General features: G+C 37.5%; 1 protein-coding gene and 1 long non-coding RNA gene across 2 annotated transcripts; both read left to right on the forward strand.

The window, feature by feature from the left end:
- Positions 1-20,251: 20,251 nt before the first annotated feature.
- On the forward strand, positions 20,252-33,318 carry LOC131235139 (uncharacterized). Its single transcript, XR_009165959.1, has 3 exons — positions 20,252-20,569; positions 31,320-31,472; positions 33,136-33,318. It is a non-coding gene; the product is annotated as an uncharacterized LOC131235139 (long non-coding RNA).
- Positions 33,319-44,845: 11,527 nt separating this feature from the next.
- On the forward strand, positions 44,846-60,726 carry LOC131235058 (uncharacterized). The gene is made up of 11 exons (XM_058232160.1): positions 44,846-45,011; positions 46,622-46,716; positions 49,609-49,666; positions 51,451-51,642; positions 51,957-52,033; positions 53,134-53,216; positions 54,613-54,664; positions 57,514-57,582; positions 58,300-58,386; positions 59,649-59,713; positions 60,197-60,726. Exons 1-11 carry the CDS (start codon positions 44,903-44,905, stop codon positions 60,306-60,308), a joined length of 999 nt encoding a protein of 332 aa, XP_058088143.1. The 5' UTR covers positions 44,846-44,902; the 3' UTR covers positions 60,309-60,726.
- Positions 60,727-60,948: the final 222 nt, after the last annotated feature.

The following is a 60,948-nucleotide window of genomic DNA, read 5'->3' on the forward strand; positions in this document are numbered from 1 at the left end:
AACTCGCTGGTCAATTCTGGACCTTTTTCGATAATATCGAAAGACCTTCGATACATATCGAAATACCTTCGATATATATCAAAGGACATATTGAAAAATCAAGGGCTACGGTTATGGCTAAATTAGCTTCTCCTACCCTAAAAATGGATTTTCGACCATCGACTCAATTTCATGTTTGCCATGCTGAATTTTTAGTTTGCCCTGCTCAATTTCATGTTTGCCCCGCTCAATTGCAAATCATCGATAATCAGTATGAATCATCAATATTCACTATAAATCATTGATATTTTCCGTGGACCACTAATATTAGAAAATGGACCACTGGTATTCACTATGGACCACTGATATTAACAGTAGACTGTTGATATTCATTGTGGACTATTGATATTATAGTGGACCACCGATATTTACTATAGACCCCTAATATTAATAGTGGACCGTTGAATACTATTGATATTCACTATGGATTGTTGACATTATCTGCAGATTATCAATATTTTCATAGTAGATCACAGACATTCACCATATGTCATTGATCTCATAAAAACGGCCATAACTCCCTTGTTACACATTTAATTTTGGTGATCTTGTATTATTGGAAAGATAATTTGATGAACTTTCAAATGACTTTGAAATCATTTCATTTGAAGACCATTTGATTACCCAAAAATGGGCTCTGAATTTATTAAGAACTATAGACCGCTGATATTCACTATTGGTCACCGATCTCATGAAAATAGCTATAACTCCCTGGTTATATATCTGATTTGGGTGATCATATACTCTTTGGAAACATAATTTGACGAACGTTTAAATGGATTTAGAATCATTTCATTCAGACACCATTTGATTTCTCAAAAGTGAGCCCAAAGTTCATCAATTATTGTAAATTGTAGATATTTACTATAGGTCATCGATCCCACAAAAATGGTCATAACTCCACGTTACATGTTCAATTTGGGTGATCTTGTGCTTGTTCGAAAGCTAATTTGATGAAATTTCAAATGAATTTGAAATAATCTCATTTCAAGACTATTTAATTTCTTAAAAGTGGGCTCAAATTTTACTAAGGACTATAGACCGTATATATTTACTGTGGGTTATTGATCCCCATAAAAATGATCATAACTCCTTCGTTACATGTCCGATTTTAGTGATCATATACTCTTTAGAAACATAATGTGATAAAATTTTAAATGGCTTTAGAATCATCTCATTCAGATACTATTTTATTATCCAAAAGTGGGCCCAATACTCATCATTCACTTAGGATCATAGATATTCACTATGGGTTGTCGATCCCACGAAAATGACCATAACTCCCTCATTACATGTTCAATTTATGTGATCTTATACTTGTTGAAAAGATAATTTAATAAATTTTAAAATAAATTTATAATTATATCATTTAGATAGCATTTGATTATGTAATAGTGGGTCTAAATTTCATTAAGGATTGTAAACTACAGATATTCACTATGGGTCACCTCTCTCCCTTGTTACACGTCTGGTTTTTGTGATCTTGTGCTCGTTGGAAAGATAATTCGATAAAATTTCAAATGGATTTTAAATCATCTCGTTTATAAATAATTTAATTACTTAAAAGTGGGTCCAAATTTCATGTAACATCTCAAAATTTTCACAGTCTGAGTACATACTTGTGCCCGAGAATTCTAAGTGTTAATAATGTGTAAATTGGATGCTTTAAAAACCACACTATTTTTTTCATTTAGATCACATCTGGTTACATTCATAAAGGTAACTATTCACGAGAATAAAATTGGCTGTATTTATTATTTCATTTGAGTAAAAGAATTCAACAAATTATCAAATGCCCTCTTAATGGGAGCTTATTACATTATCGAGTTTGCAGCGAAAATATAAGACTAAATCATAAAACTATCTTCTTATGCATTTTGTATAATCTTTCATAAGGAGATGGTCCTCTAGGTCTTCAATTTGTTCATCACTTGCATCATCTGTACGGTTGGAGAGGGTCAATACCCTACTCATAGTGATGGTTATACTTTAAGATTAATAATAATTCAAGAGATTCATAAAAGTAATGTAAGGGTTCTGATACTCCTCGTACTCCATCACTATGAGGGGTATCAGTATGCGCAATCAATATATATGAATACATGCCTAGAAAAGTGTGTGCGGCTCATCATACATAATGATCATTATCACAATGTGGAAAGTAGTTCAAAATATCCAACTTACCCCGCATTCTTATACTACGGAGATTTGTCGGCGTGTCCAACGTTAACGTAGATTTATGCGAACATCTCAAGACAACACAACAACACGATTAGGAAATTTACGTAACACGATGTGTTCATGGATGGACTATTTATGACATTCAATCCCGAGAAGTGATGCAACACGCATGACGATTTACTTACATTGATTGTGCACCACGCCAACCAACCCACGAAATTACATTCCAACCAAGAGGGTCGTTACCCGTGACGCATTACGTCCATGATAAATATTTGAATCATTGGTTGTAATAACTTTAACACATCACTTTCATTGATAGAGAAATAGATTGAATCATGGGAGTATTCGGAATTCTAAGATACATGCCCAAGCCTTAAAGGGAGGTAGCACAAAGCTAACATAATAAAGGAGAAGAGTAGTAATAAGTTAACTCAACAAAAGAGGAGAGTAGCAATGGCTAACTCAACAAAAGAGAAGCGTAGTAAGGGCTAACTCAGCAAATTTGGTAAAGGCAAGGGCAGGGCTTATATCCATCACCTTATATAAATTAATAAGGATCATACATAATTAAAATCATACATTAACCATAATTCTCAAAGGATAAATAATTGTTGGTGGTAAATTAAACAATTGCAAGGAGAGAATCATAGTAACATGAAAGTAAAGTATGTAAAAGGCAAGATAAATCATATCAACTTAAATTAAAATAAGCTTAAAAGAATCCCTCACCTTACCCTTAGATCTAAATCTTAGGTAGATATCCATGTAGAAAAGCTTCTATATGAAAAGTTTCCACATGAATCACGACATTACTTGAGCAAGAGGGAGACACCATACAATGGAGAATAAAGAGGGCGTCTAGGCTTCTCATTCTATTTCTCTTTCTCTCTCTCTCTCTCTCTCTCTCCTTCTCCTTGAATGTTTAGGAGGTGGGTGTGTGAGTGGAGAGGTGTCACGCCCTAAACTTAGAAATCGGGCTCACGAAATTCCTGATCACCGAATCCGGTGCCGATAACCTATGTAGTACCCCATTCTCGACTCCCAGTGCGCATACACCAGGTTCCGATCCTGAGATCTTACAAGGAGGATTTCAACATCAATTTATCTCATAAAGAGCATAACCACAAGTATACCCAAATCACAAAGGCAACATCATCATCACATATCTATTAATATAAACATTTAAATACAATGCTGAAAGGAAAATACATATATCAAAAATCAAATCTCTAAAAGACCGTTGCGCGCTCCAACCTCCACGCTGCTGAAACATAATGTCATCTGTACGCATCTATCGTGCATAAGCTTATAGAAAGCTCAGAGGGTAGTGAAAGTATGTGCACAAGATAAGTGTCAAGCACACGAATACAACGCCATAATCATACAATGTCGAAAATACTGGTAAGATCATGAATCATACGATAACAGAACAAGTGGAAAGATACTGGTAAGTCCATGAGTCATGTAATATTAGAGTATGCAAAAATACTGACAAGTCCATAAAAATATCATCAACCTTATCCAAGATATGCGATGAAAAGACATAGCAAGCCAATGTCATATACTGAGAAAGTAATGCAATGCGGTGACATAGTAAGCCAAATATCAAATACCGAGTCCAGGAATACCGATAGCCTTATCTAGGCCATGCAATACAGAAGCACAGTAAACTAAAATTTAGATAGTCAGATTTAATGTAGTAAACTCCTAATCTCAGGTTAGTCGCGCACCCCAATCGAAATCTTGGCCATTGTGAAGGTACACGTAGCAAATAGTTGCACACCACTAGCCCGAGTGGATAGTAAATGAATGAATGAATGAGTATACAACTTCTGCTCAATAAGTCCACATATTCGTATTGTACATCTCTGGGATCATCACCAGGGTCTAGTACACTCTACATGCAATCGCCGCCCACTGGACGCACAACCATACAAGTGGAAGAGACCTCACTATCCGCTTGGCTAGTAGTCAGCCAATATCTACCTGGCACGTTTATAGTGGACCCAATCATGAGCTGGTCAAACTCAGCTTAGCTATGCCTACTACCCTCGGGCGGGTAAGGCCACACCCCCTCCCAACCGACCACGACACGGTGGGAGACGCGGCCTACTGGTATACGACCCTCATGCGCTCATATATATCCACTCGGTCTTGACGTTGAGGCGTCTCCTGGCCTAGAAGGTTTAGGAATTTTCACCTAGGGCCATCTATGACAACCCGATGTTAGTAACAGATTTTCAGTGTCCCATCTGGCCATCCACGATATGCCTGTGGAGGCTACGGCCCTGATGTCGCTAGGGCATATAGTAATCACAAGACATAACTCAAGATACATGAATTATACAATCCAGTCATGCATCAATCCTGCGCATATCGTGTGCTCATGTGAGATAACCTCCGCCTATCAGGGAGTCTCATTACAACCTACCCAATAACATATCCAATGGTTAACCACATCTTATAATAAATATGCAGATGATGTGTATGGGCATGTATCATGATGATATGTTGTCACATACTCATAATTGGTATCAACAATCGGCACCGATAATCAATAATCGACCTCGATAATCAGCATCGGCCTCGATTATCGAAATCGACTTTGACAATCAGAATCGACCTCAATAATCAGACTCGGCCTCAACAATCGGAATCGGTATCGACAATCGAAATCAGCCTCGACAATCGAAATCAGCCTCGATAATCGGAATAGGTCTCGACAATTGGAATCGGCCTCGATAATCAGAATTAGTCTCGACAATCGGCCTAACAAAGGGTCTGAGGGAAGGTCACAATGAGGACATTTAACCATCATTGTCCATCAATGTGGACATTTAACCAACATTGCTCCCAAGGAGTAGCCCACACAGGGCTAAACATATAGTGGGCTCATGGCCTCACATAAGGGTCATATACACATCAAGTGGGCCGCATCGCATGCGCCTCTTACACATCACATCGAGCCTCGCCATCTAGGCCTCACATACATCACACTGGGCCTCACTCCTGGGCCACATATACAACTCAATGGGCTAAAAATACATCACAATAGGCCCTACAAAATGGGCCAGAAATACATCGCAATGGGCCTTACCATGGGCCTCTCATACATAACATCGGGCCTTGCCATCTGGGACAGAAATACATCACAATGGGCCACAACCCATGGGCCTTAATACACAATGGGTGGGTCCTACACATGGGCCTAATATATATCACAGGTGGGCCCTGCACATGGGCCTTATACACATAATATGTCGGCCCTACGCATGGGTCTCATATGCATCAAATGGGCCATGCCAACGAGCCTAATACATATCACAATGGGCCTTGCCTATAGGCCATGAATACATCACAATAGGCCTTGCCCATAGGCCTCGAATACATCAAAATGGGCCTCGGATTCAAGCAGGGGGGCCCCATCATATGGGCCTTAAATACAAGGCAGGTGGGCCCTATCACATGGACCTCAAATATACTTCATGATGGGCCTCATGGATGGGCCGCACCAATGAGCCTCAAGTAGACTTGGACCATGCCAAAAAAAAATCATTTCAATGGTTGTAGGTGTAACATGTGTATCACTATACACTATCATTCCATGGGGCACATGGCCCACTAATGATGATCAGCACTGTCCAAAGATTATCCAGGTAAATCAGTACCATCCAAACATTTCCCGTGTAAATCAGCACCATCCAAACGTTGTCCAAGTAAATCAACACCATCCAGCCATTGTCCAGCACCATCTGGACGGTGTGGATAAAATAAATACATCATGGTGTGGCCCCACAGGATTACTGACGTTAATCCAATAGCCATCTGCTGCTTGATGAACAACAGAGATAAACACATATATTAGGGCAGGGCCCCACCAGCAAAATTGATGGACGCTAGTGGATATACAATACATCATGTTGTGGGGTCCACGTACGTGGCCCACAAGCCTAAGACGAGCTTGTCAAATGAATGGACGGTGTGGATACAAATCATACGGCAAGGTGGGTCCCGCCCGTCCAGAACGGACGAACGGTAGGAATACAAAACATATATCAAGGTGGGTCCCATCGCACACGTACAACACATGTGGGGTGGGCCCCACAAGAGCTAGAATAGGATGGATGGTGGGATACAAAACATACATTACAGTGGGGTCCATGAAGCTTGTTGACGTCTTTTACAGCAGCTAAGAAGCTATGCGAGGTACACTAGCCAATCCGTTTTCCAAATCAAGTGGGTCCCACATGGGGCCTACCATAATATATTATTATATTATTATATTATATTATGATATATTACACACACACACACACACACACACATATATAAGCACCAGCGTCCAGGAAGGGATGGACAGCTAGACGTGCATGTTCATTACGGTGGAATCCCACCGTCCCTGATGGATGGTGTGGATAAAACACTGATATCATGGTGGGTCCATTACCTGCACATGTGACACGTGTGCAAGGTGGGCCTCACATATGGATGGTTGGACGGCTAGCTACACACAACATCAAGGTGGGGTCCAATCCATGTCCAAGGACTAGACTGGACGGTGTTGATACAGCACGTACTTCATGTCAGGGCCCACCATCCAGACAGTGAGATTATGAAAGACACACATCAGGGTGGGCCACGTGGTGGCTCACCAGCTGGGATTAAAACTGATATTTGTGTTTTTTGTTCGGCCAGATCTATCGCGCGGTAGACATCAAGGTGGATGGATGGGGCGGATACAACTCATTAGATGGGTCTGCACCTATTAGACAGACGGTCCAGCAGTGCTCCACTGATGGACGATCCAGATATATAGTACATAAATCCAGGTGGGGTCCACATCAGTGTGACCTACCCGGTTGGGATCAAAATGATATTTGTATTTCCCCTTCAGTCCGGGCCAGTCCAAATGGACAACTAGAATGGGCCCCAACCATGGCAACGAGATGGGCCCCTCTTGGGCAGTGGTGTGGCCCACAAAATGGACAGCGTGGATCAAACACCAGGGTGGGCCATCAAACACAAAAGGAGAGAGAAAAATCGTGTGATGGAGGGCTCCGCCACTATGAGCCCTCCTAGGATTACAATACATACATCAAGATGTGTCCCAAATAACATCCATACCATCAATCGGTAGGCCCCACTTGGTCCATCACATAAATTATAATCTAATCTTATGAACACCCACCTTTGATCATGGACTTCTCCTTCCATCAACGTATTTTAGAGGTCCAATGGATGAGATTCAACAGTTGATATTGGTTTTGGAGGGTGGGATTAGGTGGTAGGGAGTGGGCCACACCTAGCTTCCCTCATGAAAGCTTGGACGTTGTGCCCTCATGGGGTTGCTTGGAATGAGAAAAAATGAGAGAGGGAGGAGTAGTGATGAGATGAAAAGGGATGAGTTCTCTTGACTTTTGGTAAGAAAGGAATGGGTTAAGAATGGGTTGGTTTGACTTTGGGTGAGAGAGGGATGGGTGTGATAGGATATGTACTTGACTTGTAAATTGATTGATTGATGTGACTATCGTAGAGATTCTCTCAGAATTCGCAACGCATAACATTTTTTCAGAAAGTACACGGGCCCACAACACCTAGGCAGGATATCGCATCAGCGTGCGAGATGCGGCATTGGAACCGCGACGACGACGCGGTTGCTAGGATAAAAGTCTTGGGTCGAGCCAACTCAGAATTACATGATGTGACTTAAGGTCATGCGCAAATCATTAAAATTTGACCACGAGGACCGCAGAAGCCTACGGAATGGTAGAGGCTAGGATACGGGTCTCACAAGAGGGGACGCACACTCCTTTTATAAAGGAGTGGGCATGTGAGAGGGGTGTGTTTCTCATCCCACTTGGCTTGGGTTTCTCCAATTTGCCATTTTCTGACGATCTTTTTTTAAATCTAGTTCATCAATTGTGTCAGGGTCATCGAATAGAACTAGGGTATAAGATTTTCTTAGTGATTCGAAATTTAGTTTAGCATATCTTGAAAATTCTCCCTACGGGTGCCAAAACGAACTTGATTTCAATTAACGGTCTATACTTGATGATCAAGACCCAATTTTGAAAAAAATATATGGTTATGATAGGCAAACGGTTGGATAAATTTTGGTGATTGATCGATGGTGGAAAAAGTCTAAATCTAAAATTTCACTTTTTGTACCAAAAAGAGGGAACTGGCTTCAACCTTCGACAGTGTAGGATCATAGATCGGGGCCTAAATTTTATATAACCTCGTAGTCATATGAAATCAAAGTATGGTCCAAATTTGATTTACGATGGATGAAAGGAAGTAGTTAAATCGGAAGATCCAGATTTATAAGAAGTTGGTAGTCCTTGACAGGATAACTTTGCATCTAAGGAAAAGCTTACCAAAGTGGGGTCTTCATATTTCACACTTGGTCCATATGATGGAAAATCTAAGTCGTTCATATGAAAGAAAATATCCTACTACGACTAACCATGAGATTTCTTTACTTGATGGATACCAAAATCAACAGTTAAGGGGCTAATTTGTCAATTGAGTCACTTTTACAATGATCTAAGGGCCTAAATTTGACATGTATGGTTAATTTATGATACATAGGCATTATATAAAATTTCACATCAAATGGATTCTGGGAACTATGTGATCTAGAATTCAGGGGTCTAGATTAATAGCATTTTCATAATTATTGTTGATATGAGAGTTTTGAGAAATCTAATGATTCTAAAAGGTAGTAGGCACATTTCTAAGTAATTCTTATAAAAGAACTTATATGTAAATCATTATGAATAAAGAATTACTCACCAAACTAATTAAGGGAATGTACATATATCAACCAACATAATGGATGGTCAGATAACATGTTAAAAATAGAAGACTTGATAGTTGGTACTCTAGTAGTGTATATAAGTATATGTATGATCAGTTTTGTAAACGAAAGAATACAAGGTAGGTTTTTGGAGTGATTAGGGGGTAAAGCATGTGTATTATTAGATTCGAGTGTCTTGTTCACATATGTAAGTTCCTCATATTATAGTTCTGATGGTGAGTTAAATATATTCATAGGTGATGAAGAAGATGAACAGATCAGAATCTCAACCTGATGTGTGTATAAGTGGATTTAAAGATCAAGTAGCTAGTTTACTACGATCTGGTGGTCCAAAATCAAGGTAAACGATTAGATGTCTCTATCTAGTAGTGTGTATTTGACTTCGCGGTTGGTTATGATGGACAAGTGAGATTATTTGGGTATATGATGATCCTATCTTAAAATCAACGGTCAGATTGCTTGTTCTATGGATGAAGATTATTCTCAACGATCATATTTGTGTAGGAGAATAGATGTAAGGTTATGATAGCTAGATTGGTATCATACACATATACATAATAAGTTAAATTTTATAAAAATACTTGAGAACTTTCAATACTCGGGAATTGAAAAGTTTAGGGTGTTACATTTCATCATTCACTGTAGACTGTATATATTCACTATGAGTCGGTGATCCCACGAAAATGGCCATAACAACCTCGTTATATGTCTAATGATCATGTTCTCATTGGAAAGATAATTTGATAAACTTTAAAATAGATATTAAATTCTCTTATTTGGAGTCAATTTGATTGCCTGAAAGTGACCTAAAGTTAATCAAGGACTATGGATCCCAAATATGCACTGTGGTTCATCAATCCCATGAAAATGAGCATAACTCCCTCGTTACATACCTAATTTAGGTGATATTATACTCATTAGAAATATAATTTGATAAAATTTCAAATGAATTTAAAATAATCTCATTTGTATACCATTTGGTTGCCCAAAATTCATCATTCAGTGTAGACTGCAGATATTCACCGTGGACCATTGATATTAACTGTGGATGACTGATATTCACTTTAAATAGTTGATATTCACTATGGACCACAAATAATATCCGTGGTCTATAGTGAATATCAGCTGTCCACTGCTAATATCAGTGGTCTATAGTGAATATCACCAGTCCATTCTTAATAGCAACAGTCCACTCTTAACATCAGTGGTCTGCTGTGAATAGTGAATATCAGTGGTCCACTGTTAATATCAGCAGTCCATAGTGAATATCAATGGTTCATGGTGAATATTTATGGTTCATAGTTAATATCCATGGTTTATAGTGAATATTAGTAGTCTAATGTTAATATCAACAATTCAATATTAATATCACCAATCCGTAGTAAATAATGGTCCATTGTTAATATTAGTGGTCCGTAGTAAATGATGAACTTTGGACTTATTTTTAGGCAATAAAATGATATCCAAATGAAATGATTTCAAATACATTTAAATTTTTATCAAATTATCTTTCCAACGAGTATAAGATCACCTAAATCAAACATGTAATGAGAGTGTTGTGACCATTTTTATGAGATTGATGACTCATAATAAATATCTACAGTCCACAGTAAATGATGAACTTTAGGCCTATCTTTGGGCAATCAAATGGTATCTAAATGAGATAATTTTAAATCCATTTGAAAGTTTATCAAACTATCTTTCCAACGAACATAATATCACTCAATTTGAACATGTAATTGTTGGCAACCCCAAGTGTAGGGTTACGCTGTAGTAATAACTTGGTGAGACCAAGGTCGAATCCATAAGAAATGGAGAACACTGTCTAGTACTAATTTAAGTCTTACTTGGTTGGTTGGATTTTAATCCAGTGATGTGAATGAAAAAATAAATAATAAAGATAAAACACTAAAGATCTAGGAATTCACTTGTAGTAATCTCAATATCAATTTGCTGCTTCAATATAAAATAACATAATCGGAATCGAAATCGTAATATATCCAGTCGGATGATAGAGCGGTTAAACCATTTACAAGTATTAAGATGAATATGATTTCAATAGACTGGTTCTTCCATTAAATACTCGGACATCAACCACAAGGAATCAAAAGTACTCAATGCACCCCTAGACATCATTGGATCAATCAATTATACAGATTCATTCCTTCTTTAGATCATGGCTAAACAATTGCTAAATTTGTGCATTCATTGTACCCAGAGTGCACAATGAATCTAGAAATAAATAACTCAAAAACTTTCAAAGTAAATTTAAACCAAACCAATCTACTATCATTATTCAAAGTAATAGTATTGAATTCAACAAATTAAATATTGAAATTAACTATAAGCTTCATCCCTTATCCTTAGCTAAGAGATTAGCTAATCATAGCTAATTCAAAAATAAAATAAAAACTAAAAGATCTACTAGAACCTAAGAAGAAATTGAAGTAGAAGAACGTTGTCGACACTCCACCTAGGCCTTTTCTCCCTTTCCAAACCTTAGAAGATGATTTATAATAGCCTAGGGACTCATTTAAATAGTTTTGGAACTCAAACTTTCACACCTCCTCGAAAAAGTTCGCAAATCACCTTTGAGTTTACGCAGTTACCGTAGCTTCGATGACACCTTCAATGATGTCATATTCGATGACATCAAAGCTCTTTCGATGCCATCAAAAATTGTCCAAAACTGTCTAGCGAGTTGAGCCTGAAATTTTTGAAATTGTCGATGTCATCGAAGTTTGCTTTTGAAATTATTTCAGGACCTTATTTTTCTAGCTCTTGAATTTCAAAATATGATTTTTCTGGCCAATTTTCAGGATTCCTTTTATTCACTTCAAATATTTGATTCTCTTTATTCCTCACTTGGTTTCCCTCGATCTTTGGTTTGTGAATTTTTCATTAATGACTTCTAAATCCATCTTTTTAATCGCATATTCATCATAAGCTTCTCAATCACCCCGCATGACGAAAATGTATATAATTAAATTAAATTAACACTTAAACACTAGGATAACTAATGTAATTGAAGGATTAAATATGTAATATTTGAGTCTTAACACACTTCCCAACCAACATTTTTCTAGTCTCGAGTAAAACATACGAAAGATATTTCGAAAACAAATGAATAATTTCTATAAGTTCAAGCAGTTCTAAAAACAATCTAAATTATAGAAATCTAAAATACATTAATGTTGAGTACTATCTTGTAAATTATAGAACTTGGTAAATGTCCTATTCAAGTTCAAAGCATTAATCCTATAATTAAAAAAAATTCTAAACAATGAGTTCCTTGGGTGAATAATGAAGTCTACACTTATCACAACTAAAGGTTCAGTTTTCTACTTTCATGATAACATTGATAATTAAAAGAAAATTCATGAATTCTCCACCATATTCTTAAAAAAAAAAAAAAACCATTCAGTATAACCAAAACCTAAACCATAACTTGCCTTTCAGTTCAACCTTTTACTCATCTTGTTTTTGATTTTTCCATTGGTGACTTTCACATTATTTTCACTTTTCTTCTTTTCAACAGTCCTTATTAAACTTTGATAGGCAGCCCTTTTCAATGACAACTATTTTTTTAGCTAGGTACTACTTCTTTCTCTCTCTGTTTTTTTTTTTTTTAACATGATGGGCAAATTCCCCAGGTTTGGTTCTTATTATTCTTAATAATCATCAAGTTAACAATTCAATATCAAACTTAAAGATTAATGTGCAAGCTAGATATGATATGTGAAATCATGACTCTTTTTTTTTTAAAACACATGCACACACCTCCACACACTCACACCTTAGTGGAATTTCACCACCTATGGGTACTCGAACCCTTGACCAAGTGTTTAAACTCCTGAGAGTCTACCACCAGAGCAAGAGTAAGGACCCAATCAATGTTTAAAAACTTTAAATTAAGATTTAATAACTCCAAGTTAACTTTAAAAATCTATCAAGTGATTAAAATTCAGATTTCAACAATCCTCAACTACTAAGTATCTTATCATTCTAATCTATGAATTATCTTTAAAATCACTTAACTTCATAGAAATTTCATAAATTTTGAAAGATTTTATCTTAAAATTTTAACAATTTTGTTCAAATTCAAAGAATTTCTAAAAGGAGACCTACCCGCAACCTAAAATCTACATTATGTGACATGTTGGTTGAATTGTTCTTGTGTATCCATGTATTTTTTAAGTGAATCATCTTGTATTGTTTCTGGTTGGATCTCATAAGTAGGGGATTGTAACGCCTCAAATTTTGGGGGTCGAGTAAATACTCGACTCCCAATATCCCATGTGCCATGTATGCTTTGCGGAAGTGGGATTATATAGTTCGTTTCACCTGGCATTTGAACAGTTCGTAGAGTTAAAATAGACTATTCGATGTACCTTAGAATATATAAATTTTAATGCAAGTAAATCAGTTAACAAGTAAAATATGTCTATCCAAAGTACGAGACTACAACTGAGAAAAATTTACAGCTCCAAAAATATAAAATTTGTCAACTCTAAAATCTCATCGCTGGCCCTATAATGGCCTGCCCAGCAACTGGAAATACAAGAGCTCCTCCTCTGAGTCCACGGATGCCTCCTCCAGTGCATAGAACTCCGTGGTACCTGCATTTGTGATAGTCTGGTTGGTGTTTTAAAGCACCATCCCAAAGTGAAAGTCAGTAATCAACTCAGTGGTTCCATTAACATCAAGTTACACATGTTATCAATTCCACAAACACAATTAATGATAAAACAGCTTAAATATTCAAATCTTAGATACTCTTATTAATGCACGTGATGCATGTCCTCGCAATCCAACACTCCCTCATAGCAACTCCAACGCCTCATTCGTAAATGCCAACACTCCCTCATCATGCGACCACAACTCCCAATTCGCCATAGCCTAAACTAATGCGTTGCAATGCGATGATTATTCGTGTTAGCTGAGTGATAAGTCCATTCATCTAGTAAAATTGGAGAAGCTGGAATACCGCCATTTGGCCATTAGGCTTATCTAGATCACTAGGCATGGGGCGGTTGTAGCGGCTCCATGCCTGTGTCCCTTGATCCATATTCGGGTTTATCACCTAAGCAACAACTCCTCAATTAATGTGAGGCTAATACTAGCCCGATCAACTGACCAGACCGATCATTAAGGACCCAGATGACACAGCCCGGACGCACAAGATTATGTAGTCCATCGATGGGTGAAGGGCGCTATATAGTCGCCACCTAAACACAAATGTGGAGTAGTCGCGACATCATATCAGTTTGATGTACTAGGCTCATAGCCTTCTTGGTTGCTCATTGGTCACTACGGAGAGGCTCATCACCCCAGTGTAGGCCGATGGCACGAACACGATGTCCTATACCACCGTGCTTGGCTCACGAGACATGAGGATCGTATCGTTAATGGTTATTAGTAGACTTTTCAAATGATATGATGTATTCTAGATTCAGGCAGTCGCGATCAGACATGGTGAACATACATGGTTAGTTGGTTGTTAGACGAATTCGGTTGACTCAGGCAAACATAGGCGTAATCGACATTAGGTGCAAGCATCCCATGTAGCCTAACTATTGTCGGTCATCTGTGTTCGGCCTAGATCAATAGAATAAATTTGGGGTGGTCAGCCAAACCCGGACCACCTTCGTATTCTGTGATTTGCCAACTAACCCAACTACTCAAGTAGTCCTAATCATTTGACAGAACTAGTTAACCCACAATAGTAATTTACGAGAATGAAACATGAGTAATAAATCTAGCAATTTACTCATTTGGGCATTTCATTGAACATGCAAGCTTCACTACATCGGTAACAGTAATATACGAAAAGGAAATCAAAATATGCATGTACAAGTTAATATGCATTCACACATTCACAAGCATTAATCATTAACTGAAGCATAAATTTTGATAAATGGCAACTTATGAATAATGGTCCGCACCTCCAAGAAGGAATATCCTATTTTAAGCTCCTGGGATTAGGGATTTAGAAGAAAAAAAATCATCAATTCCTAAATCAAAATCAAGAAAAACACCACTAATGATTGAAAATCTACACTATATTGCTTAATTGAAGGGTTATATATAATTTTACCTTCGATTCTTCGCATGGGTAGATTTGGTAGAGGTTTGGTAGTAGCTAAATGTTTGGTTGAAGAAATACCAACCCTATAAGCATCAAGATTTTCCTTACTCACATACACACTCTCTCCCTTCTCTGTCTCTTACTTTTCTCTCCATCTCTCTTTCTCTTTCTCTTCTCCTTCACCCAAGATAGGGCATGAAATTCGTATGGGAGAAGGGGGTGCCCAAATGAAGGTCTTATATAGTTTCAGAAATTGTGCAAATGACCTTAAGGGTTGGATTTTCATTATAATAGCCTTATGGGAGGGTGTTTTTAACATTTAGGGCCCACTATGGGGTGTAGGAGTTAAAATACACTGTAGGATAACTATCTCTAATGATAATCTACATAGGGATACGATCGGCCTGCCATTTGAATGCACCGATCGATAGGTATGATCAGAAGTATGTTTGACGGTCACCAATGGTCGATAGAGGCCACAACTATATGGATATGTGTGGGGAAGTATCTTTAATCAATACCCTGACTTTGGTTGCGATCTAACGGTCAAAAAGCCATAACTTTACGAAAGAGTGGGAGGTTTATTTCACTTAAGTTTCAGGTTTCAGCCTTGGGTATTTGCACATTTCAATCACCTCGCTTCTAACGCAAGTTACACGGTTCTGGGTACTACCTTGATTTTCCACCTGCGATAAATGTCGAGCCCGCTAAGATGAACGTCTTTCTATAGCATTGAGTTTAATGACCCACTAATGGGCGGTTTAGAGCTTATTCAGATAATTAGAGCATTTCTGGAATGAATTGGGTAGGGAGATTCCTTGTGCGTAATGATTAAGGTCTAAATTAGCTAAGTTCATAGTGTGGCCTATTCGCAATTAGTGAAAATGGCAATTCAGTCATAATCACTCTAAATCGTTAGTTCATAGGCTAAATGGATAATTGGGTCACTTTGATTTGTTAATTACAATCCGACCCCTAGTTGTCTCGGCTTTTGGTATATCTTTAATTTAGTTATGGTCATCTTGATTAGTCAGCTAGATTTAAGCCCTATGTGAACAAATCACGAGACTAAACTCGATGCTTTAAATGATCGAGCAAATTCGTCGGCTTTCTACAGTTGATTAATCGAATTTGTGCGGTTCTTTACCGGTACTGCCTATTTATAGGCTTACTTCGAGCGTCAAGGGTTAGTGAGTGACAATGCAGGCTAGTCATATCAAAAAATTTTAAGAATTTTTGAAAGTTTAAAATAACAAAAATCTCAAATGTTACAAGGATCCAAGAGGATAGTCACTAGAATCCATGATTGGTACACCTCTCCAATTTAAACTTTGATGTTTCCACCAATTGTATAAATATGGATCATATGAGGGGGAGTTTAAAGGTTGTTGATAAGCGTTACCACCTATAATATAATCGCGCATTATTTTCTTCTTGACTAATAAATGATAATTGTTCTCCATCTTATAATCACGTAATGATTTCTTAACCGGTGGAGCATTATGTTCCAGTTAGTTCTTGATCATAGTTTCAGTAAAATTTCAAGAAGAATGTTATTTCTTAGCATACTGATTTGACAACCTTTTAACGTATCTCTTGTCACTTAGAAGTTTATTAGAGTACATTCACGTGTCCACTCTTGCATGAACATGATGAAACGAAACCCTAATAAAAAAATTCTATAGAAAAATTCTACAACAATAAGGAAAGCAAGTAGATAGAGTAAAGGAGGATGTTACTAGAAGAGAGGAACTATAATTGAAGATCGTAAAAATAAAAACAATTAACCGATGTTAGTAATGTTAGAGAAAAATAAGGTAAACCCTAAAAATAAAATTCTGAAAATTGAAAAAATCCTAAAAACCCTAGTTTAGAAAATTTTAGAAAACAAAAAAATCTAACCTAAAACAAAAATCAAACCTAGAAAACCTAAACCTATTTGTGTTCAAAGCCACTTCTCGGCAATGGTGCCAAAAACTTGTTGGCAACCCCAAGTGTAGGGCTGCTCTATAGTAATAACTCAGTGAGACTGAGGTCGAATCCACAAGGAATGGGGAACATGGTCTAATAATAATCTAAGTCTAACTTGGTTAGTTGGATTTTAATCCAGTGATGTAAAAGAAAAAATAAATAATAAAGATAAAGCACTAAGGATCCAAGAATCCAATTATAATAATCTCAACATTAATTTGTTGCTTCAATATAAAATAACACAACTGGAATTGAATTCCTAATCTATCTAGTCGGATGATAGAACAGTTAAACCCTTCACAAGTATTAAGATGAATATGATTTCAATTGACCAATTTTTCCATTAAGCACTCGAACATCAATCATAGGGAATCAAAAACATCCAATGCACCCCTAGACATCATTGGATCAATCAATTATACAGATTAATTCCTTCTCCAGACCAAGGCTAAACAATTACTGAATCGGAGCATTCATTGTACCCAGAGTGCACAATGAATCCAGAAATAAACGACTCAAAGACTTTCAAAGTAAATTCAAACCAAACTAATCTACTAGCATCATTCAAAGTAATAGCATTCAACAAATTAAACACTAAAATTAACTACAAATTTCATCCCTTAACCTTAGCTAAGAGATTAGCTACTGATAGTTAACTCAAAAACAAAAAGAAAAACTAAAAGAACTACTAGAACCCATGAAGATATCAAAGTAGAAGAATGTTGTCAGTGCTCCACCTAGGCCTTCTCTCTCTTTCCAAACCCTAGAAGATGATTTAGAATAGTCTAGGGACTCTTCAAAATAGTTTTGAAACTCAAACTTTCGTCCCGCCTCGAAAAAATTTGTAAACCACCTTTGAATTTATGCGGCTTCGATGGCACCTTCGATGACATCGAAGCTCTTTCGATGTCATCAAAAATCATCTAAAACTATCCAACGAGTTAAGCCCAAAATTTCTAAAATTGTCGATGTCATCAAAGTCTGTTTCTAGAATTATTTCCAGACTTTGTCTTTCTAGCTTCGAAATTTCAGGAGATGATTTTTCTGGCCAATTTTCAGGATTCATTTTCTTTACTTCAAATCTTTAATTCTCTTTAATACCCACTTGGCTTTCTTAGATCTTTGGCGCGTGAATTCTTCATTAATGACTTCCAAATCTTCAATTCTTCATTATCTTCTTATGAGCTCTAAATTTATCCTTTTAAGCGCATATTCATCATAAGCTTCCAAATCACCTCGCATGACGAAAATGTATATAATTAAATCAAATTAACACTTAAATGCTAGGATAACTAATGTAATTGAAGGGTTAAATATGTAGTATTTGATTCTCGACTGTAACGAGGGAGTTATGGTCATTTTCGTAGGATCGACGACCCATAGTAAATATCTGCAGTACACGGTAAATGATGAATTTTGAACATGCTTTTGGAAAATCAGATGATGACCAAATGAGATGATTCTAAATTCATTTGACAATTCATCAAATTATTTTTCCAATGAGCATAAGATTAACCAAATTAAATATATAACGAGGGAATTATGGTCATTTTCATGGGATCAATGAGCCACGGTGAATATTTACGGTCCATAGTGAGTGATGAATTTTGGGTCCACTTTTAAATAATTAAATTATGTCGAAATGATACATTTTAAAGCCATTTGAAAGATCATCAAATTATCTGTTTAACAAGCATAAGATTACCAAAATCGAATATGTAACGAGGGAGTTACGGCCATTTTCGTGGGACCACTAATATTCACTGTGGACCACTAATATTATCTGTGGTCCATAGTGAATATCAACGGTCCATAGTGAATATGAGCAGCCCACTGTTAATATTAGCAGTCCACAGTGAATATCAGTTGTCCACTATTAATATCAACGATTCACGGTGAATATCAGTGGTCCATAGTGAACATCAGTGGTGCACTATTAATATCAACAGTTCACAATGAATATCAACGGTTCATAATGAATATCTGTAATCCACTATTAATATCAGTAATCCGTAGTGAATATCAATGGTACAATATTAATATCAATAGTTCACAGTGAATATCAGTAGTTCACAATGAATATCAACGATCCATATTGAATATTGATAATCCACACTAAATATTGGCGATCCACAACGCTAAATATCAGTGATCCACCATACAACATTCATCCATTACAATATACTTCAATTTCAACATTCATTCATTATAAAAATTCATTCATAACAACATTTATCCATTACGACAGTCATCACATTCATCCATTACAACATTATTTTACATCATCCTTCCTTTTATAAACTCCCACAATTCATATATATATATATATATATATATATATATATATATATATATATATATAAAGGGAACCACCACACCCTCATCTCTTTTAAAAACTCCCACCATTCATTAAAAAAAAAATGGAACTAAGGAATGAAGAAGGAAAACCATCATCCCTTTCACACCCTCTCCCTCCCATGGAAAAAACTAAGGAAAAAGAAAATGGCCAAATGGCTCTCATGTTGTAAGGTCCCTACGTTTTGAACTCATATACATCTTATGTGAGGCCTACTAGATTGTCTTGAAGTAAATCTATCATGTCCACATATAAGGGGTTTTAATTTTATGTCACCGGCTCAAGTTTGAGAGTAAAACTTATCACATATGAACCACATCAGAGAAAATAATTTAGAATTAACTTATAATTTAGTATAGTTGTGGGCCACAGAGAGTTTCAAATAGAATTTTTTTTTTTATTTTTTTTAGATTTAAGGTTATCTGATTAAAATGAATAGATCAAACCAACCAAAGGGTGGGTCGAATCCTTGTTTTTGGGTGCCATGTCCCATTTTCAAGAAACCTTTTTCCTTCCGAGATAAAAGCTGATGCACGAGGAACAACCGTGACATATAGGCATTTTCATTCTTTAAAAAAAATGAAAAAGTGCCCTTAGGATTAGAAAGAACTTTAGGGCCTATTTGGGTAACCGGCTTAACACGTTTTACAATGGATGGGATTTGCCAATCCCTGATGTGACGAGCGAGAGCGTGTTTGGAATGCCACTGCCTTTCCACATATTAAGAAGGATTGAATGCGTTGACGGGAGTCAGTGGGATTTCGAGATCCCTGCGGATACGCTTCTTTCATTTCTTATCCCTCAAGCCGCACCCATTGTCTTTCCGAGGACACCGTTCGAACCCTGCGCGATGGAAAATCACCTTATCCTCTCACCTGACCCCTATGGACCGAAGACCGGCATCCGTCTTCTTCCATCCCATCGGCTGTAATCGCAGGAGATGGGAGGAAATGGCAGGATTGCGTGGGTTATTTATCCCCCATTTGGAAGGATTGGTTGTAGATGGAGGGAGAAATCCAAACCTTACGTGCACAGGCATCGTTGCAATTTTAGAGGCTGATTTTCGGTGCGGTGTCTTCGGGGATTCATTCCTCGAGTTGGATTCGAAGAGGTATCTCCATCTACTTTCCAAATATGTCTGTTTAACCCGTATGGATTGTTGCATGCATGCAAATGACGTAGTATTTGAAAAGGCCTAGCTATATGTCCTAGAGGGGGGGTGAATAGGACAATGCCTTATAACAACGGAATTAAAAAGAATATGATAGCCAAAATAAATCACAATGCAAGTAAGTAAAATAACCTTAAAATTCAGATCTTGAGAGGTTGATACAAATGTTGTTCTAAGGACAACCTTACACCAAAAACCAGAGTTTATGGTAGGACAACCTTATTTCTAGAAAGATCTTTGTATCAAATCTCAAACCGAAGAGGAATACAGAAATAAATACAAACTGAATTGAAATAAATTGTAATCACAAATGTATTATTTTAGGGACAGCCATACACCATAAAAATGGCAGGGCAACCTTGCTGGAATAACTTTTAAAGGAAATTGAATATCAAGCTGATAAAGGAATAACAGAAAATAAATTCTAAACTATTACAAAATTCTCACAATGCTTGAATTAAATGATTACAACATTCACCACCATACATACATCTCACAAAAGAATAATTAAAGATTAGAAGTATAAATCATTCAACCACAACACAAGGGATTATAGTGGTTCGCCTGTGTGTTCACCAACTGTTAAACAACAGCCACACAGAATGCTACTCCACTCCTAATATCCTCACACAGGGGATATTAGCGTTCACTAACAAAATAGGTTTTCCCAGGTTCACCCAAAACCTTTACAATTGTGTCTTTGTCTGTGGGCTTACACAATTAAAAAACCCCACTTCTGAGTTTTCCTGGCTCTCCTCAGATAACCAATACAACAAGATTTTTCTAACAAATCTTGAAAGAAACCAAAACAGAAAGGAATTTACAATTAAATGTAAAATACCTGATTATCTCCTTCGTTGTAGCAGCCCGGTAGAACCAAATCAAAGTAGATGATTGAATGTCCAAGTTCAATGTCCAGTACTCGATTACAATGGTTCTAATTCTAATAGATTTTAAATTAAACCAAATAGGGCTTGCCTTAATTGATTTTGATTCCAAAGAAAGGGAATAACAATTCCTCTTATCAAATTAGATTGGAATAGCAGAAACAAAATCAATTAAATAAAGCTAAGGAAAGAGAATATTAAATAAGCACACTTAGCTTAGATGGAGCACAGAATTATCTCTCAGAAGTTCGACGAAGATTAGCTTGAATGGATTAATTAATTCGATGATTTCTTCTGAGATTCGTGCACTATTTATAGGTGAGCAGATCGCGTCTTCGACTGGTCTAGGGAGCTCTTCGACTAGTCGAAGCAATAACAGATATTTGAAAGATTCGGCGGGATAAGCTTTGACCGTTCTACGACTGGTCATAGGTCACCTACGACTGGTCGAAGGTTTCCTTCGACTGGTCAAAGAACCTGAAAAACAACGCTGGATTTTGATTCGAAGTTTTTCGACTGGTCGAAGATGCGGTCGACACTGTTCCTTCGACTGGTCGAATAGATTCCTGAACTAGTCGAAGCCTAACAGATTTTATCTGAAAATTGTAACAAACTCACGACTGATCGAGGAATTTCTTAGACTGGTCGAAGCAACTCTAGGACTGGTCGAAGAGGGCCTAGGACTAGTCGAAGAACAGACCAAACTTATGTAACATAAACATTCGACTTATGTATCCAGAATGACCTACTTCTAAGGTCAACCTATGGTCAGTCAAACCTCAACCATGAAGTAAGGACATTGAAACATTAGGAACTAGTGACCTTGAAGTATGAGCCTTGAAGTCTTGATGTAGTTGAAATCTTGATGTAGCTCAATCTTGAAAGTGTCTCTTTACAAACTGCCTTGTACTCTTCTTGAAGTCTTGCAGCTTGAGTCTTGTCTTGTGAGCAGTTCTTGCATTCAAGATTGATCCTTGTACTTGTGAGCTTTGCTTGTTGTGAGCTTAGCTTGTTCATGAATGTTGATCCTTGAGAGAGCTTCACTTATGCAAGTTATATATAACAGTGATTTTGGCACCACAAATTTGACAACAGACAGGGATATAAACTATAGCACTTACAATCTCCCCCTTTGTCAAATTAGTGACAAAACACATAACCAAGATAAACATAAAGTAAAACAACTGGTTAAAGAGTTATGAACCAGGTCATATAAATTGGCTTACCTGCAAATCAATATTCAATATTCAACATTCAACATTCAACCAGTTTCATTCAACTAGTTCAAACATACTCCCCCTAAGTAACATAACCAATGCTACTCCTCTCACAATCACATCGTTAAGAACAAACCATTCTCCCCCTTTTTGTCACAATATGACAAAGGAAACAACAATAAAGGAGAACTAAATAAAGGGATATATGAGAGTAAATATGAGGAGTTATGAGAGTATAGCAAAAAAGTGATAGAGATACTCAGCATAGCTTCACATAGAATAAATATCCAGCATAAAACATAGATAGTATCCAACTCAAAATCAGTCAACCAAGTGCTAAGTTATAAAGTTATTACGGACCATAAGTCTCATATAAACTAGTCAGAACCAGAACCAGATGACAGAACAGGAATAGAGGATCAAGTTGGTGCATGCCTTTGTTCAATCGCCTAAGATATTTGCGCATGTACTTGAATTGTAAATCATGAGCAATAGACATGTTTTCCAACTTTACATTTATATTCTCAACTTTATCCTCTAATGCACTCAGACGAGCATCAACATCAGATGGTTCAAAATCTGGATCATTTGTTGAGTCAGAATCCAGTTCCTCAAAAATGTCATCCATATTAATGTCATCACCAGCTTCTTCATGACCACCACCACCACCTTGTTCAGGAAGTAGATCCAGCTTCATCTTATTGATATTAGTATTGTTGAAGATCAGATGATGGATTGGTGCCTCATCAACCGGCATATCGACTAACATATGTGTAGCCAATACGGTCATTAAATAGGCAAAAGGAATGTCACTATGACCAGGATGGAGTCTAAACTGAAGAATGAAATGATAGATTAAGGATGGTAAACAAATCTGAGTACCATTGGAAATAGCATGGATAACACGAACCATAAATGAAGTCAAGTCAGATTTATTATCCGAACGAGGATACAGATTAGACACAAAGATCTTGTGGAGAATTCTGTATTTGGGTAACAAATACCTTGCGGGAAGCGCATTCCCTTTTTGTATCCATTGAACATCCATGTTGCACAAGTCTCTAAAGAGCATGCATTTTTCAGACATTGAGGGTTTATCAGTTAAGTTATGGATAGGAATACCCTCATCATTCACAGGAATGTCCATAAGGGCTGAAATTAAATGACGATCAATGTCAAAAGGCCCTTCTCTAGTAGATATTTTAAAAGTTAAATTATCCTGTGAGAAAGCACTAATACATGTAAACATGGATTGGGCAATGGACCGGTATGCAGGCCCACCCCAATGTAATAAGTTAACCCAACCTACAGCTTCAAGCATAGGAAGGATGTCAAAAGGTGCAATATGATTAACATCAACAGGATGTTCAACAATAACATTACGTAATCTAATGTCCCTAACATATGATGGATCATCATTGGGAACAAGAAGATGACGCTTAGAGATAACGGTCGATCTGGTGGAAGAAGAAGGACCACGGGAAGTAGTTTTTCTACCTCTAGAAGCCATTTGCAACAAGGATATCAAGGAATTAAGAAGTTGCAAAGGATTGAGAAGTGGGTTTACTCAAAACAGATTTTTCAAAATCCAAACCCCAAATCTCAATGAAATCCAAAATAGAAAGCTTCAAGCTAGAAAAGTAAACAATCTAGACACAAATCTGCAAGAAAAACGTAATTGGAACACTAACCTTGAAGAACATGAAAGATGGGTTCGACAAGTCGAAGCACGGCTCCTTAGAGAAGAAAAACAAAATGAGGAAGAAAGCAAAAATCTCCAAATTTTAAGTGATTCCCGAGTTCTACGACTGGTCGTGGATATCTACGACCGGTCGAAGGTCGACTGGTCGAGTATACTCACGACAGGTCGAAGAATGTCCAAAAATTCATATTTCTTGCAAATTATACAAAAATTGGAATTCAATCTAGCAAATATATACACTATAATACAAGTAGGCATAAATAATCATTTTAAAATGCACATGCTAAGATCAAATTTCATCTTTTTGAACCTGCTTTTATCGAGAGGTTTTGTGAAAATGTCAGCTCGTTGATCTTCGGTAGGAATATATTCTAGAGATATAACTTTTTCTTCTACTAATTCCCTTATATAATGAAATCTAATGTCAATGTGCTTAGTACGAGAATGCTGAATAGGATTTTTTGAAATATTTATCGCACTGGAATTATCACATTGTAATAACATAGAATCCTGTTTAATTCCATAATCACTTAGCATTCGTTGCATCTAAACAAGTTGTGTACATGCATTACCAGTTGCGATATACTCAGCTTCAGCTGTTGAAAGTGATATAGAATTTTGTTTCTTACTAAACCAGGAAACTAGACAATTTCCAATATAAAAACAACCACCACTGGTTGATTTTCTATCATCTAGATTACCAGCCCAGTCAGCATCCGAGTACCCAGCTAATTGGACATTGGTTTCATGAGGATACCAGAGACCAAGATTTACAGTACTTGTGACATATCTAATAATTCGCTTGACAGCAATCAAGTGAGATTCTTTTGGATCAGATTGATATCTTGCGCAAATACCAACACTTAGAGAAATATCAGGTCTACTAGCAGTTAAATATAACAAACTACCAATCATACTCCGATAAAGTTTTGAGTCAACATTTTTACCATTAGAGTCTTTTGAGAGTTTCAGGGTAGTACTCATAAGAGTATCGAAATTCTTGTCATTCTCAAATCCAAATCTCTTGATTAGATTCAAAGCATACTTAGATTGAGAAATGAATATTCCTTCAGGTTGTTGCTTTACTTGCAATCCAAGGAAATAAGTCAATTCCCCAACCATGCTCATTTTGAACTGTGATTTCATCAAATCTGCAAACTCAGTAGTCAAGTCAGTACAAGTTGATCCATAAATGATATCATCAACATAAATCTGCACCATTAAGATATGATCATTATGTTTTTTAACAAACAGAGTTTTATCAACAGATCTCATTTGAAAATTATGACTTAAAAGAAATTTTGTTAGTTTCTCATACCATACCTTAGGTGCTTGTTTTAATCCATAAAGTGCCTTGTTAAGCCGATATACATAATCAGTATTTTTGGAATCTTCAAAACCCATTGGCTGTTCAACATAGACTTCTTCATGTAAATCGCCATTTAGAAAAGCACTTTTCACATCCATCTGATAGATCTTTATCTTTCTAAAACATGCAATGGATATAAATAGTCTGATAGATTCAAGACGTGCTACTGGTGCAAAAGTTTCATCGAAATCAATCCCTTCAATTTGAGTATAACCTTGTACCACTAGTCTAGCCTTGTTTCTAATTATATTTCCACACTCGTCAGACTTATTTTTGAAAATCCATTTTGTTCCAATGATGTGTTTATCTTTAGGTCTTGGTACGAGATACCAAACATCACTCTTCGTATCGAATTTTCTCAAATTTTCACGATCACGTAAAATATAGCACTTGCTGCCAAAAACTCGAAAGTATTTAACAGTAGGCTTTTTATTGAACCACAATTCGTAAGCCGTTTTATTATTATCTTTGCTAGTGTAGACTCGGTTAATAATATAGCAAGCTGTGTTGACTGCTTCAGCCCAAAGATTTTTAGAGAGCTTCATGCTATTCAACATGACATTAGCCATTTCTTGAAGCACCCTATTCTTTCTTTCTACAATTCCATTTTGTTATGGAGTTTTGGGAGCAGAGAATTCATGTAATATTCCTTGGTTGGTACAGAACTTCTCAAAATTGCTATTCTCAAATTCAGATCCATGATCACTACGAATTTTACTGATTTGAGAAGATTTTTCAGTTTGAATCCTTTTGAAAACTTTTCTTACTTCTTCAAGGGTTTCAGATTTATCCCTTAAGAAGACTACCCAAGTGAATCTGGTAAAATCATCAACTATTACCAGGATATACTTTTTCCCACCACGACTTTCTGTTCTGGTAGGTCCTATCAGATCCATGTGGAGAAGTTCGAGTGGTCTTGATGTGGTATTTGAATTCACCTTTTTGTGTGAGTTCTTTGTTTGTTTGCCTATTTGGTACTCACCACATATTTTATCTAATTTCTAAAGTTTGGGTAAACCTCTTATAAGTTCTCGTTTGCTCAATCTATATAAATTTCGATAATGTACATGTCCAAGACGTTTGTGCCATAAATCAGTCTCGTCTGTATGGACCATGTAACATGTTTGATTAGATGAGCTGGATTCGCTAATAATATAGCAATTTTCAGACGTTCTACGTCCAGTTAATATTACAGAACCCTTATTGTTTAGTATCTCACAACTTTGATTAGAAAACCGAACACTATGGTTATTATCACATATTTGAGATATGCTAAGCAAGTTATGTTTTAAGCCTTCAACATATAAAACATTTTTAAACACAGGAAGATTAAAAAGTTGAACCGTACCTTGGCCTATAATCTTGCGATTGCTACCATCACCAAATGTGACTGAACCATCAGTCATATCTTTCAGATTCGTGAATAAAGCTCTGTCACCTGTCATATGCCTGGAGCATCCACTGTCTAGGTAGCACTCTGAATGACTTGTTGCTTTGAAAGCTGTGTAAGCAACCAAGCAGGTAACTTTAGAAACCCATTTCATAACTGTTTTGGGTTTAGGAACATAGTTGGTCTTCTTTTGTGTATATTTGTAGGAATGACCTATAGAGTTAGATTTTAAGAGCTCCTTGAGTAAATCAACTATCTTTTCAGCTAATGGATTTCGTTTCTGATTAAAGTTGACATGGCTGCTTCTAGGTTTTTGAAAAGTTTTTGAATTTCTAGAAAAATCTTGATAAGTACTTTTCCCTTTTGAGTTTGAGGACTCTCCTTTAACAAACATAGGAGGAGTATACTTTTGTTTAGGAGGTAGATTTTTATCATAGACCAACCCGGATCGATCGCCACATTTTCTTGATCCGGATAACACATTTACTAACTTTGGATCACCTTGGGCATATTTCCAAGTGTCCTTTAGACTCAGAAGAGAAGATACTTCAGTTTTAAGTTTCTCAATTTCAGATTTTAAATCAATAATTAGGGAGTTTTTGAATTCCAAATCGCATTTTGATTTTTCAAAACAATCTGAAATTTGTGATTTTTCTAAGACAAGTGATTCAAAACAATTTTTGAGTTTAGAAAACTTTTCTTTTGAAGTTTAAGTTTGTGACAATTTTACAACTTTCCTTATATAGAGCATTGTAAGCGTCTTGAAAATCATCTTCATTTTCACATTCACTACTCGATTTTCTTCACTTGTTGAGTCATTATCGAAAATGTGAATTTGGCTAGAGTCATAAGTTCTTTAACCTCATTGCCCAACTCGGTTTCAGACTTTTGATTCAGAAGAACCTTCAGAATCGGATGATTCATCCCATGTAGCCAACATACCCTTCTTCTTGGGTTTGTCCCTTTTAGGACATCTATTTGCTAAGTGCCCATATTCTTGTCATTGTAACATTGACTATCTTTCAAAAAATTTTGAGATTTGGGTCTAAACTTCTTTTTATCATTTGATTTTTGAAAATCAAACCTTTTCTTGCTTTTGAAAATCTTATAAAATTTATTATATAAAAGAGCCATATCATCATATAAAAAAGAATTTTCTTTTGAATTACATTTAGAAGATTTTAGTGTGATAGATTTACCTTTAGGAGCTTTAAAGTTTAACTCGTAGGTTTGTAGAGAACCAACTAGTTCTTCTACCCTCATGTTATCCGTATCACGAAGTTCCTGGATCGCGGTTACTTTAGAATTGAACCGTTCAGGAAGTGAGCGTAATATTTTTGCACACACTTTACTTTCTGGGATTTTATCGCCAAGACCCCACATTGAGTTTACAATGTCATTCAATTTAGTGTAAAAGTCCATAAACATTTCAATTTCCTCCATATGAATTTCTTCAAATCTGGTTGCGAGGAGTTGGACTTTAGATTTTTTTGACAATTGTAGTACCCTTGTGTGTCATTTCTAATATATCCCAAGCTTGCTTTGCAGTATCACAGGAAATGATTCTTTTGAACTCATCCGGTGATAGTGCGCAAGTAATTGCATTTAGTGCTTTAGCATTTGCACTACTCTCACTTTTCTGAAGAGTGGTCTATTGGTAATATAGTGTGTCTTTCATATATTTTGAACCATCAACCCCAGTAACTTCCATAATAGGAGGTTTCCATTCAATCACTGTGGCTTGCCACACATTTTCATCCATTGATTTGAGGAAGATCCTCATTCTGGCTTTCCAATAGGCATAGTTGGAACCATCAAAGGGTGGAGGCCTTGTGACTGAAAGGCTATCAAAATTTGACATCTTAAATAGCTTAAATCGTTAGCTCAGGAATTAAATCCAAGAATTAAAAAAGAGCTATTAGGCTTTGATACCACTTGAAAAGGCCTAGCTATATGTTCTAAAAGGGGGGGTGAATAGGACAATGCCAAATAAAATTTATAACAGCGGAATTAAAAAGAATATGATAGCCAAAATACTTCATACTGAAAGTAAGTACAATAACCTCAACATTCAGATCTTGAGTGATTGATACAAATGTTGTTCTAAGGACAACCTTACACCAAAACCGAGTTTACCGTAGGACAACCTTATTTCTAGAAAGATCTTTGTATCAAATCTCAAACCGAAGAGGAATACAGAAATAAATACAAACTGAATTGAAATAAATTGTAATCACAAATGTATTGTTCTAGGGATAGCCATACACCATAAAAATGGCAGGGCAACCTTGCTGGAACAACTTTTAAAGGAAATTGAATATCAAGCTGATAAAGGAATAGCAGAAAATAAATTCTAAACTATTACAAAATTCTCACAATGCTTGAATTAAATGATTACAACATTCACCACCATACATACATCCCACAAAAGAATAATTAAATATTAGAAGTATAAATCATTCAACCACAACACAAGGGATTATAGTGGTTCGCCTGTGTGTTCACCAACTGTTAAACAACAGCCACACAGAATGCTACTCCACTCCTAATATCCTCACACATGGGATATTAGCGTTCACTAACAAAATAGGTTTTCCCAGGTTCACCCAAAACCTTTACAATTGTGTCTTTGTCTGTGGGCTTACACAATTAAAAAACCCCACTTCTGAGTTTTCCTGGCTCTCCTCAGATAACCAATACAACAAGATTTTTCTGGCAAATCTTGAAAGAAACCAAAACAGAAAGGAATTTACAATTAAATGTAAAATACCTGATTATCTCCTTCGTTGTAGCAGCCCGGTAGAACCAAATCAAAGTAGATGATTGAATGTCCAAGTTCAATGTCCAGTACTCAATTACAATGGTTCTAATTCTAATAGATTTTAAATTAAACCAAATAGGGCTTGCCTTAATTGATTTTGATTTCAAAGAAAGGGAATAACAATTCCTCTTATCAAATTAGATTGGAATAGCAGAAACAAAATCAATTAAATAAAGCTAAGGAAAGAGAATATTAAATAAGCACACTTAGCTTAGATGGAGCACAGAATTATCTCTCGAAGTTCGACGAAGATTGGCTTGAATGGATTAATTAATTCGATGATTTCTTGAGATTCATGCACTATTTATAGGTGAGCGGATCGCGTCTTCGAGTCTAGGAGCTCTTCGACTAGTCGAAGCAATAACAAATATTTGAAAGATCCGGCGATAAGCTTTGGCCGTTCTACGACTGGTCTAAGGTCTCCTTCGATCGGTCGAAGAACCTATAAAACATCGCAGGATTTCGAGTCGTCGAAGAACCTGAAAAACAACGCTGGATTTTGATTCGAAGTTTTTCGAGTCGAAGATGCGATCGACACTGTTCCTTCAATCGGTCGAGCAGTTCTGGACTAGTCGAAGAGGGCCTAGGACTAGTCGAAGAACAGACCAAACTTATGTAACATAAACATTCGACTTATGTATCCAGAATGACCTACTTCTAAGGTCAACCTATGGTCAGTCAAACCTCAACCATGAAGTAAGGATATTGAAACATTAGGAACTAGTGACCTTGAAGTATGAGCCTTGAAGTCTTGATGTAGTTGAAATCTTGATGTAGCTCAATCTTGAAAGTGTCTCTTTACAAACTGCCTTGTACTCTTCTTGAAGTCTTGCAGCTTGAGTCTTGTCTTGTGAGCAGTTCTTGCATTCAAGATTGATCCTTGTACTTGTGAGCTTTGCTTGTTGTGAGCTTTGCTTGTTCATGAATGTTGATCCTTGAGAGAGCTTCACTTATGCAAGTTATATATAACAGTGATTTTGGCACCACAAATTTAACAACAGACAGGGATATAAACTATAGCACTTACAGTATTCCCATGCCATAGAGCTTATATGTTATTAGATATCTTCTTCTATGAATATAACTAGTTGGATTTGGGGTTTTTTCATATGGGGCACTTGTATGGTAAGAGTTGGGAATTTCCTTCAGTTATGAATTTTCTAAATGGTTTTAAAAAGGTATGAAGACATGATTAAGGTGAAGATTGCTGTTATTTTTTAAATTATTTCCACCATGATTTGCATTAATCAGGGAAATGCGGAAATATTGATCATATATGTTTTTCTTACAAACCCTTTTTTCAGGGCTCGTTTTGGTGGGAAAGGTATTGAGAGATTGTAGTATATAGGTTTCATAAGTCTGTGATTTGCTGGCCATTGAAATGTGGGTGATAGCATTCCTTCTCCCACATAATCTCTCCTTCACTTCCAGTGTATGGATTCTAGACTGTAACATTTGTTATTCCATTGCACCATGTTTATATCCGTGCATAGCCGATGGGATACATATCTCTTACTCATCTAGGATGGCCGCTGTTGTAGGGATTTGCAGTTGATTGTACTACTTTAGTTTTTACGTCAGTATTGTCATTTGTATAGGATGACTGTAAGTTTTACTCTAAATTGGATGACTGTAATTTTTTTTGGTGTCCTTGTGATATATTTAAGATTTGCACCCCTTGAAAATGTGAAAATGGCTTTCTCTAAATTGAAATTTCCATTTCTTTATAACTTGGAAATGTCTGTGTAAGTGGCAGTGATCTGTTTTGTTTCCGATCGTAATTTGTTATTGTCATTTGTTCGGTTTTGTTATGTTCTAGATAATGTTTATTTCATTATGTTCTTCTCTTTTGGATGGCCTTTTCATTTATTTTTTTTGGAGATATGACCAATGGCACAGATTTACACTATTTATTTGCTCTTAAATGTCATTTGCTTAATGAATGAAATTTGAATTTTATATTAGAGAACAATCACAAACTCTATTTCTCAAAATACCTTTTCGACCCAAAAAAATTCCAAACCCACAAGACTTGAGAAGAAAAAAATAAAAATTGTAATAAATACACCACACTTTTCATCCCCTTAAATCCTTTATAAAAGAATTCAAAACGACCATGAATCCTTTAGAAAAAATAAAAAATCAAACTTAGGACATACCCCACACACTTCTTCCCAATGCACTTTTTTAAAACAACAGTAGTAAGAACCCTTCCTATAGTTTTTTGACCAAAATCCCTTTTTAGAAAAATCAATTTAGACCATACCCTACAAATTTCTGCCAATAACCACACCAAAAACAGTAGAACAAGGGGATGAAATTTATTTTATTTTTTTTGTTTCCCTTCCCTTCTGCAACTGCTCTAAATAATACCATCCAAAAAAAACCCGTACTTCAAAAGACAATATAGAATACTTCCATTGATAATATAGAATACAAGTCATATAATATGGTGTGGGAAGTCCATTCAAATGGCTCTCTATACCAACCCAGTTGTACTGTAGGGCTCACTCGTGTAACTGTACACCTTTATATGCTCTATATACCAACAGTAGAGCATCTTATTTTTTGGTCACACAATCCATACAGCCCAGTAGTCCATTATTTGCACTTTATTATCTATCTTTGGCATATATTATCTATAGTGTGCTAATCTTGGAGGAATTAATAATGGAAGAGGTATATTATCCATATCTATTTACTCCATCTCTTTACTCACATTTTACAAGTGATATATCCAATAGAATTTCCATTTTTTTCCATAAAATTTCGAGCATAGCAAAAGGAAAAATAGTAAATGGTGTGGGAAGTCCATTCAAATGGCTCTCTATACGGGCTCACTAGTCTAGTTGTACACCTTTATATGCTCTATATACGTACTGTGGAACATCTTATGTTTTTGTTTACACAATCCATACAGCCCTGTAGTCCATTATTTGCACTTCAAAATTCTATCTTTGGCATATATTATGTATAGTGTGCTAATCTGGGTGGAATTGATGATGGAAGAGGTATATTATCCATATCTATTCAAAGATGATGAATTGTAGATGTGTTCTGTTTTTTTTAAAAAAAAAAATTGGCGTAACTTCATTGTAGTTGTTGCCGTAAAAAGTACAGCAACCGAAGAAGTCATTCAATACCCAAATCCAATCACTCAATTCTGAAAGGTGTGATTATCATGGCCCCTACTACAAAGATATTGTATCTTTTATTTTAGTTCATGTTTTGATAGAATTTATTTTGAAATCATGCATATTTCTTTCAATATCCTTCATTATCCTTAATTTGAGGCATACTTACAGCCATCCTATGTCAAAAATGAGGTTGTTGAAATGAAAAAACATAGAATGAAAGTATCACATGACAAAGGCCCTATTGCATATGTATTCTTTGTTTGATCACAAGTTTGTATAACTCTGTTTTCCAAAATAAAGTGATTGTTTTCCAAAAAAAATGGTTTATTTTCTCCATCACTACATTGGCTGTAAACAGATACCTATATGTGAATATGTCTCAAAATTCTACACGTAGAAAAGATGGTTGGAACAGGATGCCAGTTTTGTAAGAAAGGAAACAATATTTCCTTATTCCTTGCAAGGGTATGATTTCTGCCAGCTGTGCAATATCCATTTGAAACACAGGTCAAGATTGTAGTAGCTTGTTCTGTACTACATAATTTCATTCGTCAGGAAGACGAAACTAAACAAGATTTAGACGATATTGGTATACCCGTGGGGGATGTAGAGAGTAATCCTACACCAAATGGGGTATCAACAATGAATGAGCGATAATGGCTAGTTCAAGTGACACAGCGGGAGAAAGAGGCATGGATCAAAGTTCGTGATGAAACGCATGTGGACAGACACCCAAATGAATAGTAGGAATAGATAGGCTCCTTTTTTTTATTAAATGCATTGACTTATCGGATAGGCACATATATGTATAAGTAAAATATGGTCGATTTGAACACTATTATTTTGGACTTACATATTCACTTGGTATAATTATATACTCTTCAATGCATGAATAGTTGCTAGTAGAACTGTACACTTCACTGTTTATTCAGTTTATAACTATTTGTTAATCCACACATTAGGTAAGATGTCCGACAATTGGGTAAGTAGTACACCTACGCCGACACAGTCCCCGGCGAGGTCTCTAGTTCTACCGACACGTTTTTCTCTACGCGAGAAGACTGTGAAATTGCTTGCTGAGCCTCTATTGCGAGCTGCAAAGATCAAGTGGACCAGAACAATGGATCAGATATTGTTCAATACATTGATGGAGCAAATCGCTTTGGGTCGAAAGGCGGATAATGAATTTAAGAGAGAAGCATATCATGCGGCCACTGAGGAGGTGTCTAGGAGGACTGAAATATCTGTAAACTGGCAAAACGTCCAAAACCAATTACGATATCATAAGTGAGAGTACAACGATGTGAAGGACATGTTGGCCACAAGTGATTTTGGGTGGGATAGTGAGCATATGGTTGTCACAACCCCAGATGAGGTATGGGAAGAGTACCTCAAGGTAATGGTTGCTCACAATCCCTTACATTGAATTTCATTTGTTACATAAGTTTCTCTCTTTAATTATGTGTACTCTACTATCATCTACTTACCTAATCCTTTCCTTGTATGTAGTCACAACCGAGAGCAGAAAAACTACGTGGGAAGCGGATAGAACGATTGGAAAATTTAACGGCGATTGTAGGTACAGACCATGCAACAGGCTGCTACGCCCAAGGAAGCAGGAACATGGCTACAGCTTCATCTCGTGTTCAACGAGATCTAAATGAAGCATAGACTGACCTGGACGATGACACCGATGCACATATCGATATTTTCGAGGATAATCTCGGGGATTCAACTATAAATTTTCAAGCTTCGAGTGAAAGCCATAGGGAATTTGAAAATTGTTCATTCCACAACACTCCCAGTCAAGGAACCTAATGTGAGAGTAGTCGTGGTGGGAGCACGACAACGAAACGGATGCGTGTTACTCGTCCATGTGACGTTCTTGGGATATCTCTAGATGGGGTGGCGGAGGTAATGCAAAAATTTGGACTTGGTAAAAATGTTGACCGTACTACTAAAGTACTAGATATCCTTAAGGAGGTTCAGGGACTGACAAACCCAGAGTTCATCGAGGTTGGTCAGCTTCTGACCAGGGATGAGAAGCTAGCCTCCTTTTTCGTAAGTCTTCGACCAAAGCGGAGGATCGATTGGTTGAAGAAAACTTTGTCTGATTTCAATAAAAATGTTGGTGAGGGTTCTGCTTGATGGTTGCAACAACATTAATTAGATTTCATTTTGGATAATTTCAATATCAGGATATGTAATAACTATATACACATTCTTCACTTATATTTTTAGTAACTATCTGTTTTTAGGGTTTTTGGATATTTACCACATGCATGATATTCTATCATGTGTGAAACTAATCTACCATTTTTAGTACTATTCACTTTACATGCTTTCATATTATGAATTGTATAACATGCATATTTTTCGTGTCTTGGTTATGTTTATGCGAATGCAGATGGGTTCAAGTAAATATTACGTTGTAGTCAACAGTCATTAACCTGGGATATATGTGTCTTGGGATGAGTCATGGTTGCATGTAAAAGGATATAGTGGTGTCAGACATCAATCCTTCAAATCATTCCAATGTGACTACATGGTGGAATTCTAACCATGCAAGTACGAGCAATGAGTCAATGATCCAGACTTGTGGTGAGGTTGAGTCACCTACATATGCTAGTAAATTGATCCAAGAAATTCCAAGATCCGGGGTGTGCAAGAGTACTCAAACAGATGATACTCCCACAAATGACGGGGGCACGGTGGCTGCATTAGTAGTTGCCGTCTTGGTTACATTCTTTATCTTATATATAATCATTAAGCTGTAGTTTTAATGTTTCAGTACTTATTCTCACTCTGATTTTGGTAGACATCAGATATTTGGTTCCAGTAGGCTTTTTTAATGGAATGTATAACTGCAGGATACGAATACGTTGTAATTATCTCTTGATCTGCCTGTATTTAATAGTACCATGACATTCCAGCTGAATGTAACATGTATTTTAATTTCCTTCATGCATTAACATCTTATAACTGTTGTCCCTTTTCATTCCCATGAGTATGGAGTTCACCGCATTCCATCTTGACACCTGAACACAACTTCCCAAGGGCCAGGTATGATGTGTTCTATTTGTGATCAGATTAATGTATAACTCTATTTCATTCGTGAACGCATTTGTAGGCAAGATTTATCATGAAGGGTAACTAGCGAAGGATCGGAGTATCGTGTCTTACATCGGTATGAATTTCTATTTCCCATTGACATTACAGGTCATCACATTTGGACATCATTCGGACATGTATAAGTAGTAGTCAATCCTGGTAAAAGAATATGCTTTGCGCATATCTAAATGGGTTGATGTACGATGCTTCTCCTTCTCGAGGTATGATTTGCGTTCCAACAAATTTCTTTTATTTGTAGTTGGGTCGCAATTGATTTACTAAGCACTTTAGCCATGAATGCCCTTGTTGTCAACCTCTTTCTACAGAAAGGTCATGCACCAAACAACCACGCAGGCCGTACTCCAACTCCGAAACTTGATTCCATCGGATTGTGTAAGTTCTATAGAAGGCTTGGAACATCTCATTTTATTTTTTTTTCTTACAGATGATTACAATGTGCATGAAAATGAGTTAGGATTTCATCATATTTTGTATTGCTTTTACAGACAAACATTCATGTCTCTGGTTCACGATCCGTAAGGTGCCTCCATCTTTCCGATCCATCACACTTAGAGCTGGACAGAAATGGACCAATCTGGCGGATCCGACCCGATCCGCCCCGAACAGATCCAAACCGAAGGCCATGATTGGCTCGGATCGAGGTGGGCCAGCAAGATTCGGCCGTTAATCGGATCGATTTCGGATCACTGGTCAACCTGGACCGACCCGATCCGAAATCCGATCCGAATGGATCCGATCCGGTCAGATTCGATTCGATCCGCACAATGTTTGTTTACCATTGTTTCCTGTAATGTTGTCCACTTGAGATTGGAATATACCTCTTTTTTTAATACCATCAAATGATTTAGAAAAATAGATGGACAGCATAGATGAAGTAAATATCATGGTGGGGCCCACAGAGCACTGACTTACCATCATTTAAACAGTGTGATGCAGAGTACCCAATCTACTTCTCTCACACATCCCCATGTTCCTCGAGCAGAGCTCCCTAACAGTTAAGGGAAATTGGGGAAAGAAATTCCCACCGTTGAAACTTTCCTGGACCCCACCTTGATGTTTATATGCAATCCAAACCGTTTATAAGGTCATTCCAAATTGGATGAAGTGAAAAAACTAAAAATATAGCCTGATACAGAAATTTTATGGTCGTAAAAATGTATCAACGGTGCTCACTAAATAACAACTGTTTCCTCTCGTGTGGCCCAGTTGAGTGCTTGATACATCTATTTTTTAGACATATCGGTGGGGCCCACCCAGCATCCTTGCGCAGGAACTCCCACAAACATATCGGTGGGGCCCATCCAGCATCCTGCGCAGGAACTCCCTGTGAAAGGCTTTCGTAGGAAATCCGCGTCCAAGGATTGGCTACTCACCAGCCTGTGGGTGCTCTGTGGACCCCACCATGATGTATGTGTTTCATTCATTCCGTTCATCCATTTTATAGATCATTTTAGGGCTCTATATAAAAAAATGATAGGAATATAATCTCAGGTGGACCACACCACAGGAAAACAATAATGATTGGATATCCACCATTATAATCCTCCTAAGGCCCACTGTACTGTTTATTTGAAATCTAATCTGTTGATTAGGTCATAAGGACTCAGATGAAGGGAAACAACAAATATCAGCTTGATCAAAAACTTTTATAACCTCCAAAACATTTTTAATGGTCAACGTTCATTCAACACTATTTCCTATAATGTGGTCCACTTGAGATTTCGATATAACTCTTTTTTTTTTAATAACATAAAATGATCTATAAAAATAGATGGAGGGCATGGATGAAACACATACATCATGGTGGGGTCCACAGAGCAACGACCGGTGGCAAGAGAGTAGCCAGTCCGTTTCGTGACGCGTCTGGCATCCTCGTGATCCGGGCGCTCCTCGAGCTCCGAGTTGTACGAACGGTTTAAAGGAGATCAAAGTTATATGGGCCCCACAGTGATGTATTTATTATATCTACACCACTCATATATTTTTATAGATCATTATAGAGCATTTTTCAAAAAATGAATAATATCCAAAGATCATCTGGACCACACCACAAATATCAGCAAAGAATGATTTTCAATTGTTAAACCATTCGTGTGGTCCACTTGATAGTTAGATCTGTCTTATTTTTCGTCTCAAGCCTTGAGACGAGCTTGCCAAATGGATGAACGGTTTGGATATAACACCTACCCCATGATCAGATCCGCTAATGTGGATACACAATTCAAATTCATCCTGTGCAGACCGTGCTTGCGTGAAAAGCAAGTAAATAGTTTCGTGAAGAGCAAGTAATTTTAAAAGTTAAATAAAAACATATACACGGAGATTAAAAGTTCTTTCAGAGCCATGTGGGGCCCACCTTGATGTATATATTTCATCTAAGCCGTTAATTCATTTTGAAATATTATTTTAGTTATTAAGCACAAAAAGAAAATATATTAAAGGTTAACTTAGACCACATCATATGAAATAATTTGATTTAATTCATACTGTTCAAATTGTACCTAATCCGATCCGGCTCAGTTTTCTTGACCGAGGCGGACTCGGTTTGGGTAAGGTCAACCAGGCATCGGGTCTGTCCGAATCAGGTGACCCAGATCCAGTCTTGGATCGGATCGAGTTCGGGTCTAACCATGAGAAATTCGGATCTGATCGAGTTATACCTGATCCGATCTGATCAGGACCGATGCCTAGCTCTAATCACACTACATAGACATTGTGGTCCTCATGTAGAGGAGATTGGAGGAACATGACAGAAGAACCGAAGATATTTGGGTGATTTTAAAAAATGAGGTTTTCTGTTTGTTGCATGTAACTAAATTGTTAACTGTGGCTTATGTCATGTCTTTCAGTGATAGCGTCTATATAATGAATGTAGTATATTCCCTGGTTTTGGACACATGTTAACCAGTATTGTCAAGGTTGTGATCCACCCAATGTAGCCAATGACGGTTGGTCGGTGTGGTGGACCCGACCATGATGTATAGCTTCCATCCATGCTATCATTATTTTATTTTATATTTTTAAAAAAAAATTAGATGGTTTCATGGTACGAGACCAATCTATGAAAATTTCAGATTCTGAAGTGGACCACGTATCAGGAAACCAACTCAGAACAGTGTTGGTGGTTACAACTCTTTAAGTGGGCCACATAAATCGGTTTTGATCTTCCTTAGTTGATTAGTTGATTTATGTGAATCTTGGCCTTTAGGCTTGATCAATATGTTGGATATCAAATTAGCGGTGACAGTGGGCTAGATGTTGAATTGACGTGTGTCTCTCCATGTATAATCTTCTTTCCTAAACTCAGGCCCACTGCGAACCTGATGGGCTTATCCACGCCCTCCATCCGTTTTTCTAGCTAGTTTGAGGCATTGCGTATTAAACTTGAAGCATTCGAAAACGTAGATGTATTAACCTGTACTAGACTGTACTAAATGGGAATAATGATTCCCACCATTGATTTCTTCGTAAGACCCACACATGAGATTTATTTGTCATCCTAAGTTTTCCTAAGTTCTCGAAGACGTAGATGAAGGGAAAAAAAACCAATATCAGTTTGATAAAAAAATGTGGGTACCCTAGAAAACATACTCCACACAGGAGTTCAATTGATAAGATTTCCTGTGGTGTGGTCCACTTGATCTTTGGGTGTGCTACAAGTTTTAATTAAGCGCATATTTGTATCTACTAAAATGGATGGACGGTGCTGATTGGACACAAATGCCACCGTTGGTCCCACATATCAGCCGTACGGTGGGTAAAGTTAGAGGGAGAGGCGTCCGCAGTCAATATGCAGTGGAATCCCATCGAGTAACCTACTTAATCTTTGGGTGTACTATTAGTTTGAATTAAGCACATATTTGTATATACTAAAATGGATGGACGGTGCTGATTGAACACAAATGCCACCGTTGGTCCCACGTATCAGCCGTACAGTGGGTAAAGTTAGATGGAGAGGTGTCCGCCATCGATACGCAGTAGAATCCCATCGAGTAACCAAACAATGGCTCTTTCGAAAACTCATGCGACGGTTGCAATCCCATAAAACCCAAACAGTACCTGGCGGCGCATGGTATACAGATTTACACCACAATCCACCGATAATATTACGGGCGTTATAAATGCATGGGATGGTCGTAATTCCATCCCACACGTAATCCGCTGTAACTCACGCGCCCAAACACGGCCTTAGTTTAAAGAGCTCGAGCTAATGCCACAATCTGTCGCGCTACAAGGTTATTATGACCCACAGAATCTCACAAGGCTATTATGGCAAGGTAAACCCCACAAAATCTCGTAAGTCTTCCAGCCTTTTTGTTTGTCCCATCTCCACGCTCCTTTTCACATATGTCGCGACTGACACTTGCACGCGTGCATCGATCTGTGGGGCCCACTTTTGTTGAGATCATAGTTATCGGAAGCGTTCACCCTCTGCATTATTTTGAAAGGGCTATTTGATGGCATAGCTAAACGGAAAGAATTGATCCTGACAGTTGATTGTGGAGTTGGATGTCAGCCATTCGTGGTTTTCTTAGTGGTCCATATTCAACGTATGTGACCCATACGGATGATCAGCCGTTCAGATTAAGTTTCTTACTATGAATATTTACCATACACGTGTCATGTACCGTAAATCCGAAAAGTCCAAATGAGACCCACGGGGATACCCCGGTTGACCACCTGCTACCTTTTTGGTACCAATGCTGTCCCAAAAAATAAGCAGATCCAAATCTTAAGTGAACCACATGACAAGAAATAATCCTTCAAAAGATTTATATAACCCATTGTAATGTTCATTTGTCATGGAACCCGTTCAAAAGTTCAACTAGACCCGGATGAAAGTAAAAATAAATATAAGCTTAATATGAAACTTTTTTCGACAAAAAGCTTATAATGGCCATTCCCAAATGTTTCCACCTAAGATCCCTGCTGAGTTTTGAAATTACATTTTAAGATAAGGTGAAAAATATATGGATAACGTGAAATATATAATATATTAGGCCCCCATGAGAAGATAAGGTATTAAGTCTTTAAAATCTACTCTGAGTTAGAGGATTTATTATCTAAGTAAACCCAATGTCTACCTTAATTAAGTAATTAGACTTATTTTTTAAAACTTTGAATAACTTTTTGACAGAAGGCAAAATGAGTTATGGATGAAAATGCCCTTGCTTTATTTTCCGGTCCTTTCTTTTTATTTTTAAAAAAAATATATTTATAAATAAAATATTAGTAATTATCTTTGGGATCTTCTTTTCTTCTCCTTTAGAAAATAAAAAGAATGAAAATAAAAAATTTTAAGTAAATAAAATAATTTATCCTTTTTTTTATTCTTCAGGTTTTTCTTCTTCTTTATTTTTTTTTTTGAAAAAAGGTAAATAAATTAAAAAATTAACTCATAAAAAACGTTCTTAATCTTTTTAAAGAAAAATGAGGATGAAAATAAAAATTTTAATAAGTAAAATAATTTATCTTCTTCTTTTCATTGTTCTTCTTTTTCTTCTACATCTTTTTTGAAAAAAGGATAAATAAACAAATTAATTAATAAAAAAATTAATCTTCTTAAATAAAAATAAAAAATAAAAGGATAATAAAAATAACATTATCAAATAAATAAAACAACTTATATTTTTCTCTTCATGCTTTTTTTTACCTTTTAAAAAATGATAAATAAATAAAAAATTAACTATGCTAATTTACTATTAATATATTACGCCGTGAGGGTTAAGGTTAACCCTTGATACACCACAGGGTTATCATTCAATGTGATTCGGTGTTGGTACATTTGTTGATGAAGGGAAAAAAACCACTACCAGATTGATAAAAAAATGTGGGTACCCTAGAAAACGTACTCCACACATGAGTTCAATTGGTACTGTATCCTGTGGTGTGGTCCACTTGATCTTTGCATGTGCTACAAGTTTGTCCCTTCTCTGCACTCCTTTTCACATATGTCGCGACTTAGGCTTGCATGCGTGCGCATTGCTCTGTAGGGCCCACTTTTGTTGAGATCATGGTTATCGGAAGCGTTCACCCTCTGCATTATTTTGAACGGGCTATTTGATGGAATAGCAAAACGGAAAGAATTGATCCTGACAGTTGATTGTGGAGTTGGATGTCAGCCATTCGTGGTTTTCTCAGTGGTCTATATTCAACGTATGTAACCCATACGGATGATCAGCCGTTCACATTAAGTTTCTTATTATGAATCTTTACCATACACGTGTCATGTACCATAAATCCTAAAAGTCCAAATAATGAGACCCACGTGGATATCCCGGTTGACCACCTTGCAATGGGAGTGGTTATGGTGTTAGCCGATGGCTGCTATATCCTTACCATGCAGCCCACCTGATGATGTGGTGTATATCCACCCTACATCCGACATGGATGCTGTCTCAAAAATTAAGCAAATCCAAATCTCAAGTGCACCACACCACAGGAAATAATCCTTCAAAAGATTTATATGGCCCACTGTAATGTTTATTTGTCATGGAATATGCGACCTATTTTTGCGATGGGACCGGTGGCTGCAATATCCTTACCATGCGGCCCACCTGATGATGTGGTGTATATTGACCTTGCATCTATTTTTTTGGCATGGATGCTGTCCCAAAAATTAAGCAGATCCAAATCTCAAGTGGACCACACCACAGGAAATAATCCTTCAAAAGATCTATATGGCCCAGTATAATGTTTATTTGCCATGGAATTTGCAAGGTATTTTTGCAATGGTACGAGGTGGCTGCAATATCCTTACGATGCGGCCCACCTAATGATGTGGTGCATATCCACCCTACATCTATTTTTTCGGCGTGGATGCTGCCCCAAAAATTAAGCAGATCCAAATCTCAAGTGGACCACACCATAGGAATATAATCCTTCAAAAGATTTATATGGCCTACTGTAATGTTTATTTGCCATGGAGCCTGTTGAAAAGTTCAACCAGACCTGGATAAAAGTAAAAATAAATATAAGCTTAATATGAAACTCTTTTCAACAAAATACTTATAATAATCGTTCCCAAATGTTTCCACCTAAGATCTGATCTACTGAGTTTTGAAATTACATTTTAAAATAAGGTGAAAAATATATGGAACACGTGTAATATATACTACATTCATTTAAGTGGGCCCCCATGATAAGATAAGGTATTAAGTCTTTAAAATCTACTCTGAGTTAGAGGATTTAATATCTAAGTAAACCCAATGTCTACCTTAATTAAGTAATTAGATTTTTTTTAAAACTTTGAATCACTTTTTGACAAAAGGCAAAATAAGTTACGGATGAAAATGCCCTTGCTTTATTTTCCGGTCCTTTCTTTTTATTCTTAAAAAAAATATATTTATACAAAAATATTAGTAATTATCTTCGGGATCTTCTTTTCTTCTCCTTTAGAAAAAAAAAAAAGAGTGAAAATAAAAAAATTTAAATAAAAAAATAATTTATCCTTTTTTTTATTCTTCAGGTTTTTTTTCTTCTTTATTTTTTATTTTTGAAAAAAGGTAAATAAATTAAAAAAGTAACTCATAAAAAACGTTCTTAATCTTTTTAGAGAAAGATGAGGATGAAAATAAAAAATTTAATAAGTAAAATAATTTATCCTCTTCTTTTCATCGTTCTTCTTTTCCTTCTACATCTTTTTTGAAAAAAGGATAAATAAACAAATTAAATTAATAAAAAAATTAATCTTCTTAAATAAAAAATAAAAAATAAAAGGATAATAAAAAAACATTATCAAATAAATAAAACAACTTATATATTTCTCTTCATGCTTTTTTTTTTCCTTTTAAAAAATGATAAATAAATAAAAAATTAACTAATGCTGATTTACTATTAGTACATTATGCCGTGGGGGTTAAGGTTAACCCTTGATACACCACAGGGTTGTCAGTCACTGTGATTCGACGTTGGTACATTTGTGGCTGCTTTTGGTACCTTTCTTATTTTTTCTTAAATTTTATTTTTATTTTATTTAAGAAAATTAAGAGTTTTTTTGTTTATTAATTAATTTTTAATTTATTCGTTACTTGTTTTGAAAAAAAATGATTAAGAAGGAAAAAAGGAAAAATAAACAAAGATGATAAATTATTTTATTTATTTGATATTTTTATTTTTATTCTTTTTTATGTTTTAAAGAAGAATAAAATATTGAATAGATATTTTTTCTGATTTATTTGTTTTTTTTTTTTAAAAGAACAATAATGAGAAAAAGAAGTAAGGTATTTTCGTTCATAGCTTTTCCAAAAGTTGGTAGAGATAATATAAATAATTTAAAACGCTACTCAGTTAATTAAGATAATAAACCTTCGCTTGGATGCTAGCATCTATTTTTATATTGTTTTATTAATTTTTTAATAAATATTTTAATATTTTATTTTGAGGGAAGATCTTCCCCATAACTTTCGCGAGAAAAACAAGAAAATATGAAAAAATCGCGAGAAATGGCTGAGAATGAGATTTGTCACTTTGCACGCTACTCTCCGGTTGTTGAGGAAGATAAAAAAATCAACTGTCACTCCCCCCCCTCTCTCTGCCCTATAAATGACCACGTGCTTCTCTCCTGCAACCAGCTACTTCACTCTCTCTCTCTCTCTCTCTCTCTCTCTCTCTCTGCGATGGAGCGGAGCAAGGTTCGTCGCGTGGTATTGCTCCTGCTACTCGGCCAGCTCATGTCTCTCTTCCTCGCAGCCACCAGCTTCACCTCCTCTCTCATTGCCAGCTTCGGTACCCAATAACTCCGTTTCGTTTTAACAGTTTCCGTTTACTCTTTTTAGGGTTATCTTCGCGTCTCGTTCTGTGCAAATCCACCCCCCCTCGTTTTTGCTAGATGCGCCCCTTTTTTCTACTTCTGGTACAAGAATCCTCCGATCGAAGGTAGACAAACAGGGCTGCATGCAGCAAAACACATGAAACTCCGGCCGAGGATATCGAAAATATCCTCGAGCATTGAGTATGCACGTGTAGACCACACGTATCGGCGATCGAGGCTGTTGATTGGGTGGGCCTCAGCATGGATAGACCGTGTCACGAGGTTCTCCTGGATTGGAAGCTTGTAGTGGTTGGGTAGTTGGTTTTTCTCGACTGGCTACTTTCTGGCCACTGATGGAAGGATTAGGATTGTTGGATCAGGTGGATTTTTGAGGGAATGCCACATCCACGGTGGGGCCCATCGGACCAACGGTCTGGATTTCTGATCCACAGTCCCCACCTTTCCAACTCAGGGTTCAAAGATGCTGAGCAGAACCTGGCCGTACAATTCCTCTGGTTGAATTGGGGACATTGTATGGGATACTTTACCCCATGTTATGAACTAACTGTACACTTGGTTTCTTGATTTGGATAAGTGGGGCCCATGGTTCAGCGATCCAGACCGTTGGCCTGTTGCCAGCTAACATGGATGGGCCATGCCCTGAAAATCTCCTAAATGGGAAGTTTCGACTTACTAAATTTGTGGCCTGCAAATAAACGGTTAAGAAGAGAAATACATAGGAATCCACATTCATCCGAAAAAAGGGCCCCAGATTGGTGGCTAGGATCTTCCACTCAGGGAGATATCTGCGGCGTCCTCCATCCATTATAGGGCCCAACAGACCGACGTTCTACATCACAGAACCATGGGCCCCAGCTCCAACTTGAAATCCTGGAGTATACTGCAGCATGTTCTCTGGTTGAGCATCTTACAATACCCTACTAAAAAGAATGGCATGGCACAATAACTTGGCAGGTGGGGCTCACCTTCTTGTGATCTGTACTGTTCATCTGGAGGGTCCCATCACTGATGGTCAAGAGCCAGGATTTAATTTTTTTCTACTGGATTATCTTAACCATCTGATTGGTGGCAGCAAATGGACAGATATAGCGGGTAGTCCACATTCAGTGGTAAATGATCCACTAATCATATGGCCAGGACTTTTCAGTACACATTCAGAGCAAACTCAGCACAGCAACTGATAGGTGGGGCCTATCTTTTTGTGATCCAAAATGTTCGTATTTTGGATCGCATCATTTGATGGGCACTGGCAAAATAATGCATGCTCCACTGATCAATTGCTAACCGTCGATCAGTTAGATGATCAGCAAATGATTCGGCTAAATGTTCACATATAACCAGAGAGTCCCACCAACGTTATGGTCAGGATTATCAGATGAGGAGGTTTTTACTACACGGCCCATCCATAATGAGGCCAACCATATGAATGGTGCACTCTAGAGTGTCAATTACCAAAAGGTGGGCCCCACCTGCCAAGCATCTAATGGAAAATATATTTTCCACTGTTATTGTTTTTGAATTTCAATTTTGTGAATTATGAACCGTTAGATGAATCTGTTTATAGGTGTGAACACACCGCTTACTCAGTCTCTCTTCACCTATCTGTTGTTGGCTCTAGTATTTGGTAGCATCCTTCTGTATCGACGGCAAAAGCTCCAGGTAATTGCCATCAGCACTCATCAGAAGTTTAAGCTTGATGTTCAAAGTAAATTGAATTCACTCTGTAGTCTTGAAAAAGAAATTGTTTTCCACATATGCAGTGTTTTCTGCCGTTTGTGAAAACTAGGTCTGTCAACAGGTCGGGTCGGGTTGGGTCCCATAGAAGATACACCCAGGCTAGCCGGGTTCAAGTCTTGGAGGTTTTGCGTCTGAGTCTCTCTCTTGACTTGAATCCGATTGGGTCTAGGTACCTGTCAGGTAGTTGGTTTGGGTCAAATAAGAGTTTATATGGTGGGGCCCACTTTTTTGGATGGCTTTAGATCACATGCATGTGCCACTTTGACACATGTGGTGTGTGAATGGGCTCCCTCACATGGCTATGGCTTGGAAACCTTATTCCCCTACATAGAAACCTTACTCCCTCATAGGCAAGTGCTTGGTAGAGCACTAGAAGTTATAGTGCTCCTAGTTGCATTGGGAGACGTAGACAGTCCAATCTATGGGTGTCAATGGGCTGGGTTAGGGTCAGCCAATCTCTGTCCAAGCCCGGCTTACATTGTTTAATATAGGCCCATACCTGGCCGGAGCCGCTTGGGGGGGGGGGGGGGGGTGTGGGAGGGATTGCTGAGCCTGGCCCTTGGGCCTGATACCCCAGCCCAAGGTGGGCCATGACCAAAAGCCCAAAAGCCAGACGAGCCAGGCTGACCTATTGACAACCCTAGTCCAATCCATCGATCTAGACAGTTCATTAGGTCCAATGCACGTTTCATGGTCTACCTTGCAAACGTCACGCTGATGTGGCAAACATTAAACCATTTGATCAAGATCATTTACACAAAAATAGGTTTAAGAAACAATTTGATCCATCTATTTGTTAGGGACCATTCTGGATTCCTTATGATTCTAAAGAATCACTTTTGTAAGGCAAAAGTAACCATCCCATCCATGTCTTGGAAAGAAGATGGCTATAAAAAAAAAAGGCCACATCAAGAATGGATTGGATCACCCGATCAGTCTGATGTTGGCACATTAAACGGTTAGATCGTTTGATTGTACTGTCCAAGTGAATCGATGCAACTAGGAGCACTATAACTTGAGCACTCTTTAATATATACCGTATCACCATTAGAATTCACTGGACCTGATCTTGATCCAAACTGACCTGATTTTTAACCAGGTCCTAGCTGATGAACCTGACCCAAACTGGCTGTACTCGAATTTAACTGGGTCCCAAAAGTTGAGATCCAAACCTGACCAACTTGATGGGTCCAAAAAATTGGACCCGGACCCATTAGAATCAGGTTGGATCCATTGGGTAACTGCAGGTCGGGTGCCCATTGACACCCCTAGCGAAAGCAAAAAAACATTTGTGGAATGCATTTCCATGGTTTTCCTCAAAAGGGGCAATTTCTATTTCCTTTTAATTAAATTTAAAAAAAAAAAAAAAAAAACTATGAGATGGAAATTTCCATATTTTTTGAGAGAGAGCTCTCACTTTTTTTTACCATTAACCTATCTACATTTTCATGGAAATCCTAATAATGTTTATTCCGAAATTTATTCCGAAATAATGTTTTGCTTTCCAAATCCTCTTTTTGATTCCACCAATCCAACAAAGAAGAATTCTAAACTGCTCAGGTTCGCTCAGGTTATATGTCACAATTTGGGTTTTCAGTTTGAACAAGAGCCAGCCCATCTTTTGGTTGTTTAACTGTTGATGTGATGTGTCTTACCATGGATGGCCCATGTACCCAGATGCCAGATCTGAAAATCCTAGCTATATCAGATCTGGCCTTGCTTTCGGTTGAATGGGAATGGTTGCTGATTCTACTCTTTCTTAACCATTCGTTTGTTGGTCACCAATCCAAGGGTTAGGATTACTCCAATCCCAGGTGTTCTTGGTACATGGGCATTCATGGTCTAACCATCATATCTATTGTTTGGATCCATGGTATTCAAAATTGGTTAACGGTAACGGTCGTAACCATTACGCATTACGGGACTATAATGGCTGTTACAGAAAAAAGAGCCATAATGGCCCCAGCCCCATAACGGTCCAGGAACTCCTTTTTTTTTTTTCAATAAAAAAAGGTCGTAATGGCTGTTATGGTCTGTATTGTAACGGTAATGGCGGTGGCCACCGTTACAGTTATGGAACACCTTGTTTGGATTCCTTAACTGCAGGCCCCACAATGGTATTGTACAACATTTTCGGCCTTAGGATTCTATATTGCTTGACCACATTTTTGTCAATCAAGATCAAGATTACAAAGTCATTTAATCAGGAGTGGAAAGAACTTTCCGGTCATTCATTCAGTGAGCCACTCTATGGTTTAAAGATAGAAGAACTAGATGATTCACTATGTTACAAATTGAGGAAGCAAGTGGAATTGATTTTGGTTGCTGAAGATGGATTAAAAATTTTTCTCATTCTCTCTTTTTGAAATTTAGGATCTGATGTAGTTTGATTTTGGTGGACTATATGCTTCCATTATAGAGCTCATTTTGCTACTTGGAATAACACTGCTCAACAATACTGGCAGTTGCAATGAAATGCTTGCTTTATCTTATGTTTATAAGAAAATTAGGTCCGCATTTGGATGCCCAAGTGATTTATTTTGCAAATGGTCAGTTTAAACAGGAAGACACAGCCCAATCGCATTGATATTTGGTATTCAAAAATGATGAAGAGCCCTCAAATTTTGATCGTGTTCCTTCTGAATCCAACTTGAAAGTGATGTAATGAAAATTTGGATCCGTTTCCCTCGATACAAAATTCTGAATGTAGAGGGGACTTACAATTTCATCATTTCCACTTTATTAGACTAATTATTTCAACCCAATTGGAGAGTACATCCAAACACACCCCCATTTTTTGTGTGCCTTTTGCAGGTTCCTTGGTATTGGTATATTGTCTTGGGCTGTATCGATGTTCAAGGGAATTATCTTGGTAGGTGGCGGGTGGGTTCCCTTTTCCTATTTTCTCCCTGTTCTAGACTTGTGTTTTCCTTTTAAGCAACACAGAGACGAAGGATTCTTGCTGAATTGGAAGTTTTATTTCAATGGTGATCTAAACTTGGTAAATGTTAACTCAAGGTGTTTTGGTTGCACCAAATATTGTGATATTTCATTATTAATCAGTCTAATCTGGTGCAAAATATCATGATATTTCATGAAATTTGGTGCAACCAAACACACCCCTAATGATGCATTCTCTGAATGGAAATCATGGATCTCTTTGGATAGTGTTGTCAATCAATGTGGGTTGGCAACTAAAAGAAGAGAGATTTAGGTGTGTGATCAAGTGCTTAAATAATTCCATGTTAGATGAATGTAGAATGCCATGCTTTCCTTACACGTAATGCCATGGTTGGTTATCTGCACTGTTGATATGATGGTCCTGACATGGATAAGGGATGCCCCATGATCCTTCTATATTGGATGTCCCCATCCATCCAATCTTTGGCCTTTTTCCAGGAACACTATCGTAGCCATTCTTAAGACTATTCCTAGGCCACTGGTAGAATGATTGAGATCTCCCAATCTGAATGATTTTCCAGGACATCCCCCATCCAAGGTTGGGCCCATTAGATCATCGGACACTATTCACGTCTTGATGCATCAGGACCCGATAAATCCTCTTACATCTAAAGGGAATGTGTGAAGAAAGAACTAAGGGCATTAGTAATGCTAAGACAATTACTCTACCAACTTAACCACATAAAGTGAATGGGCTAGACTTCTACGGGTTTTTTTTTTCTTCTTTTTTCTTTTTAAAATTTTGAGAGAACTGAATTTCATTGAAGAGCATGCCAAAAAGCACAAAACAATACAACCTGACTCTACAACTCAAAAAAAGAGGAGAAACTGGCTAGAATTTTACGATACTTCTCCACTATTTAAAAAATGGAGGTGGTTCTTAAAACATACACATGGCACAGTTGTAGCCTTGTAGGGCAGTTCAGACTGGCCAAACTGTGGAACCAATTGCAGATGGACCATAGCACAAAAAATATACCGAGAATATGATAGTAACCATGTGATTTTTTTATTGGAGTTTGGAACACTCAACGCTTTACTTTTAACTGTCCATTTTATAGCCATCAAATGGGCAGTTTGGATTGAGTGATCAGTGTTCTCTTTAGAGTATGCTCCATCCACAATGCCATGCACTATGGATGGTCTAGATGTACGTATATGAGTGCTACATGTGAAGAGGATGAGTCACCACCATTTTCAAAATGGTGAACTATCATAGGATTCTAGCCCAAAGTGAAAAATTGAGATCATTGAGTAATAGAAAGTAAATGACTGAAATTTGATCTCGTAGAATCTTAAAACAACTTGTAGACATTATCTCTGGACAAAAGAAAATTGTTATCAAGATCCATGAGGGTAAAAGAAAAAAGGAAAAATAAATGGTGATCTAAGAAAAAACAAAGGGATGCAATCAAGTATCAACACAATTATGGTCTTGTCAATCATGAAAGGTGATGGTGTCCTTAGCAGTACAGTTTCGATCTAACCATTCATTTTTCATGTTTCACTCCACATTTTCTTTGATTCGTGCTTCTAGAAACCATAATTAATAGTTGTATTTGAATTATTGTTCGCTGTTTCTGTTGTATTGTCATCCGTTCATCATTTGTCAATATTACACACATATTCATGTCCTTACGTAGCCTTTTATGGTATTCTGGGATTATGAACCAACGGATGGATATTGTAATGCAGTCATCAAGGCATACCAATTCTCATCAATTACTAGTGTGACGCTGCTGGACTGCTGGACCATACCGTGGGTCATAATTCTCACATGGATATTCATAGGAACCCGATATTCGCTGTGGCAACTTTTGGGCGTGGTCATTTCTGTGGTGGGCCTTGGTTTGGTGCTTCTCTCAGATGCAGGGGTTTCTGGTGGAGGTAACTCTATTTTTTGGAATAAATTCATGACAATGGTTTTCAATTTCTACAAAATGCATTCTTTAGTAATTCTGCAAGTATTTATTTCGATCTTGACTACTGGCATTCAATATTGTGATACATTCTGTATTTGCACTATTCAATGCTTGTAATTTTCATCCTTCAAAAAAAATAAAAAAGCTCGTAATTTTCTTTTCTATGTATGTGTTAATGCCAGATTGGCAGTAGAACCAGAGAGGAGATTTTTAGATTTGACTCTGGATCACCACTCTCAATTGGAACAAATATCAATTCTTTCAGTTGTCTTCCAGCAGGTGGGAAGAAACCTGTTCTGGGCGATGTACTTGTTATTGCAGGGACATTTTTTTATGCATTTAGCAATGTTGGAGAGGTCAGTGAACCCTAATTTACCATTTCCTTTTATTTTAAATGATATGAGCCCCTACTTTTCAGAGCATGTAGTTGTTTGGGAGAGACATTAGCAACTAGTTTTGGGAACAATATAACTGGAGCACAGCACACCATTTTCCTTATGTAGTGCCACTGCATTGGGATTGAATGCTTGGCATAACCATCAATAACCTGGATTCTTCATCAGGTGGGTCCCGCCGTGGATGGACCACTTTTAGCAAATCACATGGATTGGATGATCCTACCCATTCAATTGTGGATCTTTTCCCATTCATTGCCTGCCGTTGCCAATATTCTTTTGTACTGTTCATTTGTATACGAATCGGACAGTGAAACCATGCCATCAATAGCATTTTTCACTGTGGGCCTTGATCAGTAGGACCCACTTGACGAATGATCTGGATCATGGATTGTTCTACGAGTTGAAGTACAGAGAACCAACTATGGAAGTTAGCGTGCTGAGCTTTAATTAGATTTAAACCTACATGTAATAGATGTTTGTTCAGGCTCTTCTGTCATCCATCCAGACTGGATGGTGCTTGATGATTTGGATACCTATTCGGGGTTTTAATGGCAATGCAATCTCAAAGCGACTAACTTGCATGCAGGCATTTAGATAGCTATGTTAGAAGTTTATTGTTCTGTGTGTTACTGTCTCGTCTAATCCCCTGATGCTACTGATGCAAATATTGCCATTTTGGTTGTTTTACATCCATATTCCACACACATTGAGCTATACATTGGATAAAAGAAACCTTAATTAACAGTGTTATTCTTGTATATTATCAGTATTTATGTAGTTCCAACATAACATGAGATACATTTTTCTGTCTTATGCATTTTTTTAAAACACAAAAATAGCAATACATTTTTCTATATCATTATGTGTTTGTATGCATGCAATTACGCGACGTGTTTTCCAGCATCCCTCATGTCTGGCGTGGTGACACCTTGCGTCCAAGTTTCATAGATTTTAGACCTTCCACAAGGAATAATATGCAGTGTTTATAGGTTCCTATTTCCTAAGAACCACCTCAGATATGTCAGTGCACTTATTCCTTTTTTCCACTTTAAATGCAGGAATACTGTGTTAAGAAGAAAGATCGCGTTGAAGTGGTTGCAATGCTTGGTGTTTCTGGAGTGCTATTTAGCGTCATTGAAATGTATCCTTTTAACATACAAGGAAACTATATTTGAGGGTTGTTCTTGTGTCAATGTGTTGTTAATATTACATGTTTGCAATGCGCTTATCATACACCAATTCCTCAAAATAGGTACTATATGTTTATCATAACATGTCATATAAAATTTGTACTCAACATTTATGACATAATCGTCTCATATCTGGGTTGCCATAGCTCTGTCAGTCTACAGCTTCAACTAATAACAGGCCACCTAGTGCTAAGGCTTCAGGAAAGGATGATATGAAATTTCACACAAGGTCTGAAAATGTTACATAAAAACCAACAAGAAAGATGATATAAAATGTTTATCCATGATTAGATTTAAATTATTGCGTGAATATTTTGAAAAGGTAGAAACAGACAGACATGCATATATATACTTACAAATATGCATAGCACACAATTAGATATGTTAACAGCAGTAAATGGGGGATTGTGGCATGCCGCCACCCAAATCTGATGGCATTATGATGGCAGTTGGCCAATCTTTTTGTGATCATTAACCCTCTAAAGTTATTACTTGAATTTAATTGCTGTTTTTTGTGCACGTGCATGCGTGAGCTTTGCTAAGCCCACACACGTGTGCAATAAACCTCATGTACATGCCACAAATGTGCCTGATGGCATGATAGGTCCAAGGTCCAAAATTCAAAACGGCACCACTTTTTTGATCCCCTAGTCCAAGATTCAGGTTGATCCACTGGTCAGTGTGTGTGTGAGCTTCGCTAAGCCCACATGCGTGTGCAATAAACCTCATGTACACACCACAAATGTGCCTGATGGCATGATAGGTCCAAGGTCCAGATTTCAAAACGGCACCACTATATTCATGCCCTGGCCCAGGAATCAGGTTGATCCACTGTTCAGGTGGGCTACAGTTTTGCGAGGCTTTGAAAATTTTGGCTGAAGTTTTCTAAGGCATCCACCTGTTTCCAATGTTGGGACCCACCAGATTTTATTTTTGGGTAAACACGTACAACGTCAGACCAACTTGATTGATGGATTAGATCTCTAATGTATGTGCCACCCTGTCATGTGTTGGCCTGTACATGAGCACTTAGCGAAGCTCTATATATATAATGGTTCAGCTTTTCTAAAAATTTAAAGACCAAAATTCTCCTTTGCTTCGGTCAGTCATAAATTAAAGTTTTGATTCTTAGCCCCGTCAAGTTGCAAAAGATAATGAGGTTGTTTGGGTCATGCCAGCTGTATACAAACCTATGAATATGAATGACGATTTGTTAAAGAAGAACCACATTGCACAACATTTTAATCATAATATGGCAACAGTTTAAAATTTCTGTTTTTTCTCCATTTTTTATTGAAAGAGAAGTGGGCAAACTAGAACTACTCTCATTCCATAACATTCCTCTAGATTCCTATTTGAGAGAAAGGAGCTCGAGTCGGTCAAGTGGTCTGCAACAATTGTAAGTAATCTACTCCTAACATTTGATTGATGCATTGCACACTTTAGCTCTTAGTTCATATGTCTTTGTAAGTTGAAGTATTTTTCACCTTCTTTCACGGGGACAATGTTTTTCTATATGATCTCCTCATGGTCATCTTTTGAAAAGAAAAAATGATAGTTTCTTCCTGTTCAAACACAAACTGAAAATATGCTGATGCATGCAATTTTCTCTGAAAAACTGTTAGTGCAATTTGTTGCAATTTAAGGAATCGTATGTTTCTCAACCAAGGATCTGTGTAGCATCCTTTGGTCCGTTCTGTACAAGTGGATCTGGAACCCGTGTTTAGGTGATTCAGACTGTTGATCTGATGGGCCCCAATGTGGATGTGCATGACCCAATTTTCTCTCAAATTGGAAGATCCTATCGTCCAATCTTCTCTCTTTTACCATGAATGTGGACCCTTTGCTGAAAAACATTAATTTTGATGTCACCAATCATAGCTCAAGATTGTCCCATCAGGAATTTATTGGGGATGGTCCATCCATGGTGGAGCTCACCAATCAAAGTTTGGTTCATTCCAAATTGCAAACTATTCTATTGGTGACTGGTGAGCCCCACCATGGATGGGCCTCGATTGAAAAAAATTCACATACAGGATAACCCAACCCATCTGACCAGTGACCTTTTCTCGATGAATGTGGACTGTCACCTGTATTAATTTTAAAATGCATTTGTGGGCAACTGATTAGACAGTTGAGATTTTCCAATTAGTGAGGTACAAGCATGATCACGGGACTGAGTACCATTTGTGCCTGGCACATGATAGTGCTGCACCCCTGTGCAAGATTTAGGTTGTATTGAAGAGGCAATTTGCAGCACCCGTGCCCACAGAGAACAAGTACAGGACCTCAGCCACTCACTAGCAGGATCATGCCATATCACAAAACTCAGGCTGGCCCACTATCAGGTTGGCCGCTCATCATGATAAGAGTGGGCAGTTAAAAAATATAGAGCAACAGTCTATATTCAACGCCCCACCTGTTAAGTATATTGGCAGGATTTTTTAGGGCGGCAATGGGTCAAGTAGCCCACCCGACCTGGCTTTGGTTCTGGTTTGGACCTACTAGCTTAAGCCCATGGGCCAGGCTTGGCCCTTGTATACATGGCCCGTTCAACTTTTTGGTTGGGCTTGGGCTCAAGTCATTTTAGCCCAACCCAGCCTGACTCAACCCAACTTTACATATGCATGTGTTATATCCTACAAAGATGCCATTTCACTCCTCAGTTAGGCAACCCATCCGTCATGAATGTAGACTGTTGGTTTCATTCTTTCAAAAATATCTATTTCTTTGTGCACATGTGGCCCATTTGATCAATGGATAGATTAGGAAGATTCAAGTGGGAAATAGGGATTTTATCAATTTTTTGGGCCAGGACGTGTCGGGCCCAGGCCAAGAAACTTTTTTCAGGCTTGGTCTTGGTCCTGTTATGCTTGGCCCATACTGGGCTCAGGCCTTGGGTTTTTAAGTGTCGGTCAGCCGGAGCCTAGCCGGACCTGGCCCATTACCACCCCTTATGATTTCTCAGCAAGGACATGTTCACAAGGGATAATTTGATGAGTGCCCAGATCATAATGTGCCATGAATCACCTCTTCGATCTTTCCTCGTGCAAACTGCATCACCCTTTCTCCATGAAATTATTGAAAGTTAGACAACATATCCTTATTGCAATTGTAAAACCCCTAATTAAACCTGAACAACTAGAGAAAAACTGTAGGCCAGCACTACTAATGACGAAACACAGTCATGTTTGAAGGAAGCTGATAGTTTAAATACCTATGATTTTCAGACATCACTTCTTTTGTTTGCATCGTCACTATAAAATGCTAGTTGTGCTTGTGCGTGCAAATGCCAATCTATTTAAAATGTTCTCATTTCAATAGAGTTTGGATAAAGGATACATAAAAGTTTATCCAAAGTCCTTAATTTTACTTTATCTCATGTAGGTTATGTTTGGACACATCTTTGAAATGTATTTCACTAGCTGGTTCAGTAAAGTTCCCAAGTGTTCATAATGAGGAAATAGGTGTTGACATGTAGGTACCTTCTTTTCAAGTCCAACCTAAAAGTTGAAAGTAACATAGTTGCAATTTGGAGCATAACTACTCAATATTAAAACTATGGAAGGCATGGTGTGCTGTAACGGCAGTTATGGGGCCATAAAGTTCATTATGTAAAGGTAACGATGGCAACTGTTAGATGTTACAGGGTTGTCATGGCCATAACAGTCGTCATGGAAAAATGTCCTGTAACGGCTGTTACAGCCCCCGTAACAGCCCGTTCCCTTCCCCCCCCCCCCCCTAGACGCTATAACACCATGTAACGGTCCATTGTGGGGCTGATACAGGTTTTTCAGAGTTTTATTTTTTTAAAAAAGGACAAAAAAAAAAGAAAAAAAAAGGAAGCCTGTATTGTAAAAGTAACGGTGGTGACTGTTATAGCCACCATTACCACTACGGAATAACTTGATGGAAAGTAATCGCAATATGGTCATTTCCACTGTATTGAACTGTGTTGGAGAGAACTAAATGCTCTATAATTTATTTTTGCTTCTTTGTGACACCATACTATTTTTCGTAATAATATGGTTAGGGAGGTGATTAGCTCCTGAACTATCAACTTTCCCCAAATTCCCTTCTCATGCTCTTGTCCAGTGACAAACTAATTATTACAGTTCAATTCAATAGTGCATCCAAATGAAATTTGATGTTTGATGTAGATGCCTTTATTTTGCATTGCCTGGATTGAGATCATTAGTTTTAGTTTATTTCATCCACTTGTTCTTTGTTTTGTTTTTCTGTTTTCAGATATGTCTTTTCATGGCCTTTGCAATGTCAACGTTTCTGTTCTACACTACGCTTCCTTTCCTTCTAAAGGTTGGTTTTCTTCTTCGACACAAACAGTAAGTTGAAACAGTATTCTCTTTGATGTGAAAGTAAAGAGGCTTGGAATTTCAAATCCGAACTTGGAAGTTTTGAACTCTGCTCTAATTCAAATGAAACTACAATCATACTACGCAATGTAGCAACTATTTTGGAGGGGAAGGAAAAATAAAAAGAGGGATTATAGGATCCCTACCCTGAGGATATGTTCAATATTCCCGGGCTTTTGGTTAGTAACAAGTGGGACCCATCATTACACCCTGATCCATAGATCAAGTGGTAGACTGAGTGAAAGATACCTCGTTTCAACACTGAGGTCTTGGTATCGATCCCTAGTGGGGGTGGCTAACAGTGAAGTGTGAACTGACAGTGGGGTGTACTAACAAGCTAACCAAAAAAAAAAAAAGTGGGACCCATCATTCAATAATCCAAACCATTGGTCTGCTGACCCCCACCGTGGATGGACACTGCAAAACATCTCATCATATGACAATATTAGCCTTTCAACTATCGACCTGCAAATGGATGGTTAAGATTATAAATGAAACAACGATCCATGTTCCAAGTTCTAATGAGAGGAATGGATGGACGATCCTCTCGCTATCATATATGACTGTCAACCTTAGAACAGCTAAAGCAGAATCTCTCATCAATGACAGCTCTCCCTTTTTTGTTTGAACGCAAGAGTTTATGATCATTTTGCATGTACAGATGAGTGGGGCCGCATTATTCAATCTCTCACTTCTCACGTCCGACATGTGGGCAGTTGTCATTCGCATCTTTTTTTACCGGCAGCAGGTATCTTCTTTTTCTTCTTGTTCTTCTTTATTTTTAAGTACGATCCTAAATTACACCTGATGTTCAAAAAACGACTTGACCCGATATCCAGCAGGGTTGGGTCTTTTCAAAATCCGGGTCTGGTCTACACGAAGACTCGGCTCAGGATTTAGGAGGAAGTGTCCTGATCTAAATCAAAATATCTGAGTTACAAGTGCTCAATCTCTGTACACATGGCACACATGCATGGCATGTGGACCATTCCTATGTTGGTGGGCCCATGGTTGATTAGTACCCCAAACATACACTGGTTCAGTCATCCTAGCCACTAATTGGATGACTTTTTAGGATTCGGGCGGTTGGGAGAAAATGTCCAATCGATGGTCAACATTTAACAGGCTAAAGTCTTCCATTCGGTAGCTAGGACCATCGGAGAGGTGTGATTTTGGGTGCACTGCCCATCCAAAGTTGGGCCCAACGGATGAATCACCTAAGACTCGCATTGTGCGCCACATGTACAGAGATTGAGTGATTGATAACTAATATGTTTTTTTTTTTTTCAGGATCCTTCCTCCATATTTAAGTTACAAATTAGCATATGAATGTAATGAAACTGAGAGAGAGAGAGAGAGAGAGAGAGAGAGAGAGAGAGAGAGAGGGAAAGAGTGAATTATTGTATATGACATTCAATTGGTTTAGGATACTCAGTTGGCTCCTATAGTTTGAGAACTTGAAAACTCGACTTGACTCAATATTCAGCCATGTTGAGTTGACTCAACTTGAATCAACTAGATATTTGATAATTAAACTAAGATGTGTTTGAGTTATATAGGTATTCGGCATAATATGAGTATAAAAATGGCGTATTCCCTTAAAAACGTGGTGCATAGTAAGACGGTAGTGTGGTACGAATTCAACGTTTTGGTAATGTGTTTGACCTCCATCTCTCTCATTCCTTCTTTTATTTAAAATGCCAACCAAATTGGCGACTGACTCTATTCAATTCTCATCGAGTCGACCAAGTTCACGAGCTGACTCAATGACCTCAACGTTGAATAAAAGAAGGAATGAGAGAGCAGAGAAACACTTTCCTATTGACCCGGCTCAAAATCTTGTTGAGTTGAGTTGACTCAGCCAAGTTTCGAGTCGAGTCACCGAGTTTTAGAACTATTACTTGACTTGGAATTGATTGAGTTTGGTTGATTGACTAGATGAGCTATAGTGATTAGGACTGAGATCTTTCTGTTTTATTCCCTTTTGACCATGTTGATGACTCACTGCAGGTTGATTGGTTATACTATCTTTCTTTCGTTACAGTTGCTCTTGGACTAATCATCTATTCACTATCGTATGTTCTACATGCAAAGCCCTCCTCTTTCAACTACATAACATACATACCATGTCAATGGATGCATGCATATACACATGAAATGATCACATACAACCATTCTACCACCAGCACACATGCCCATGACAATGTTTCATGTGAGTATGACATCTGATCCATGCGAAGGATGCGCCTCACCGTTAAGATCGCTTGGTGCAAAATTCAGGCTGGTCGACTCAACAGGCAATCACATGGTGCAAAAACAATGGACTGTCTAAATAAGACCCACCAGTGGTCTGATTGAACATACACGTGCAGCCCACATGATGAGCGGACCGATCTGGGTTGTCAGTGTATGTTCTTTGTGTCGGGGCATACCTTTTGCAACATGCTGGCCCACATGCTAGGCTGGATGGTAACTTACCGTTCACTACCATGGTGTATGTGATCATTCTTCCATATATAAACCACCAACTTATCTGGGTCTCTGAATTTTTGTACTAGCGAGCCACGGTCCGTTCTGGCAATGGCACCCACCGATGAAGAAGTGAGTATCCAGTATCAACCACTCAATGAAGAGAATGCAGATTCTAGAAATGAGGTCTTGGCTAACTGAAGAGGAAGGTAAGCCATTGGAATTCAGACGTTGAAGATACTAATCTAGATTTATTTTGGGAGCCCGAACCTTCGTGGACAGCTTCAAGTCACATTAGTGAGAGAACCAACTGTTCAAAACGAGTACCCAGATGCTTCCTTTCAGCCAGAAGTCAGACCTTGAGCTAATATTTGGTTTCGGTACAAATGCTGGTGATCTGAACTCTGCTGCGGTTCGTGAGCTTTGAGGTTCGTAGAAATTAGTCTACCACGATTGGAAATTTACTACGGGAAGGAACTGTGATAATAAATGTTATACTGTGGGATGGTTACCATGGAAATTATTTGAAACATGAGCGTCACTTAGCAATATCTGCTATTTGTTGTCACTTTCCCCAACCCTCAAAAAAATGAAAGTAGGCTATTTCCTTGGTTTATAATCTGACTTTGGAATCATATGGGTCGGCCATGGAAATGAATAGTTTGTTGTGGACGTTGTGGTGTATATGTGGGCCCATGATTGGTGATCCGGACTGTTGAACACTTGGCCCCTCACATAGGAAGATCCAGACTGTTATTGTCAATTTTGCCTCCTGCTAAGGGGTAAAAAAGACGGCTGCATGGTGCAGGAGCATTATAGATGGGGGTCCATGGTTTTGCAA

Source organism: Magnolia sinica, chromosome 19 (genome assembly GCF_029962835.1).
Source record: "Magnolia sinica isolate HGM2019 chromosome 19, MsV1, whole genome shotgun sequence".
Taxonomy (NCBI): Eukaryota; Viridiplantae; Streptophyta; class Magnoliopsida; order Magnoliales; family Magnoliaceae; genus Magnolia; species Magnolia sinica.

Bases quoted from the DNA above. Each gene is read 5' to 3' on its own strand.
- LOC131235058 (XM_058232160.1), top strand. From the start codon at position 44,903: ATGGAGCGGAGCAAGGTTCGTCGCGTGGTATTGCTCCTGCTACTCGGC. The intron at 51,643-51,956 runs GTAACTCTATTT...GTCTTCCAGCAG, and splicing joins TGCAGGGGTTTCTGGTGGAG to GTGGGAAGAAACCTGTTCTG. The intron at 57,583-58,299 runs GTTGGTTTTCTT...TTGCATGTACAG, and splicing joins CGCTTCCTTTCCTTCTAAAG to ATGAGTGGGGCCGCATTATT.